Source organism: Electrona antarctica (assembly GCF_951216825.1).
Source record: "Electrona antarctica genome assembly, chromosome: 1".
Classification (NCBI taxonomy): Eukaryota; Metazoa; Chordata; class Actinopteri; order Myctophiformes; family Myctophidae; genus Electrona; species Electrona antarctica.
Window position 1 is genome coordinate 34,383,207 of NC_136806.1, and position 72,089 is coordinate 34,455,295.

Below are 72,089 nucleotides of genomic sequence, written 5' to 3' on the forward strand. Positions count from 1 at the left end.
AGGAGTAACTCCAGTGCACCGTTGCCACGGGCAACCATAGGACCTGTCCAGAAGTGTCCCAGAGGCAGCTTGTTCAAGCAGATACGTTGTGACACCCTGACCCCGGTCGTTAACCCAACAACCACCCTACAGAGAGCTGCACAGCACCTTGCACTTCTACTAGTTGATTATTGTTGCACACTGACAATAGTGATTGTCAGCATTGTTGGCATTGTGATCTACAAGCTCACAATGCAAACGCCGCTAGACATGTTGTGAGCTTGTAAATCTAGCACTGTTTCCAGTGCGCGACACCGGCGCACAACCATGAATAAATCAGACTTAACATGCAAGTACATATATGCACAGACACATGCACGCCCACGCACACGCGTGCACGCACGCACATTCGGACAGATATGTCCTGACACTCTGACACAACTTTGTGCCCCTGCCAACACTCTTAACTCCCTAATACACTGATACTGTATGTACATATTAAACACACATGCATACAAAGCCATAGAAGCACACCGATGCTCACATACTGTGTGTGTGTGTGTGTGTGTGTGTGTGTGTGTGTGTGTGTGTGTGTGTGTGTGTGTGTGCGCCTGCGCGCACGCACGCACACACACACACACACACGCACGCACGCACGCACGCTTGTCGTCCCTGTTTAGCTGACATGTTACATAAGCCTTCAACAAGTATTATGTCTCAGATATATAGAGAGTATAAGAGAAAGAGTAGCCGCCTTACACCTCAGCGCCAGTGGTGATGTAGCAGCCCTGGTGTGCCTCTGACAGGACAGCTATGAGCCCATGCAGTATCAGGACATGTTTGTCTTGAAATATGCAGCCTTACTGGTGGGAAGAAGAACAATTACTGACTGGTGACAAAGATAGTGTATAGCAGTGGTTTTCAACCTTTTTCACATCAAGGTCCATTATTTATTTTGCATTTGAGCCACGGACCACCATTTGATGAGATTTAGCCTCTCACACCCAAGACTATAGATTAGAATATTTTCTATAGTTCCATGATGTATTGATGTAACTTGATACCACAGGAGAGACAGCAGGCAAATGTTCATCAAAATAAAAATTCTTCTGCATTCTCTAATTGTCTAGACTTCTTGTAAATTACGTGCTGCAGATGTTTATTTATGTTTAATTTAACTCTTGAGAGCGTAAAATGACACCAAATGGACCCTTAATTTTACACTCTCAAGGGTTAAAGATGCATAAGGGTCCATTTGGTTACCAACTCTCCATTATTTAGCTGAGGACCCTGTGGAACCTCTACAAGGACTACTGGTGGTCCCCGGCAGGCCCGGCGCCACGAGGGGTCAAAGGGGGTACTTGACCACTCAACCCGACCTCCTTGACCCCTCAAAATAATAATGTAAATAATAAAATATAAAACTACCTTTTGTGCTGGATTGGTTTTCTAGTGATATTTGGCATTAATATTCACTAGCAGTACTGGTTATAACAACTCGAAACATGCTGCTACAAACAAAAAAAAGTAATTTTACAGGCATGCAAGGAACATCTAACATGCATCATGGCCATCTCCCATCTGGAAAGAGCAGGAAGTACGACATTCCGGAGGCACAGGAACTTCAACACATGTTAATTCGGATCAACTGAATGTATGTGTCTGACATGATTGTCTGCCATTGGGGGGGAGGGGTGCTATTGATGCAGTGGATCAGACTCAGAGAGGGCCTAAGCACACTTTAGATTCCATGCGCGGACAGAAGAAGCTGTATTTTACGTCATTTCCGAGTTTTTAGACAGAAGCTCCACCCCCGCGGCTGACTGCCGCGACGGACAGATTCTCTGAGCACAGACGCAGTTCACTTAATGCGGCCTGCAGGTTAATATCGGAATACTGATATGTTATTGATTTCAGCTGTTACAATTCCAAACATGCAAACATGACACGCTTTAATTACTTCAGTCTATATAGTAGCTTAATGACTACTAGTCTTTTTTGTATGTCCAATGTATTTGCATTTCAGTTCATAATCATAAAGTTAACATAACATATAAATGTATTTGAAATTAAATAAAAAAAGATTACTTTTCAGGATTCCAATTCAACAATAGGTGAAAATAATTCAGGAGTCCAATTTAAAAAATAGCAAAAAAGCAGATCTACAAGCTCAAAATTCATCGCACTGCGACACGTTTTGAGCTTGTAGATCAGCTATTTTTTACTATATGCATTGTGGCCCTCTGGAGTGAGTTTGAAATATAGTGGCCCTCTCCATCATCAAAGTTGCCCACCCCTGCCCTATCCAATGTTTTGTTTTGTAGCCTACTGCTGATGTTGGCAAATGGCAATAATAGCACAGTAAAGATGATAATAATCTAATGACGTGATGTGATGATGATCTTCTTTATAGATCTAGCCTCTTCATTTTTATCTCAAAGTGCACCAGATTGAAGCATTTTCATCGCAAAAAAAAACAAACATCTGGAGCCAAGGGGGGCAAGCCCCCACACTGATTTGTTGTATACTTCTTTGGAACCTTGTTTTCAAAAATGCTATACAAATAAATGTTTGTTAGTATTAGGCTATCAGTGAGTGGTCATTTAAGTAAATGTAAACAACAGTTAACATGTCAAAATGAATTGCTTTAGTCTACTAAACTTCATATTAGTCTTGTATGCAATACTTAGATCCTAAGTGTTGCAGTTAATTTTGCTCCTCTGTGTGGTGGTGTTATCCCTAGTAAAGACCACTGTTTTAGAAATAACAGTGCTCTATACTAGGATATTATAACACCACCTACAGACCCCCATTACTCACCGCACTCTTATTCATCTAAGCAGACAGCTCCACCAGGTGTTGAATTCACTTAACTGAACTCAACCGAAAGACTAGTAGGCTGGTAGCATAGATCGATGGCCTACCTGTCACATGGGGTTTGCGTTATAAAGGTAGTGGGAAAACAGAATAGTACTGTATGATGGCTTCTTCTTCTTTTTTTTTTTTACAACATAGTATTTTAATGTAGTATATTTTTGATGACATATTGTATGGTAAGGTGTGCTTTGAAGAACAGTATAGCATAGTATAGTATAGTATAGTATAGTATAGTATAGTATAGTATAGTATAGTATAGTATAGTATAGTATAGTATAGTATAGTATTGTATGACATTTCTTTATGACATAATGGTTTGTTCTGTTGTCAATAAAATAACAGACAAGCACGGCAGAATGCTGGAGATGTAGAAGTGGCAAAGTGTAAGTGGTGGAAAACGTACTCAAATGTTACTTAAGTAAAAGTAGCAATACCGCAATATAGTAATAAACGTACAAGTAGAAGTCCGGAATTCAAAATGTAAAAGTAATAGTACTCAGTAGTCAGAATGTCCCATTTCCCAAATCTTTTGAAAATAGCAGATCTACAAGCTCACAATGCGTTGCGATTGACACATTGTGAGCTTGTAGATCGGCTATTTTCAAATGGCCGGAATGTATATAGGGCTGAATTGGTTGGTTAATTTAACTCTAAATGTACAATTTGTATAAGTACACATTTGTACATTCAATTTCCATTCTGTTCCATTTGTACACTCCCTGAGTTACAGACCCATAAGTGTCCATCTGGTTCCTAACCATCATCTAGCTGGGGACCCCCTGCAACTCCTTCAAGGACCCCTGGCGGTCCCCGGACCCCACTTTGGGAACCAGCGGTTTAGAAAGTCTAAATATATGGAGTTAAAACTCCACAAAAGGGCCTTGTAGCGGGCATTTTTTGACATGTGGCTCCCTCTAGTGTTCTTTGTGTGTCATAGCCCTGTTCAGAATGCATAGCCGATCTACAATGGCATTTGTATATGGTTCAAGTGGTTAAAGGTAGGGTACGTGACTGATATTTAAAAAGTATATCACTTATTTAAATATAAGTGTTAAATAGCAGAGCTATATTTGGATAATAAGCTATAGCCTACTCATTGATGGCAGACTAAGTAGTAGTAGGTGCCAACAGTCAATTGCAAAAGCTATACGATTGACTGAAGGCGGACCGATCTGATTGGCCGAGGAATCTGTCAATCAGAATGATTGACAGATTCCCTCAGCCAATGATGACGTCCGTTAACGCCCAACGTCAGAAGAGTCTCAAAAGTAGAGCAGCATCATCTCACAAGTGCGCTCGCATATAAGGCGGAGTAAAGCACTGTTTGATTAAGCATAAACTAGTAGGCTACATTGTAAACGTGTTATATTGTTTTTAATTGCGCAATTTAAATTGCTAGTTGGAAATCTCTTTCTTTTTTCTTTCTTTTTTTACATGTAGGCCTCACAGATTTGTAACTCACAAGTTCAGATTTGCAACTCACGTGAGTGAACTCACAGGTTCACATTTGTGTTTTGTATCTAAAAGTTCAGATTTGTGTTTTGTGTTTTGTATCCGTGTTTTGCATCTGTTTTGTATTTGTGTTTTGTATCTGTCATTTGCATCTGTGTTTTGTATCCGTGTTTCACATCTGTGTTTTGTATTTGTGTTTCAAACACAGATGCGAAACACAGATACAAAACACAGATGCAAATTACAGATACAAAACACAGATGCAAATTACAGATACAAAACACAAATACAAAACACAAATACAAAACACAGATGCAAAACACGGATACAAAACACAGATGCAAATTACAGATACAAAACACAAATACAAAACAAACACAATACAAAACACATATGCGAAACACGGATACAAAACACAGATGCGAAATACAGATACAAAACACAAATCTGAACTTGTGAATACAAAACACAAATGTGAACCTGTGAGTTCACTCACGTGAGTTGCAAATCTGAACTTGTGAGTTACAAATCTGTAATATTTACTGTGACACTTTTGATACTCTTCGTACTCCATACCCTTACGCCTATAGCCTACAATTGCAAATAGGCAAGCTAAGCTTGTCATTGTCACTAAAGGCGTGCAGTCCATTTATGCCTAAATATATTTTTTTATAATATCACAGGGATTATATACTGTATAGGCATCTGATGTCACACTCATGCGCTCCCAAATCATCTCACAAGTGCGCTCGCATATAAGGCGGAGTAAAGCACTGTTTGATTAAGCATAAACTAGTAGGCTACATTGTAAACGTGTTATATTGTTTTTAATTGCGCAATTTAAATTGCTAGTTGGAAATCTCTTTCTTTTTTCTTTTTTTTTTTAATTTACATGTAGGCCTATATACATACAGTTTTATATTAACATTTTAGGAGTGAATACGTATATGTTTAGATGCCTGTGACAGCCTGTCAGCTGGTCAGTCAATGCTGCTCTGCTTTTTCTACGACAGAAAAACAGTGAGGACAAAGCCTACGACAGCTCCCGACCTGACGTGATTTTTGTCCTGGCGCACGTTCAAGTTCAAGGTTTTGCGGAAATGATAAATGCCGGTGTACGCAGAGTTGATAAATGAGGGCCTGATAGTGTCTATTTTACGTCATGATGATGATGTACGATGATAAGAGAGATGATAGGGCTGCCCTGTCTGCTTGCATGCCGTCTTTACGCCTTCAGCCTGCTTCGCTACCAGCCAGACTGCAGGATTCTGACCACCTGCACCTACTTGCTGGCTCCCAGGCCGCTGATACGTGGAGACCCACGGGGCACGTGGGTCTCCAGACGGTCTTGACCCTGGTTCTCCTGAACCTGTTTACCCTGAGATGACGCCAGCCCAAGACCCATCTGTGGGGTCTCATTTGGTCATTTCCATGGGTAAGCCCCACCACAGGTGGGATCATGGCCGCCATTGGTTCCGACTTTTGGGTAGGCCTACTCATTCCTGACAGTATACATTTAATATAGGTGAAAGTATGGCAGAGCTATTATGATACATACATTACATATAGGTGAAAGTATGGCAGAGCTAGAGTGTGACAAAGTTCTGAGGAGAAAAACAAACAAAAAATGTTAACTGTTTTGGTACTGCATGTATACTGTTCCTGTATACACATTAGTGGAGGTGCTAAGTTAACATCAACATACAAATACAACTAGTCCGCCTCCCGCAGAGCCATTCCGTAAAAAAGAAAGCAAATCTGTATTGTATTATCTTAATGGCCCTGTCTAATGGGTACTAACTAATAGGTATACTGTCTAATGGGTACTGCACGGAGGCTGTCAACAGAAAAAAGAAACAATAAAACAAAGTAAATGATGACACAAATCATTATAATGGCAGCATGGGAGTTCAGGGACATAGCAAAGTTTAGCAATAAAGGTGTGCTCAGTGGAATGCATCTTTCCATGGCACATATACAGTCATACGTGATATATTCTGACATTCACTTCATTGGCCGTGCATGTGTAAGAGTTGGTGCTTGCGCTGCTATCGGCCCCGCAGTCTGCCAGATTAGCTGCGGACACACAGACACACACGGGACTCCATATTTGGGCGAGGATGACATATTTTTGCTGAAACTGCAGATGTTCTTGCAGCACTATGATCAATATTATAATGTCAGTATGGATGTCAGCTCTAGACAATGGTGGTGTCTGTAGAGCTCATTTCGGATTTTGCCTGACTCATTTCAGACTTTGCTTGGCTTTCCTGCAGTTCCAGGAGCACTTTGCGGTTTCTTTGCCTCCTTTTCTCATCTATTGGATAAGAGTAGAATATATATAAGCCAAACAAAATGAGGACGATGGGCACAACAGAGATTAGAATTTTTAAAGTCATCTTAACCTTATATGGTTGTTCACAGCCTCGAGGAACATAGCCTGCAAAATCTAAGGCCAGTGTGGAAATGCCCAGAGAAATACCATTGGCAAATTTGATGAAGAAGACGTAGAAGGAGTAGAATATGGCCTCGTGGCCGGTGGACTCTGGGTTGGCAACCTTGAAATCATCAACCACATCGGGAAGCATCGACCACGGCAACAGCAAGACTACGGCCAAGCTCACTCCCGCAGCAAATATGAGGCAGTAGGTGAGGATCAGGTTGTTCTCCACCAGAACCAATAGAACCATGAAGGGCATTCCAAAAGGGATTCCAACGTAAACAGCCGTCTTCTTCCCATACCGCGTCAGGAACCAATGCCAGAAGGGGATGGTCAAGCAAGCGGAAATCATGCCGAGCAGTAACATGTTCTGGAAGTCCTCTCTGAAGCCCAGTGCATAGATGGCGAATGAGGCAAAGTTCCCCTCCAGGAAAAAGTAAGCCATTGATGTCGTGACTAAGCCACACATCAGTTTGGCATAGGGTCCATGTCCAACCACCATCCTTATTGCCTGTGTGAAAGACTTTGTGTGGGGATGACAGGATTCTTTTTTCTCACTCACCCCAAAGAACAGCACAATAACACAGATAATGTAGATGGTGCAGATAACAGCAGCGGCAATCAAGTAGCCATGTTTTGTTTCATCCAGGGAATGTGAGGTGGTGGGTAGTGGGTCGAGGTGGAGGGTAGCGTTGACCGTGTGCATGGAGGTAGAATTGGCATCACTGGATGGAATCGGAATGCACGCTGCGTGTCTCACTATCTGCCCCTGGATGGCTGTGGCTATCACAACGGAAAGGATCTCCACGGACATCCTGTAGGCAGTGCACGAGTCCCTCTCGGTCTGATCTGAGGTAATGAACATGGTGAGGGAAGTGTAGGGCACGTGGAAGCAAGTCTGTAGTGTCTGGAAGATGCAGCAGAACGACAGGTACCACAGGAAGAGCCCTGTGGTACCACCCACAAAAGAAGGGGGAACGTACCATATGAGGAAATAGGAAATCACAGCCAATGGCGTGGACGCCACAATCCAGGGCAGCAGTTGTCCGTACCGCGTCCACGGGCTGCGGGCGACCAGGTATCCCACGGTCGGATCCGTTATCGCATCCCACACTCGGCCCGCAAACAGGATGATAGACGCGTATGAGGCGTTCAGCTCGGCTATATCCAGTAGGAAGACCTGCAGGAAGAGACCCAGCGGAACTCCTGTGATCTGGTAAGGCGCTCCACCAATGGCATAGCACAGTTTACTGCACAGCGACAGTCTGTTCCTCGGCTTATTGGGCCGAGCGATGTGATCCGAGCTACTCTGATCTTCCTGTTTAGTCGATGAACTCATATTTCATGCCAGAGCCAGAGCCTGTATACTTAGTTGTTATGATGATACAGTTCAGACTCTATAGGCCTTGCTCAACGTCTAAGGACTTCTCAGACTGTGCTTGTCTCTATTGGCCTTGCTCAACGTGTAAGGAATTCACAACCGTACACCTTATGTGTTATGGCTTATATAGGTTGAGCAAGTGCTGATCTGCCGTCACACACTAAACAAACCGTTGCCTATGTTACGGGTCCAGCGATGAGTATGACATTAACAAACTGTCATCTGTATTAACTCTGGTACCTTTATCGGACATGTCATTATAGGGTCAGGCAAACAAAAAGCTTTAGTCACTGTCAGTGGTGGTTCTCAACCTGTGGGTCAACAAATGTGCGGTAATTTGATTACATATTTTCAGAATACTAGACCGGTGCCCGGCTGTAGAGCACCGAGTCTGTGACGATGGAAGTTGGAGATCGATGCCCCACCTGGCTATGCAATGCCCGTTGTACAGGTTCCAATGATCTGTCTGTGTCCCTTTTATGCCCATATATGGCGATTTCTGTATCTCTCTCCCTGTGTCCCTTTATTCCTATATATGGAGCATCAGGCATGCCCAAATATGAAGGGTGTTGCCTAATCTCAATGTGACATCATGGAATCTACAGGTGAGGTCCACTGGCAGAGCCTGCACTCTGCACCGGGCAATGCACTCCACCCTGTGGTGGTATGGAATGCCTGTGCCAAATTTGAAGTCGGTGGGGTGAACGGTTCTCGAGTTACTGTACGCACACACGCGCACGCACGCACGCACGCACGCACGCACGCACGCACGCACGCACGCACGCACGCACGCACGCACACACACACACACACACACACACACACACACACACACACACACACACACACACACACACACACACACACACACACACACACACACACACAGATACTGTACATTTATTATAGATAGATGTCTCTGTGGTACAGAGTCAAACTAAATGTATAAGTGCTGTAAGTGCTTGTCAGGGTGGGGGGTCCCTAGTTAAATAGTTTTGTGGGGCTCATGGCCTAGGTTAAAACGTTGAGAACCACTGCTCTATTCTACAGTTTCAATGACTTGAACTGACTTATCCACTTCAACACTACCATCACTCTTCTGGGGTTGTTTGCAGATCGGCGATGTCCGGTGTGCATATTTAGTGTCAAACAAAAACAAGAGCAGGCCTAGTAGCAGGCCTAGCCCTTCGCTTGGGAATCCAGTCAACTGGGTTTTAAGTGGGGTTCAACCACAGTAGGCTATATGCAAATGGTTGAATGTACTGTCTCTTTACCAAACTCAACATTGAACTTCTGCAATAATTAGGTTACAGGCCAGAGCCCACTGAAATGTATTGTAAGATATAGGCTAAATCACGAAAGCTCAGTGTGCTTGCCTGCATGCGTGTGTGTGTATCTGTCCTTCACATATCTCGAGAACGTTTGACCGATCGCCCTCAAACATACCGGTATGTGCATATCACAGAGGACCCGGGAGTGCGGTGTCAGTGTGCCATTCACACTGAGCACTTCTATTAAAAATAACTGTTATAATTCATGGCCTCAGCTGCCTGACTCAGTGACAACACATTTATCTGCATAAGCATATTGATAACCATGACATGATGATTGTCTACTACTGCATCAGAGGGACTGACTGTTTTCCTGCTCATTCTGTCCTTATCATGGTTTCCATAATTATAAATCTACTATAGGGACGTCATAGATCCACTGTCCTACTTGTGTGTGTGTATATATATATATATATATATATATATATATATATATATATATATATATATATATATTTCTGTATGTTTGTAATAAACTTTAGAATGTATGTGTAATACTGCGCTGTGTTGGCATATGTTCTCCGCGCCTGTGGCTCAGCAGATCCTCACCCACCACCCCAAGGTTAGATGGAGACTTCTAGAGGTCTTATATGGTCGCCCTTTTAGATCACAACAATAACTATACTGTAACTATCGTTCACCAGTGTGTCTGTTTATGTGTGCTCCAGTGGTTTTTATTCCGTATAAACGTTTTAGGCCACTGTGACTGTGGGCCCGAAAAGTGATGTATGTCATCATACATGTTCATCATGATAAAAGGCGCCGCTCACTTCACACTGGTGTGATTTTTTATTATTTTTATCCTTGATTTTTAAAACTATATATTTGATGAGATGAGATGAGATGAGATGAGATGAGATGAGATGAGATGAAATGAGATGAAATTCAATTTATTGTCAATGTATTGTCAATGTACAGTACAGTACAGTACAGTACAGTACAGTACAGTACAGTACAGTACAGTACAGTACAGTACAGTACAGTACAGTACAGCAAAAGGTATTTTCGCATCTCACCAGATTGCAAACATGTCAGTAAAAAGTGATACATTAAGTGCAGGTCAGTAAGACTTACTTACCGTACTTACTGAGTAAGTAAATGCAGTAAGAGCAGTAGACATTACATTTTTGAGGGGCACTATCCCCTCCAACATCTGGCAGCCAAGTCTATGGACTTTCTGCCTGTAATGTTTGTTTAAAAGGTGCCCCCCACTTCACACAAGATTTGCCATTGACAATGAAAGGGGAATTCAGGTCAAATGTCCACTAAATCTTGTCCCGCCCGTCTCAATATTTGCCATTGACAATGAACGGAGAATTGACGTCAGAATTCCGTTAAATATGACGTAATTGAAACATCAAAACATTAAACGCCAGACATTGAAGGGAAAATTTACGTCAAATGTAAACGAGCAAATCATCCAACCAATCACAGGCAACAGGCATTCTGATTGGCCAGTATGAGATGATGCATGATGATGCATGATGATAAGAGATGATAATTCCGCTAAATATGACTTATGACTTAATTAAACATCAAAACATCAAACGCCATTGACATTGAAGGGAAAACTTACGTGATATGTAAACGAGCAAATCGGATAACCAATCACATGTTGGTGGGAGCGCTTGGCCAATAAGGGACCACCTTATGTAGGCTACCTTATGTAGCAATGTCAAATGTCCGCTAACATAAATTGATGTACGATGACCAGAGCGCCCCTCATTTCACATCACACAGGTGTGATTTTTATAGTGTGAATGGCCCTTAAAGGCAGACATACAGGGGGTCCGGTTGGCCAGAACCGCCGTTCCGAAATATGCCCATGTGCATACAAAAGACAAAAACCATAGGCCTATACTGTACAGTGATGAGTCTGACTGCAGGGATGTCCATAGATTTGCACAAATTTCCATGATTTTTCAAAAAATTGTAGATCTACAAGCTCATATATTCAATAGCTAAAGTTAAAAATATTGGTTAAAGTGATTAAAAGCTATAACACAGATGCGTTCCAGGTGGTTTAAAAGTGTTGGCAGTAGGAATGGAGGTGAGATTGTGTGTTTGAGGTGGTGTTTCAGTATCCGTTCTTTGAGAGGGGAGAAGGGAGAGGACGAGGAGATCTGCGCTCCTGTCAGTATCACCGTTACCAGCGATGATGTCCGACTGCTTGGTATGTAAAAAGAGGGGGGGGGGGGGGGGGGGGTTTCTTATAGGCCTATCTATTATACAATTGAAAAGGTGTGCCCAAAACGCTGTTCCCAACCCAGGAAAAAAAGGCACCAGCTACTACGTCACTCCAAGAGTGTCTGACACACTGCAACACACACTGCAATAACCCACTAAACACACTAACACGTCACAGACTTACCCTCCGCGTCGATCCACGGCTATCTCCTCATGTCGCGCAGCACGCCCACATTCAACACCACACGCGTAAAAATTGTCATCACACTGCCACTACAGCCGGCTCCCGTCCAGACTCACAAACAATATCAATATCAATAATAAACACAAACACGCCACAAGCACCGACACCCCCGCCTAATTTGTTGCCACGTCTATGAAAACAAGCACAGAAACAATGCCATTCAACACGCTACTTACACACACTACCACTCGCTTACAATACGCGGACCTGGCAACACTACATCCCCTCTCCCATTCGCTCAAAGCCAACCACGTGACCCACGAGAGCTTTTATGTTTCTGCAACACCGGAAGTTACACGCTACACACACACACATTAGAAGAACAACACGAACACAACACTACACACACACACACACACACACACGGGCCACTGTTGCCAGGTCTATGAAAACAGGCCCAGAAAAAAGCAAACAGACCCAGAAACAAAGCCTTTCACCACGCTACTTACACACACTACAACTCGCTTACAATTCACGACCCTGGCAACATTGTTCCCCGTCTTCCACAACACACACAGTCCCACACAGACACACACACACTGATTCGGACTTGGATGGACAGCGGCGCCATTACATAAATACACCGTTTAATTCATGCAAACACGACAATTGCACCACCAGTTTCATTAATGTAAACACGACAATTGCGCGACCCGTTTTATTCATGGAAACATGACAACTGCGACGCACCGAGTCGCATGGATTCTGTGTGTGTGTGCGTGCGGGGTGCCTCTGAATTGGAGTGTTTATGTCAGTCAGCGATGCGATCCGTTGTTATTCAGCCAGGAAAACAATCTAAACATTATATACTAACGTCAGCACCGGGCACATTAACACACACAAGCGTTATTAGTTGAGTTTTCTTATTGAAGTGCCTCTGAATTGTAACGGTGTGTTTATGTCAGTCAGCGATGCGATCCGTACCAGCACCATATGCACGGACTGGAGAGAGGCGAAGTGTTTCTCTCCCTTCGGCTCATGTAGCCCTCATTGTAACTACAAATATTGTTCCCGAACAAACAATGTGGGGTCACTGCAATCCGCAATCCAAAATATTGTAGCCCTACTATAATGCAGTCAAGGTCCCCCAAAAAATATACTACAGTATGTTCTGCTCCATTCTCAACAGCTTTTGGTTTCCAAAAACAAAAACAGTAAACAGCAGTTTCATGTCTGCTTATTTTCATTTACAATAATTTCCTTTGATGTGAAAATACAACAAATCATAATAATACCCATCCGTTACTACATGTCAAGGGCACAATACTGGAGTGGAGTCTGTCAAATCCCGCTATTTCCTTCTTCCCATTGCGCTGCCAACGGAACTAGGATTCGCCGCCCGAAGGGCGGCGAAATTCTAGTATTGTAACAAAGGCTTTCACTTTTCGATATATGTCGCGACTCGCCAGAGTGTGGAGATACAGTGTGTGACATACTATGGATGGACATACGTTACTAACACATCCAAGTCTGACATCATAAACCCCATATTTGGACCAGGCTGATCTATGTTTTAAATTTCATTATGCTTTAAGTAGCATGTGACGTGTCAGACTAGGGTGTTTGCATGATTCTGAATCCATTCCAAGTATTAGTTTGTTCACAAAAATCACTCCAACATTTGGGCATATTCGGGCAAGTGGCTATGGCAAAACTAGGGGGTCTATATGGCCAAACTATAGGGGTTTTTCATCATTCTGAATCCATTCCAAGCATTAGTTTTGCAAAAACCCTGCTTTAAAAGGCCATAGCCGTGATGAGGTCAGCACATTTTGGCAAGTGGCTATGGCCAAATTTAGCCCAAGGAGTGTTTTTCGTGCAAAAGGAATGCTTGGAATGGGTTCAGAATCATGAAAACCCCCTTGACCTAGTTTGGCCATAGACCCCCTAGGTTGGCCATAGCCACTTGCCCAAATATGTTGACCTCATCACATTTCATTTGTGATGACGGCTATGGCCATTTTTAGCCCAAGGAGTGTTTTAGTGCAAAACTAAGGCTTGGAATGGATTCAGAATCATGAATAGGCCTACACCCTAGTTTGACACGTCACATTAATGCTACTTAAAGCATAATGACATTTAGAACATTTTGCCTTATAATGGTTGTATGGCACCCTAACGTTCAGCAGCTGTCAAAACTTCCCCTAGGGTGGTTGAATAGAAACCAATGTGGGATAATATGTTATGTCTACTATAGAAGGTAATCTGAGTTCCCAGAAGTTTTATTTTTCGCCACTAACTAGAAGGTGTCTACTGTAGACACCTTTACAAACACATTGGTGAAGAAAATTCTTGGTAAGAAATGTATTCCAAGATTTGACATTATACTGATAATATACCCTGACAATAGCTCCATTCCAGTGCTGACATCATCATCATCATGCCAATGTAGAACTTTACTCCATAGGCCTATATGGTTATAGTCGACTGGCATCGTCATCGTGACAAGCATCCAGTCAAGCCCTATATAATGAGTGCGGTTATTGCCCTCAGTTGTGTTCAGACGCAAACAGCATTTTAAGTAACGCATGCACGATTCCAAAACGTTTATTCATTGCGTGTTAGTGAGGCATTATTTACACGTCTAAACAGCGACACCTACCCATTAAATAAAATCATTGCACCAGGGGCAGCGCCTTGTTAGGACAGCACTCTTGGGTGACGCTCTGAGTTACGTACAGGTTGTGGGCGGGGCTGGACCGTGGCAAACAGGAAACACAGCGGTCACAGAAATCCCACGTTCCCTCCAATGGTTCCTTGGGTTCCCTCCTATGCCTTCCCCACGTCGTTAAAATCCATTCAAGATGGTCCACATCAGTAGGATCTGCTGGCGGAAGGTTAGTAGAAAAGAGGTTGTTAACTTGTTACTAGAGATAATTGTTTGTAGAAACAATATTGTTATAACGTCAGTTGCGGTCAGTTAATGCATGGTGTATTGGTTACCTTGCATGGCCACCGTCGCGTCATGCAAGTGTGATTACACTGTTTACAAATAATAGCTCAAATGACAGGCAAACACAATCGTAGCCCCTCTTGGAACCCTCGTAAAAGGGTTCCAAGAGGGGCTAACACAATCGCTACTCTTTGGAGATAGTATGCAAATTCACCCTTTAATCGATGATGCATTTTGTATTTGTATAGCGATCTCCCAAACGAAGTTACAATTGTGCTTTACAGAATTTCTAATCGCACAGATATCACGTAGCCTTGGATCAAGACTAGCCCTGAAACATGACTGTCATAATCGTCATGTCACATTTACTTTCGTATCTATGCAAATGTCAGAATCGATCAAATACAGATTTATGTCTTGATCTAGCCGCAATTGGCAACTCTAGATTTGTTTTATAATGGGATGAATCTAGAGTTGCAATACCCTTGACAGATTAAAACGAAATCAGTTTGGTGTATCGGTTTTGGATTAAATCAGATTAACCTGAAATCGTGTCAGCCGTCGCCGTAGAAACGAGCAGATGTTCTAACGGCGACAGAATGCGTAGCTGTCCTCGCAAATGCCACCTTTTCTGTCACAATGCCAAAACATACCCTATAGTAAGGGCATTTTATCAGGTATTTGACAAATCTGGGAACTAAATCGTTACCAAGAAATTTCTTCACCAATGTGTTTCTAAAGGTGTCTAATAACATGTACTAAAAGTTTGAAATTCAACTCCTGTGGGAAATTGAGTTATTAGCATAATATGCATAATATGCCCATAACATCCTATAGAAGGCAAAAAAGTCCAAATTTCATCATTCTTTAAGTAGCATGTGACATATGAAACTAGGGTGATTGCATGATTCTGAATCCATTCCAAGCATTAGTTTTGCACAAAAAACACTCCTTGGGCTAAATTAGGCCATATCCACTTGACCAAATGTGCTGACCTCATCACGTTTGTGTGGCCGTTTTCCTCCCAAGGAGAGTTTTTTGTGCAAAACTAATGCTTGGAAAGGATTCAGAATCATGCAAACACCCTAATTTCATATGTCACATGCTACTTAAAGAATGATGAAATTTGGACTTTTATGCCTTATATAGGATGTTATGGGCATATTATGCATATTATGCTAATAACTCAATTTCCCACGGGAGTTGAATTTCAAACTTTTAGTACATGTTATTAGACACCTTTAGAAACACATTGGTGAAGAAATTTCTTGGTAACAATTTAGTTCCCAGATTTGCATAGATTTCTCTTACTACTACCCGATCCGATTATTGGGCAGACGGACACTCCTATTAGTTGCCGGACATGTTGAGTACACCAAAGTTGTATGTTAGAAATGTTGAGTATGGGTCCCCAGCATGTAGAAACTGCCGGATGCTAACTTGCATATGTTGAGCAATTTTCATAATTGGCATAATATGTGACCATACCATTAACCTATAGAAGGCTTTATGTAGCGTGTGACATGAAAAAAAAAACACTCCTTGGGCTATAAACGGCCATATAGCTACCAAATGTGCTGACATCATCACATTTATCCTAATGAGTGTATTCTGTGCAAAACTAATGCTTGGAAAGGATTCAGCATCATGAAAACCCCCTAGTTTGACATGTCACATGCTACAATCAATTCAATCAATCTTTATTTCAGACTACATGGTCCATAACAATCAACAATACAGGGGAAAATACAACAGAAAACAAAACAAAAACACAAAAATCTAAACATACAGACACTCTCCAGTGTTTCCAGAAGCAGGAGGAGTACCTGATGCTGCTCTTCTTGGGCATGGCCAAAGTCATTATGATTTCGTTTTTTGAGTCATTCAACCTCATCATAAAACTGCACATTAGATTCCTAAGAACAGCATCCAGAGTAGGAACACCACTGTTTACAAACAGATGACTGGCACTTGTCCACATCGGGAGCCTCAGCAGGGTTCTGAGAGCATCATTTTATGCCACCCTCAACTTATTATATTTACCTTTACTGTAGCTGCACCACAAGTGGGCAGTATACAGTTGTGTACAGTAAGCTTTAAAAGGGCTATCTTGACATCATCAGTATACATATAACATTTTTGAGATAACATGTTGGCTTGTGCATACAATTTACAATACTGTCTCTGTACATCATCATCATCACTGAGGTCATCCATAATGATGTGACCCAGATATCTGACCCTGTCTACAACGTTGAGCACCTTGTTGGTCAGATAAAAAGAGGGAAATGTTGCCTTTCGATCCTCCTTAGTTTTCATGATCATGAGTGACTACACTCTTTTTCGATGTGGACCTTAGTGTAGTACCTTAGCTGGGACAGAGGCTAGCCATATATGTTTTGTTGTTATTAAACAGGAAGACAATCCCGTCTTCCTGTGACTGTCTATCTCCAACAATACTATAGCCTACGCTTTAGAAATGCAACTATCACCATTGGAGTATAGTATGCAGCCCATGTAATGCGTAAAAATAAACGCATCAATGAATGAATGAATAAACGTCTGTTTCTGACGGTATTCAAACCCATCCCTTTGTCAGCATAAAGTTTAAAAGTTTAAAACCGTGCATCTATGAAAACAATATGGACATGGTTGCTAACATCTCCAACCATCATCATCACATAATTTGTTATACAGGCTACTCAGAAATAATAAATGTGACACGATAGGTTAGATTTGTTTTCAAATGAGAGACTAAATATTCATGGCAAAGTGTCTGAAAAGCCAATGTGCTACAAATGATTGAATATTGACCAAATTATTGAAGCTATTAAATGTTACATTAAATGTAATTAGGCCTACAAATATTAATCAAAGAACAAATTTTGTTCTTTGATTAATATTTGTAGGCCTATTACAAATCGGGCACAAAATCAGTGTCAATTCACATCTGCATGACTGCACTGCACATATCAAGCCAATTCAAGATACACACAACAACTTTCCAATACCAACACAGCACAGAATCGTTATTCTTGCCTATCCTATAATGTTTTGAGTTTTTATAAACATTTACCCTAAACAAACAGTCCATAGACTTTGGCTGGGATGGGACAATACTTGGCTGGCATAATATGATGTAATTTCGGACAGCCAGGCATTGGAGTGTCCATCAGAAAGTGAGAACAAATAAAATATAGCCTAGATAATCTTGCTTTTTGAAAACAAACTATGCAAGACCAAATAGAAATAGGGATAGAGAAGGAAAGGTAGACAGAGGAGAAGAGAGAGAGCCAGGGGCCTCAGTCATTCAGTGGTGAATGACATATCAAGTTAATCTAGTTCCCATGTCCGTTTTGAGTTGTGATGGCTGCCCTATGATTTGATTATGATTGCAAAATGTCATGGCTAGAATGTCTCACTGTAGTATGCTCCATGACTGGGAAACTTTATGCTGACAAACGGAGGACAAAGTTTGAATCCCGTCAGAAACAAACGTTCATTAATTTACGGTATGTATTTATTCTTTCATCGATGCGTTTATATTGACGCATTACATGGGCTGCATAGTTAATGTATGTGACACATATGTTTACTCATAGTTGCATTTATAAAACGTAATTGTTGTACACATAGACAGTCACAGGAAGAAGGTGAGTGTCTTCCTGTTTCTCAACAACAATCACAACAACAAAACACACGCTAAGGGTGTGCAACCACAACACAATGTGAGTGTCCGTCCGTCTCCCAGACGCTTCTTAATCCAAACGAGAATCAGATCGGTATGTTTTGTTTAAGTTGGCATTGACGAGGACAGCTACGCTGTGTAGGGTCCATGTAGGACCATAATGGAACATCTGCAGTTACGGAGACGGGATTTCAATTTTAATCTAAATTTTAATCTGATTTAGTCACCGGTCCTGCACGGACCCTACACGGTCGCGTAGCTGTCCTCGTCAATGCCAACTTAAACAAAACATACCGATCTGATTCTCGTTTGGAAGCGTCTGGGAGACGGACGGACACTCACATTGTGTTGTGGTTGCACACCCTTATTCGTGTCTTTTGTTGTTGTGATTGTTGTTGAGAAACAGGAAGACACTCGCCTTCTTCCTGTGACTGTCTGTGTACAACAATACGTTTTATAAATGCAACTATGAGTAAACATGTGTCACATACATTAACTATGCAGCCCATGTAATGCGTCAATATAAACGCATCGACGAAATAATTAATACATACCGTAAATAAATGAACGTTTGTTTCTGACGGGATTCGAACTTTGTCCTCCATTTGTCAGCATAAAGTTTCCCAGTCATGGAGGGTACTACAGTGATCCATTCTAGCCATGACATTTTGTAATCATAATCAAATCATAGGGTATAAAAGCAGCCATCACAACTCAAAACGGACATGGGAACTAGATTAACTTGAGATGTCATTCACCACTGAATGACTGAGGCCCATGGCTCTCTCTCTCCTCTGTCTACCTTTTCCTTCTCTCAGGCCTGAGGCCTGGTATGGTAGGCCTCAGGTCTACCATTCTGAAATTAAATGTAATAATATTTGGACTGCTGGATATATATATATATATATATGAGTAAAGAGAGCCTGCTGTCCAGCAGTCCAAATATTATTATATGAAATTTCAGAATGGTAGACCTGATGGTAAGTTTAACGTCGTTTAATACAAGCAGATCGCAAACACAAATTGGATGAGTGGGGAGTCAATGGAGGGTATTGCAACTCTAGATTCATCCCATTATAAAAAAAAATGCGGATATGTCTTGATCCAAGGCTAGTCTAAAATCACATAGAATCACTGATGTACTAAATATCATTCTACAGGATAATGAATGTAATAACTAATAAGATAATTCATAAAAACAGACATCTTCAGCTATGTACATTATCCTAGACCTATTATACCTATCATAATGTAACAATAATGTACACATATATACAAACGGATGCCACATGTCTGTAGGATCATGTACAAAGTAACACAGAGCACATGTAATATGAAATTTATATAGAATAATAATGTATAACCGATTGGACTGGCTGGTGGTCTAATAATCAAAAACGTTTTCTCTCCCCAGTATGGGAACTTTGTGGACAACCTGCGCCTCTACGTCCGTGGAGGTTGTGGGGGCATGGGGCTGCCCCGGCTGGGGGGCCAAGGGGGGAAAGGCGGAGATGTGTGGGTGACGGCCACAAAAGACATGACCCTGAAGAAAATCAAGGACAAATACCCCCAGAAACGCTTCTCGGGAGCGGTGGGAGTTAACAGCAGGTTGGTCTGAGTCAGTGAACGTCAAAATATATTGGTAATTAACCCAGAGTGTACAAATGTATACAATTGGGTGAATTTGATGAATACTCCCAAGAGTTGCAAGTGGATTACGGTGTGTACTACAGTGAAAATGCTGATTGTATTTGTTTGGTGGTAGTTGGTTGGTTTGCACTTTGCACAATACTGTAGGCATTTGACTGGGTTTTCTCAGTCAGAGTATTGAAGAAAGTCAGGACACTGTCCTCGTTCCAAGAGGGCGATATAGCCTACTTCAAATAAGTAATTAGGCAATTGCAATGCAAGTGAATCCCTGACATTCTTATGTGATTCAACCCATTAAGACCTGAGGACCTGATTCTACAAATATCTTCTAAATCCTGAGAAAAAAGATATGCATTTCATCTGAAAATATGTTGTTTCAAGGACCCCGCAGAAGCAAATATTTGAGTTAAAAATGTTTGCTGTGAAAGAATATAATTTGCACAAATGTCCATGATTTTTTTTTAAATTGTAGATGTACAAGCTCATAGCGCGGCACCGAGTGATATACTATAGTATAGTATATTTTAGTATATCTGCTATTTTTCAATAGCTAAAGTTTAAAATATTGGTTAAAGTGATTAAAAGTTAAGGTAGGTGACACGGATGCGTTACAGGTCTTAATGGTTTAAAAGCGTTGGCAGTAAGAGTGGAGGTGAGATCGTGTTTGTGGTGGTGTTTCAGTATCCGTGCTTTGAGAGGGGAGAAGGGAGAGGACGAGGAGATCTGCGCTCCTGTCGGTATCACCGTTACCAGCGATGATGGCCGACTGCTTGGTATGTAAAAAAGAAAAGCACCTACATGCACAATGCCGCTGGTTCCCCACCACTGGTTCGGGACAGATTTGTATGGGTCTTTTATGGGTCCTTTATTATTATTATTATTCCTACATTTAGTTTTTCTTCTTCTCTTCTTTTATTCTTTTACTGTGAAGTACGAATATATTAATACGCCCCAGCTATGGGACGTTATCAGCCAGGTATGTACATTCCCCACCGTATAGAGACACACGAGGAATTTCACGCCCCCAAATGAGACTGCGGCCCCACTTCTGGTCTGTTTCAACGGTGTACTGCAGCTGCCAATGCAATCCCTATGAGATGCATCATCATTTCACTGGTCCATTACTGAGGCTGTAGCGATTTTTTTTGTTTTCTAATAAAGTGTCCCATATGTTTGATTTGTCCTTTTCAATGTCGCATACCTGCCATCTCAATATACTACCCACAATGTACTATAATATACTCCATCAGTTTGTGAAAAGTGCTAGCATTGTAAATCTCAAGTCAAAGTGGCCACACGGTATATACGTCACGGTTGCATCCCTTGAGGTTTTCAATACCCAGATATATTTGTTGTATTTCGTTTTATATGCTATGTATTTGTTGAAAATGATCTAAACAGCATCTTGCAAGACTATTATTAATACTCATCTGGACAATTCACTAGGTAGTTGAAAATGTCAGGATGTCACTCCTCCATTTAGCTGGGTTATTTTCCCATGCAACTATTCAGCCAAGTTAATTATACAACAAGTTAACAACGGTAAAACACACCGTCGGAGCTCCAAGGTAGGTAGAACATATTAGTAAGCCCGTGACATGTTCAAAATATAGATATGAATAACAAAGTCAGTCGGGATAGGGATGTATATTGAGAATTCCACTCTTCAAAGTCGGCGCTCGTAGCCTCGTAAAGGCAGTGACGTCACTTAAAAGCGACAGGTTCTCTGTCTGCCGTCTCCCCTCTGCTCTGGGTAACTCATTCAAGTGGTAAATTAAATACATCCTCTATTGAGAAAACAACAATATATGTTGACAAAGACACTTCATACATTTGGAAACATATTTTTATTCAAATCAATATAGTCTTCAGTTCATTTCATATTATTTTAAAAGTAGGCTAACTACAGTTGAATTTCAATGGACTTCTATGGGCTGGCCTGCAGTACACCGTTCCAACGGACCAGAAGTGGGGACCCTGTCTCATTTGGGGGCGTGGAATTTGTAGTCCCCGTGTGTCTCTATACTCCGTGTATATTCAGTATTTAAGCATTTTGTAGTGCTACGTTACGTCCGGGTCCAAGTGGCACCAGCTCCCGTCCGCATCTCATTGTAAATAGAATATCTAAACGCGTGAATCTTTTTACAATGACGTTATTTTTCAGAAAGGAAGCCATTGAGGGTTAAAATGGGTCTTAATGCTTCCAACTCGAGTAGAATTATTAATGTTTTGTACAAGTGTCCATGACAAAAAAAAAATATGATGTGGAGACAATAAAGACTATTATTATCATTATTATTGAAGGTGGTAACAGTCCATTTGCTCAGTAAAATATTTCGGGGGCATATTTAGAATGTTTGCAGGCTTGAGTTTGTTGAATCTAGTTTGCATTAATGAGGATTTAGTTGACACAATTAAATAAAATGGCGATAGTATTCAGTGTGGGGCAGACGGCCTGTCACAGCCAGATTTGGGAGAGCAGCGCAGCTTTGTTGTTGCGAGGAAAGCGGTAAAATGAGACTTTCGTGGTTGTTTTCGTCTCAGATTTAGTCCGACGGAGCGTCACATTATAACTCTGGGGACACAAAAGCGACACAAAAGTAGGACCCGGAAGTATCTCAGGAGGGGGCGCTCACGTCACAGCTAAAATACTGAATAGTGTTTGAGCCCCAGAGCACCTTTTAACACTAATCCGGTTTCTATGCAACGCCTCCATCACCACCAGCTATAGGACGTTACAACTCCTCCATTTACCTCGGTTCAAAGCAGGATTTTCAAACCTCCATCTACGAGCGCTGTCCTTGGTGATCGTCAGCCATCCAAAGTTCGGATGTCATGTGTGACTTTGTCTCGCATCGCTCCCGACATGTAAATGTTTCTGGCGACAGGTATACAGTGTGCGCTAATGCGAATGATAGTCAACGGTTACAGTGAGTGTGTGCATGGGGCTACAGCGGGGAGGAAACCGATTCTCTTAGTGGACGGCTGGACACAGGCGCTGGCATAAGTTAACTACATTTATGCTACCAGCTAGCAGCAAAAAAATAGTTAATTGTCTCCACCAGGCCGAAGGCATGGGGAGAGAGTATGTTTTGCACTCCGTCCGTCCGTCTGTGAACAGCTAATCTCCGGTACCGTTAACCCGGTCAATGTCAAATTTTGCACACACACTCCCTGGATGCCAACGATGAACCTCTGCCCCAGAATTTCCAGAACGGCCTGTTATAGCGCCACCAGGAGGCCGCTTTGTGCAAAAGACGTTTTTGGACAGTACACCTACAGATTTTGTCCAAACATAACACAAATTGGTACACAGTCTCTCTAGAGCCATTCAACGAAACGGGTCTTTCAGATTTCTCAGACTCCATCCTGATTGGCTAAGATTGGCTTCCAAAGTTTGCAGGAGTGCTCAGTTTCAAACAAAATGCTGCAAATCATGGACACATCGTGTGATTTCCGTGAAATTGTGCACACACATTCCCCCTAGGCCGAGAAAGAAATGCCACGTGAACATTTTCAACTCAGCCTCATGGTGGCGCTATAACTCGCCGAAAAGTGTTTTTACCTCTAACTGCACGGATCTGTGGATAACTTTGTATGCCAACTCCCTAGAGGCCAAGGAAAAACCTTTGCCTGGAATTTTTCACATCTGCTCTTTATAGCGCCACCAGGAGGCTGACATATGTAAAACACATATTCTAATATTACTCCTTCAGATTTTATCAAAATTTCACGCAAATCGGTACACATGCTCTCCATAGCCATGTGATCAAGACGCGTTTGTTTGATTTCTCATAATCCACCTTCATTGCCTACGATTGGCTTCTAAACCTTTCAGTAGTAGCCCGCTTTGTACCCGTTTTGTACAAATTGCCACAATTACTCAACACAGCGTCCCATTGCGGTGAAACTGTGCATGCATATTCCCACTAGGCTGAGGAAGAAATGCCACTTGACAGTTTTCAAATCAGCTTCATGGTGGCGCTACAACAGGCCAAGCCGCGTCACACACACACACACACACACACACACACACACACACACACACACACACACACACACACACACACACACAGACAAAATGCGAGGCCCTGTGCGAACATTAATTAATTAAATCATTCATTCATTCATTCATTCATGTTTATTTTGGCCTTCAATTTGCAAGTATAACTAAATTAACTCCCCGAAATGTAGCCTAAGAGTAGGCTATATGAAAGCCTTTTATAAATTACACTATTGGTATTCCACACAGGTGTTGCCAAATATCTAATTATCTTGCTGATTTTGCTGATTTTGCTTTTAATGAGCTGGATCTGGGCCATCTCGGACGGCGGACGCCGTCCCCAACCCATGGTCAACCTCCTCTGCGCTATTGTCGTGGGAGCCCACTGCTGTAGCCTCTTTGCTTTTAAACTCCTTTTCTCCGGAGTCAATGTTGTTCGACTTCAGCATTTATTTCAGATGATGTTCTTTCTGAATTCGGGCCTTTGCCACATTCTCTGCGGTTTGCTTCTTGGCCAGGTATTGTCAGTATTGTGTCCATATTTGGTCATTGTCCAGGACTTAGTACTGCGACGTGACCTCCATATATGGGCATAAAACTGTTGCCAAACGATGTCGGTTTGCGTTGATGGAAGGGATCTCGATTTATGGACACAGAAACAAAAACACATCACACCGGAATGAATTGAAGTCATAGCAGTAGGCTGATTTAAAAGATTCCTTGCGGTATGTATTGTGATGTATGTGGAAACAATCTGACAAACTAGTGAGGGGATACCATACCAATACTGTTGATGATTAGTTTAGTTTGAGTATAAACAATTTTTTTCTCTCTGATCTGTGACTTATTTTGTATTTCCATCAATTCTGCTCAGCACAACAATACTTAATTTCGAAGACATGAGACAATCTCAGCCGCTCTTCCTAAATAGAAAGTTCCCAATTTCAATAAAAAATAATGTAAGGTTTTCTCTGGCATTCCATTTAGGCCGGTCGAGCTTCTAGTTAAACTAATCGAAATGAAATTCTCAGATCCATCAGACAAGTATTAGAAAAGAAAAAGAAACCTGTACTGTACTATATGTCCTGCAAAAGATTTAATTTTGTGACTGACTGTTTTTGTGTCCACCTCTTGTCTGTCTGTTGGCTGTAGGTGAGCTGAATGCAGAAGGGGAGCGAGTGTTGGTGGCAAAGGGCGGGCGGGGTGGCTCTCTCCACTCTGCGTTCCACCCCAGTAAAGGTCAAGTCAAACACATCCGGCTGGACCTCAAACTTATTGCCGACCTGGGCATGGTGGGGTGAGAGAACACACACACACACACACACACACACACACACACACACACACACACACACACACACACACACACACACACACACACACACACACACACACACAGCACTGTTGCTTTAGAAAAAACAAGGGAACATGGGATGGCTGGTGTGTGCAAATGTTGGTCAGCAGTGTTATGATTCAATAACCCTTAAAGGGAATATAAATAAAGTGTATGAAAAAGGAGTAATAAAAATCACACTCGTATGAAGTGAGGGGCGCTGTTAACTAATTTATTCCTACTAGCTGTTAGCATAAACACCAGCTCCAGGGGCCAGCGCATACGTTCACTTTGAATTTGCCTGTCCCTCCCCCCACACACACACTCGCAGGAAACACAACTACAGCATTGGAAGACGCACAAGCTCCTTACGCACAAGCTCCTTACCTCTCGTCAGAACATGGCGCCAGCATCGCGGTACAAAGGCACAAATTAAATCTGAAATGTGGATGGCAGAAAATCCAATCCAAAACAAACTATGATTGTGAAACAATAATTTCCCTGGCCCAACATATTTTCAGATTGGGGTCTGTGGCCAAATACATATTACTTTAGGGGGTACCTTGTTATGAAAACGTTTGAGAGGCAGCCACTGCTTTACACAATTACAGTTCACACACATTTGATGTTCTGAACTTCTGGAATGCCAACAGGTTTCCCAATGCAGGAAAATCTTCCCTACTGTCTGCCCTGTCCCATGCAACTCCACAGGTTGCTAACTACGCCTGTGAGTATAACTAGCACTCACTCACTCACTCACTCACTCACGCCTTCATGTCAGCATCTTTCTAAAAATGTCATTATCTCACTCAACAGTCACCACCGTAAAACCAGAGATTGGCAAACTGATGTACACGGATCACAAACAGGTGAGTGAAGGCTGACTACAAACCTTGAATCCTACTGTATAAGTAGTTTGTATGTCCTTTGATTTCATGTCCTTGTATGTCCTTAGATTTCATGTCCTTGTATGTCCTTAGATTTCATGTCCTTGTATGTCCTTATCACGAATCAAAGATCTCAGTCTTAGGATGTAGGATGCTCCTTTCCTGCTGTTTCACAAATCACAGATTTAGAGATTTAGTCATGAGATTTTATTTTGCTTTATTCCATGAGCCTTATACAGTATATATTATGTAAGTTGTTTATATGTCCATAGATTTCACTAGCTGATCTTCCTGGCCTGATAGAAGGCGCTCACCTCAACAAGGGCATGGGCCACAAGTTCCTCAAACACGTGGAGAGAACCAAACAACTGCTGTTTGTGGTGAGTAATAGTAGTAGGTAGTGCTGAGGTACAGGAGTTTGGTCCACTATGCCAGAGGTTCCCAACCACCGGTCCGCGGAGGGACATGTTCCACTGGTACGCGAGAAGGGACCCCAAGTTTTCCTGACCGTCACCAGGATTTCCCAAACAGCGGTGAAAAGTTGACTGTCCGGTTGAAAGAAAATACAAGGATTCATCAGGGACACTGAGGCCCTCATTTATCAATTGAGTGTAAATTCTGCCCCAAATTCGAGTGTAGGTTTCGTAGTACACCCACGTCGCGTCGGCATTTATAACGTGATCGCAAACAGCTGATCCTTCCTAATTTCATTCCTAGCAGTAATAAATGTGACGGCTGAAATCAATCTGGCACGCCCTATGAAATCAAGCTTCGCCCTCGTTTTTGCGACATGAACAACTGTAATACGACCTGGAAACCATGGTTACAGGAAAAATAAAGTTTCACTCGCTTGCCTAAGTTGCCTTGCTGCCCCCTCCCATACACACACACACACACACACACACAGACGCACGCACGCACGCACGCACGCACGCACACGCAACTTGTTGTATCTTAAATAAATAAACCGGCATGAATTAAATAAAGCTGTAGGACTACCCTGTCTCTCCTCTCGCTTCGCTTCCCTTGCTGCCCGCCTCACCCCCCAAGCCCCCCCCCCCCCCCCCCCCCCGCACACACGCACGCACGCACATATGGCAATTTGCAAGCAACTGTCACTGTGTTAGTTGTATATTAAATTAAGTCTTTATTCATTTAATATACAACAAGATATATTAGTGAACGGAAACCTGAAACTGTGAACCATGAATTATATAACAAATAGGCGCGCACACACGCTGCTGTTTTGCAAGGTGCATCTCCTGTCCTGTCTATCTGTCTCTCTCTATCACTGTGGTCCGTCCGTGAAAACACTGTTTAAATGGCTTACGCATCTAACTTGCAACATTGTTTTTAAATGCGCGATTTTAATTGCTTGCTTGTAAAGTTGGAAATCTCCTAATTTCATATGACACAAAGACACATCGTATTCCTTTACTTTTTTTTTCTTTTTTACATTTAGCCCATATACATAGCCCATATACATACCTTACAGTTTTATATAAACATTTTAGGAGTGAATACATATGTTTCGATGCCTGTGACAGCCTCTCAGCTGGTCAAACAATGCTGCTCCGCTGTTCTATGACAAAAAAACAGGTGAGGACAAAGCGTACGACAGCTCCCGACCAGACGTGATTTTTGTCTTGGCACAAGTTCAAATTCAAGCTTTGGCGCAAATCGTAAATGCCGAAAATTGCGGTAATTTCGGCGTACACCCATATTTTGGCGTACGCACGGTTGATAAATGAGGGCCTGACTGTGGTTTATAAACTGCTTCGAGTCCATGTTACTTCCGCGTTGCACAGCATAACAGTGGAACAGTGGAAACAACACTGTCGAATCCTTGATATCTTTGTGTTCAGAGCAGCAGCAGCGGAACAACAACAGCTGCAGCCTATTTTGTCACGCTCGCGCTAATGAAACAAAATACTACACGGTACGGGACGGGATTATTATTTCATGTCAAAACATATTGAAGTATCAGAAGATGATGTAACCCAGGTAAAGTAATGCGTCACTCTGCATGTTAAGTTTTCCACATGTCCAAAGTCATTTCTGAATGAAAAAGACATAGGCCTAACCCTTTTTAAAAAATCATACTATATCCTTGTTAATATAATGCCTTAGGTCAACGATATAACTTTATGGTGTGATATAATATTATAGCAGCGCAGGCCAGTCAACGGTCTTCCCCGTGGGTTATGTTTTGCTGCTGATGCGCAGTACCTGTATGTTGCTACTTGCTGTCTTGTATGCCTTTTGTGGTTTTGTGTTGAACAGGCGGTGAAATCAGATATGCTTCTGGGCCAAATAAAGCATGCACTAACAACAGTAGTAGTACGGTAGAATGCTGTAATGGTTCATCATGTTGTAGTGATGCTCGTCTCTCTCGCTCTCTCTCTCTCGTCCTGCAGGTGGATGTCTGTGGGTTCCAGTTGGCCAGCAAAACGCCGTTCAGGTCGGCCTTTGAAGCTGTGCAGCTGCTGACTAGGGTGAGAACCAGTCACACAGTATCTAGAGATACAGTAATCAGGGCCAGGTGATATGACTTGATTACGAACCCAAACCTCGAGCAAAGTTTTACGATGCTTTCACCAATCACTAAAATGCAAAAGGGAGAGTAAACTGAGCCGTCTGGGTAATTGTGCGTAGTAATTAAAGTTGAGCAGGAAAATCCCTCAGTTCATACTGTAGGTGCATGCATTTTCATTTCCTAGAGAAGTCCTCTCCTAATTTACCATTCCTGTTGACAGAGCGGAGATTAGATCACAAAATGAGAGATTTCTAATACATATAAAAAAGAGAAACAATTACTGAATCAAAAGTAATCAATAACTATATATACTATAAAAACTGTCAATTGTCAAGTTAAGTAATATTTAATATAGGAAAGAGGCAAATATTGTAAAAATTGCAAATTGTGGAACCAAGTCGGACAAAATGTAATGCCTGTAACATTCCAAGTGCTTATCAGGGTTGGGTTGGTTCAAATATAGTTATTTTGTGGGGGTCCCTAGTTCAAATATTGTTGTTTTTTGGGGGGTCCCTAGTTCAAATATTGTTATTTTGAGGGGGGTCCCTAGTTCAAATATTGTTATTTTGAGGGGGGGTCCCAAGTTCAAATATTGTGATTTTGGGGGTCCCCGATTCAAATATAAATATTGGGGTGTGGTGGTCGGGGGGGTTTCCGTGTTCTATGGAATATCACAATGGAGTAAATAAGTGAATCTATGACGTTACTGCGTCTCCTCCTGCAGGAGTTGGAGCTTTATAAGGAGGAGCTACTGTGTAAGCCTGCGCTGCTTGCCGTGAATAAGATGGACCTCCCCGATGCGGAGGACAGACTGGCAGAGCTGCAGGAGCAGCTGGAAAACCCACACGGTGAGTCCGATGGACTGTAAAACTAATTTCTTCCTGTCAAATTGGTTTGCCTGTTATCAGTGGTGTAAAGCAGTGGTTCCCAAAGTGGGGTCCGGGAACCCCCAGGGGTCCTTGAGGGAGTTCCAGGGGGGTCCCCAGCTAGATAGTTTGGAACCAAATTGACCATTACGGGTCTGTAACTCTGAGAGTGTACAAATGGAACCAAATGGGTCCATTTGGTTCCATTTGTACACTCTCAGAGTTAAATTAACATTGATTTTACAATATAAATTGGGGTCCCAGAGATAGAAATGCCATTAAATAGGGGTCCGTAGCCTATAATGCATGTCAAACTGGGGGTCCTTGGAATTGAACAGGATGACCACACTGCTAGAGCCGCTAAAATCCTCTCTTATGGGGGTCCCTGGCATATTATTTTCAAATGGGGGTCCGCAGGCTAATTAGTGTCAAGTTGGGGGTCCTTGACATACTCACAATGTGTCGCGGTGCGACGCATTGTGAGTTTGTAGATCGGCTATTTTCAAAATATTTCTATACATGTACGTTTGAAAACTCTAAATGGGACATTCTGCATAATGACTACTTTCGTTTTGTACATTCTGATGCCGATTCCTTTGTACTTTTTACTCAAGTACACTTTGAATATATTTTTTATATATTTATAAAATATATATATTTTTTACTGCAATGCATTTCTACATTGCAGTAACAAAAATTAGCTTTTCCCCCACTACTAGGCCTGTTATAACATCTCTCTCTCTCTCTCTCTCGCAGAGTTCCTCCACCTGTTGCCTCCCGACATGGTCCCGACCAAACAGCTGACATTTCGACACGTGGTGCCCGTGTCCGCCTGCAGCGGCCTGGGGACGGACCGGCTCAAAGCCCTCGTCCGGGACTCCCTGGACTGGGACGCTACCGAGGCAGACGAGAGCGGCCATCGGGACAGACTGCAGGCTCTCAGAAAGACGGCCACCATGATGCCTGTATGGGGCAAGAGCTCTGCGCTATGAACTGCCACCAAACCAACTAGGGATGCACCCAATATTCTTTGCCACCAAAACTATTCGAGCCGAATAGTGGCAAAAAAAATGCATATTCGGTATTCGGTTCGGTTGATTTCTTTTAGAGCCGAAACCGAATAGTCAAAGAACCAGAGTTAACCTTTTGTAACCTACTGTTTTGTTGTGATGACGTGATCAAAATGTAATCATGTCTTTTGCCTTTATCATGTAGCTAGCTCTACAACGAAGGTACGGTCATGACGCATGATTTAGGATCGCACCTGAATGGTTGGCACGCCACGCCCCCGAGGTGCTGCTAGAGTGGAAACTGCGCCCAGAATGTATAATTGTACAAGATCTGGTAAAAATAAATAAATTATATATAATATTAATCATATTCGGCTATTCAGTCTTATATTCCTATATTTGGTATTCGGTTTCGGCCAAGAATGTCCCATTCGGCGCATCCCTACCAACCATGTCATGATGAGGAAATGCGTCAAGTTTTGGTTTCAAGAGGGGAAAGCTGAGTTTGCAGTGAGAGAGAACGTGGCAAATGACGCCACGTCACGCAACGTCTTTGTGTGTGACCATGATAAAAGGCACCCCTCACTTCACACAAGTGTGATTTTTGTTTCGTAAATGATTGCCCTAAAAGTATCTATTTTGTTTTTGGGCGGGTGGGGCTTTTTGCCTTTATTCATAGATAGATACAGGTACAGTAGATCAGTGGTTCTCAAAGTGGGGTCGGGGGACCCCTAGGGGTCCTTGAGGGAGTTCCAGGGGTTCCCCAGCTAAATGATAGTTGGGAACCAAATGGACCCTTATGGGTCTGTGTACAAAATGGACCCATTAGGATATATATGCTATTGCATGTATTAGAGAATGTAATGTTCTGAATGTAATGATGAGAAGATGGGTTGAGCAACAAACCAAAACTAGCAAAACACTTGTTAACTAATAAAGAGCATGTCTTAGGGCCTCTCTTCTCAATGAGAATTCAATTGATGTCCACCCCTCTCTAAAAAGGTCATTGCATCTACACATAGAAGACAAAGGTACGAATGGTAGCCTGAACAATTAATACGTTCGAGACCCTGTCTCAATAAATATGAAATGGGAGGATGTCTTCCTATGTACTCAAACTCATTATGAAAAACATGAATATAAATGCATTTTACAACATCATATTAAAATCCATGCAGGATTTTAGCTAAACCTCCATAAAACCCTTCTCCATTCGTGAAAAATCACTACTGGTGCAATGCCGTTTCCGGCCGCAACGTGGGTGCGGATGGGCCGTACGTGGTGCTGTCCTAAACTTCGGTACCGATGCTATTGTATGTCTGGCCGCAGAGTGGGTGTCAACAACTTATGGACTGCACTGTCTTTTTGGTAAATCTAGAACTTCCTGTTTGGGAGCTAGCAAATATAAGACATCCGGTTGCCTTCAGAATAAGGTGTCATAATTTAATAATTATTACATTACATTATTATTATTATTAGATTAATTGTAAAAACTATGTGTAAAGTTGGCCGATTGGTCAAGGCTCCAAAAATGTGACAAGTCCAGAGATGCAAAGTTTGGGGTGTTTTATTTTTCTCCCAAACGAATCCTCCGAACAACAATTACAGTGCAGCATAAATAGTGAAGGCCTTAAATAACAAATCAAAAACAGACTTTACTAAAAATAGCAAAAACTAGAAAAAGTGCCCTTCTGGGCACAGGTCTCCACCAGGAGGATAGGACTGTGTGAGATGTTTGGTAAAATGTTTCGGAGTAATATAAATATGTTTTTTTGTTTGTTTTTTGCAACAATTTTCTTCATTTTGTTGAGGAAATGCAGCGCAAGATCACAGCATCTCTGAGAGAGAATTCTGGATGAGCAGGACATGTGCAGCATTTTGAACGAAACGGGCCACTCCTGAAAACTTTGGAAGGCAATGTTAGCCAATCAGTATAGAATCTGAGAAATCCAACAGACTCGTCTTGATCACATGACTACAGAGATCATGTGTACCGATTTGCGTGGGATTTGGATGAAATCTGTGCGACTAACATAAGCAATGTTCGGCCTCATGGTGGCGCTATAACCGGCAGATGTGGAGGGATGCAGGGACAATGTTTTTCCATGGCCTCTAGGGAGTGCGCATACATAAGTTGTATACAGATCATGCAGTTATAGCTAAAAACAGGAATTGGCCTGTTATAGCACCACCATGAGGCTGATTTGGAAATTTTGGCATGTCGTCCTCGGCCTAGTGGAAATGTGCGTGTATAATTTCACGGAAATTGCACACTGTGAGGTAACTGGTGGTATTGTTGTGGTATATTATATATAGACCTATCTGTGATATCTCTTATTATATATATATATATATATATATATATCTAAGTAGACTTGTTATGAACCATATATTGGAATAGAGAGCGCCTTCTATTATATATGTGTTCTTCTCCACTCCAGGTTGTATTGACTGTGTTTACCTTGTCAGTGACATCAACGGCTCTAGTCAGGCGTCTGATCAATGCCTGCCTCCCTTATTGGTTGCTGGTCACGTGTCACCCAGTGGCCATGGGTGCACAGTTACCTACATAGTCAGTCTGTGCCTGACAGCTCGTCGGTGAACATCACTATGGTCTTCCTCCGACCCGCTAGTCACAGTGCTACTCTGTGTGACTACTAACTGTGAAAACTACCTTATATTGTTTAAGCCATTTGTTCCGAACGCCCTTCGGAAAGGCGTTGTTTCTTTATTGTATTTTGTTTATTTGTTTGAGAGCCATTATTGTAATTCTATATTCTGCGGTTTATTATATACACTATTATAATAAAAGTATGGACTATAGTATCATACTATAGTATGGACTATAGTATGGACCATACTATAGTATGGTCCATACTATAGTTTGGACCATACTTTTTCATCGCTAGAAATGCCAAAACGCGATGATGCGTGTTTTTCATCGCTAGAAATGCCAAAACGCCATGATGCGCGTTTTTCATCGCTAGAAATGCCAAAACGCGATGATGCGCGTTTTTCATCGCTAGAAAGGCCAAAACGCGATGATGAGCGTTTTTCATCTCTAGAAATGCCAAAACGCGATGATGTGCGTTTTTCATCGCTAGAAAGGCCAAAACGCGACAATGTGCGTTTTTCATCGCTAGAAAGCACAAAACGCGACGATGCGCGTTTTTCATCGCTAGAAAGCACAACGCGACGATGCGCTTTTTTCATCGCTAGAAAGGCCAAAACGCGGCGATGCGCTTTTTTCATCGCTAGAAAGGTCAAAACGCGGCGATGCGCTTTTTTCATCGCTCGAAAGCACAAAACGCGACGATGCGCTTTTTTCATCGCTAGAAAGCACAAAACGCGACGATGCGCTTTTTTCATCGCTAGGAAGGCCAAAACGCGACGATGCGCTTTTTTCATCGCTAGAAAGACGAAAACGCGACGATGCGCTTTTTTCATCGCTAGAAAGGCCAAAACGCGACGATGCGCTTTTTTCATCGCTAGAAAGGCCAAAACGCGACGATGCGCTTTTTTCATCGCTAGAAAGGCCAAAACGCGATGATGCGCTTTTTTCATCGCTAGAAAGGCCAAAGCGCATCGCCACGTTTTGACCTTTCTAGCGATGAAAAAAGCGCATCGTGGCGTTTTGACCTTTCTAGCGATGAAAAAAGCGCATCGTGGCGTTTTGACCTTTCTAGCGATGAAAAAAGCGCATCGTGGCGTTTTTACCTTTCTAGCGATGAAAAAAGCGCATCGTGGCGTTTTGACCTTTCTAGCGATTTTTGACCTTTCTAGCGTTTTGACTTTTGACCTTTCTAGCGATTTTTGACCTTTACAATTTACAATTTAGGCATTTAGCAGACGCTCTTAATCCAGAGCGACTTACATTAAGCAAGAACAAAAAGCATGGGAATACATCACATATATAAACAGCATTTATCAAGAAACATGCGTAAGCTAAGAACGTAACTAGAACATATCTATATATAATGACACTATACATATAAGCTATACATATATATTATACTATGCTGTACTGTTATTGTGCTGTCTACATGACATGCTATAAGTCTGTTTCAAATGCTATCTAAGTCTAAAGAAGTGCTGTCTAAGGGGGTAGGGTAAGTGCTATGGGCCATGGTGGAGTCTGAAAAGCGTTTTGACCTTTCTAGCGATGAAAAAAGCGCATCGTGGCGTTTTGACCTTTCTAGCGATGAAAAAAGCGCATCGTGGCGTTTTGACCTTTCTAGCGATGGAAAAAGCGCATTGTGGCGTTTTGACCTTTCTAGCGATGGAAAAAGCGCATCGTGGCGTTTTGACCTTTCTAGCGATGAAAAAAGCGCATCGTGGAGTTTTGACCTTTCTCGTGATGAAAAAAGCGCATCGTGGCGTTTTGACCTTTCCAGCGATGAAAAAAACGCATCGTGGCGTTTTGACCTTTCCAGCGATGAAAAAAGCGCATCGTGGCGTTTTGACCTTTCCAGCGATGAAAAAAGCGCATCGTGGCGTTTTGACCTTTCTAGCGATGGAAAAAGCGCATCGTGGCGTTTTGACCTTTCTAACGATGGAAAAAGCGCATCGTAGCGTTTTGACCTTTCTAGCGATGAAAAAAGCGCATCGTGGCGTTTTGACCTTTCTAGCGATGAAAAAAAGCGCATCGTGGCGTTTTGACCTTTCTAGCTATGGAAAAAACGCATTGTGGCGTTTTGACCTTTCTAGCGATGAAAAAAGCGCATCGTGGCGTTTTGACCTTTCTAGCGATTTTTGACCTTTGTAGCGTTTTGACCTTTTGACCTTTCTAGCGATTTTTTACCTTTGTAGCGTTTTGACCTTTTGACCTTTCTAGCGATTTTTGACCTTTCTAGCGTTTTGACCTTTCTAGCGATTTAAAAAGCGCATCGTGGCGTTTTGACCTGTCTAGCGATTTTTGACCTTTCTAGCGTTTTGACCTTTCTAGCGTTTTGACCTTTCTAGCGATGGAAAAAGCGCATCGTGGCGTTTTGACCTTTCTAGCGATTTTTGACCTTTCTAGCGTTTTGACCTTTTGACCTTTCTAGCGTTTTGACCTTTCTAGCGTTTTGACCTTTCTAGCGATGAAAAAAGCGCATCGTGGCGTTTTGACCTTTCTAGCAATGAAAAAAGCGCATCGTGGCATTTTGACCTTTCTAGCGATTTAAAAAGCGCATCGTGGCGTTTTGACCTTTCTAGCGTTTTGACCTTTGACCTTTTGACCTATCTAGCGATGTTTGACCTTTCTAGCGTTTTGACCTTTCTAGCGATGAAAAAAGCGCATCGTGGCGTTTTGACCTTTCTAGCGATTTAAAAAGCGCATCGTGGCGTTTTGACCTTTCTAGCGATTTTTGACCTTTGACCTTTTGACCTTTCTAGCGATTGTTGACCTTTCTAGCGTTTTGACCTTTCTAGCGATGGAAAAAGCGCATCGTGGCGTTTTGACCTTTCTAGCGATTTTTGACCTTTGTAGCGTTTTGACCTTTTGACCTTTCTAGCGATTTTTGACCTTTCTAGCGTTTTGACCTTTCTAGCGATGAAAAAAGCGCATCGTGGCGTTTTGACCTTTCTAGCGATTTAAAAAGCGCATCGTGGCGTTTTGACCTTCCTAGCGATTTTTGACCTTTCTAGCGTTTTGACCTTTTGACCTTTCTAGCGTTTTGACCTTTCTAGCGATGAAAATTTGACCTTTCTAGCGTTTTGACTTTTGACCTTTCTAGCGTTTTGACCTTTCTAGCGATGAAAAAAGTGTGAATGCAGTTTCTAGGTGAAAGTGCTTTTTTGACGTGCCAATATCTGCCATTGAGCCCCATTGTAGATTTCTCAAATTTGAAAGCAATATATTTCTAAAACTATGAAACATTTCAAAGATTCCTTTTCAGGCACCGTATGTCCACCGTAAGATGAACCTAAGTAGGTTTGAATGGGGTTTCTAGGTGTACGTATGTAGGACTAGTAGCGTGACGACGAGTATAATAAACTGGAAGAAAAGTAACGAGTGTGTGTTCTGGTCCTGTTGATTGAGCAGAGCAGGACCTATAAACCTCGAAGTTTTATAGGTCCTTCTCAGCTCAATCAACAGGACCAGAACACACCTGGGCTGGCTGCCAGGATCACATCCACCAATGGGGAGGCTGTCTGTTTCCTGTCATGGTTTCTCCTCTGTATTATCTGATTAACATCCACGATAACACTTAAAAGCACTAAAGACACCTTTGATGCACAGCACCATTCAAATGCTCTGTACATGATCCCAAGGCCCCATTTGAAAAGTGACACCAAGAAGAACAACTTACAACCTAAAAATCACTGAGAGCTCAGTGGCACCCTTGTTAAGATGATGTCCATGTGAGCCAGAGGTTGTGAGTTCAAATCCAGCTGAGTTCCTCCTACTTTCACTCTGCAGCATGTTTTGGAGAATAACATCCAGAAGAGAAAAGAAGAGAAGAGAAAAGAAGACAAAAATCACTCCGAGACCATGGGCTATAGCCCATGGTCTCGGAGTGATTTTCGTCTTTTTTTCAAATCCTCAAAAATGATGAAAAACGGCATGCTATAGTATGCCGTTCGAGACCATGGGCTATAGCCCATGGTCTCGGAGTGATTTTCGTCTTTTTTTCAAATCCTCAAAAATGATGCAAAACAGCATGCTATAGTATGCCGTTCGAGACCATGGGCTATAGCCCATCGTCTCGGAGTGATTTTCGTCTTTTTTTCAAATCCTGAAAAATGATGAAAAACGGCATGCTATAGTATGCCGTCCGATATGGGCTATAGCCCATGGTCATAAATGATGAAAAACGAGGATTTGAAAAAAAGACGAAAATGACTCAGACGATGGGCTATAGCCCATGGTCTCGGAGTGATTTTCGTCTTTTTTTCAAATCCTTAAAAATTATGAAAAGGCATGCTAAAACTATGAAACATTTCAAAGATTCCTTTTCAGGCAAACATGTCCACCGTAAGATGAACCTAAATAGGTTTTAATGGGGTTTCTAGGTCTAAGTATGTAGGACTAGTAGCATGCCAAAGTTTGTGCTATTGCCTTCGAGAATGCATTGGGCGTTTAAGTTAAATAACTCAAACTACAAAACATTTCAAAGTAAAAAGTTCCAGCATGTGTCTCCACAGTAAGCTGAATTTGAAACAGTGTGAATGCAGTTTCTAGGTGAAAGTGCGTTTTGACCTTTCTAGCGATGAAAAAAGCGCATCGTGGCGTTTTGACCTTTCTAGCGATTTTTGACCTTTCTAGCGTTTTGACCTTTTGAACTTTTGACCTTTCTAGCGATTTTTGACCTTTCTAGCGTTTTGACCTTTCTAGCGATGGAAAAAGCGCATCGTGGCGTTTTGACCTTTCTAGCGATTTAAAAAGCGCATCGTGGCGTTTTGACCTTTCTAGTGATTTTTGACCTAGCGTTTTGACCTTTTGACATTTAGACCTTTCTAGCGATTTTTGACCTTTCTAGCGTTTTGACCTTTCTAGCGATGAAAAAAGCGCATCGTGGCGTTTTGACCTTTCTAGCGATTTAAAAAGCGCATCGTGGCGTTTTGACCTTTCTAGCGTTTTGACCTTTGACGTTTTGACCTTTCTAGCGTTTTGACCTTTCTAGCGATGAAAATTTGACCTTTCTAGCGTTTTGACTTTTGACCTTTCTAGCGTTTTGACCTTTCTAGCGATGAAAAAAGCGCATCGTGGGCATTTTGACCTTTCTAGCGATTTTTTAAAGTGTGAATGCAGTTTCTAGGTGAAAGTGCTTTTTTGACGTGCCAATATCTGCCATTGAGCCCCATTGTAGATTTCTCAAATTTGAAAGCAATATATTTCTAAAACTATGAAACATTTCAAAGATTCCTTTTCAGGCAAACATGTCCACCGTAAGATGAACCTAAGTAGGTTTGAATGGGGTTTCTAGGTGTAAGTATGTAGGACTAGTAGCGTGACGACGAGTATAATAAACTGGAAGAAAAGTAACGAGTGTGTGTTCTGGTCCTGTTGATTGAGCAGAGCAGGACCTATAAACCTCGAAGTTTTATAGGTCCTTCTCAGCTCAATCAACAGGACCAGAACACACCTGGGCTGGCTGCCAGGATCACATCCACCAATGGGGAGGCTGTCTGTTTCCTGTCATGGTTTCTCCTCTGTATTATCTGATTAACATCCACGATAACACTTAAAAGCACTAAAGACACCTTTGATGCACAGCACCATTCAAATGCTCTGTACATGATCCCAAGGCCCCATTTGAAAAGTGACACCAAGAAGAACAACTTACAACCTAAAAATCACTGAGAGCTCAGTGGCACCCTTGTTAAGATGATGTCCATGTGAGCCAGAGGTTGTGAGTTCAAATCCAGCTGAGTTCCTCCTACTTTCACTCTGCAGCATGTTTTGGAGAATAACATCCAGAAGAGAAGAGAAGAGAAGAGAAAAGAAGACAAAAATCACTCCGAGACCATGGGCTATAGCCCATGGTCTCGGAGTGATTTTCGTCTTTTTTTCAAATCCTCAAAAATGATGAAAAACGGCATGCTATAGTATGCCGTTCGCTCGGAGTGATTTTCGTCTTTTTTTCAAATCCTCAAAAATGATGCAAAACGGCATGCTATAGTATGCCGTTCGAGACCATGGGCTATAGCCCATCGTCTCGGAGTGATTTTCGTCTTTTTTTCAAATCCTCAAAAATGATGAAAAACGGCATGCTATAGTATGCCGTCCGATATGGGCTATAGCCCATGGTCATAAATGATGAAAAACGAGGATTTGAAAAAAAGACGAAAATGACTCCGAGACCATGGGCTATAGCCCATGGTCTCGGAGTGATTTTCGTCTTTTTTTCAAATCCTCAAAAATGATGAAAAACGGCATGCTATAGTATGCCGTTCGAGACCATGGGCTATAGCCCATGGTCTCGGAGTGATTTTCGTCTTTTTTTCAAATCCTCAAAAATGATGAAAAACGGCATGCTATAGTATGCCGTTCGCTCGGAGTGATTTTCGTCTTTTTTTCAAATCCTCAAAAATGATGCAAAACGGCATGCTATAGTATGCCGTTCGAGACCATGGGCTATAGCCCATCGTCTCGGAGTGATTTTCGTCTTTTTTTCAAATCCTCAAAATGATGGAAAACGGCATGCTATAGTATGCCGTTCGAGACCATGGGCTATATATAGCCCATCGTCTCGGAGTGAATTTCTTATTTTTTTCAAATCCTCAAAAATGATGCAAAACGGCATGCTATAGTATGCTGTTCGAGACCATGGGCTATAGCCCATCGTCTCGGAGTGATTTTCGTCTTTTTTTCAAATCCTCAAAAATGATGAAAAACGGCATGCTATAGTATGCCGTCCGATATGGGCTATAGCCCATGGTCATAAATGATGAAAAACGAGGATTTGAAAAAAAGACGAAAATGACTCAGACGATGGGCTATAGCCCATGGTCTCGGAGTGATTTTCGTCTTTTTTTCAAATCCTCAAAAATTATGGAAAACGGCATGCTATAGTATGCCGTTCGAGACCATGGGCTATAGCCCATCGTCTCGGAGTGATTTTTGTCTTTTTTTCAAATCCTCAAAAATGATGCAAAACGGCATGCTATAGTATGCCGTTCGAGACCATGGGCTATAGCCCATCGTCTCGGAGTGATTTTCGTCTTTTTTTCAAATCCTCAAAAATGATGCAAAACGGCATGCTATAGTATGCCGTTCGAGACCATGGGCTATAGCCCATCGTCTCGGAGTGAATTTCTTCTTTTTTTCAAATCCTCAAAAATGATGCAAAACGGCATGCTATAGTATGCCGTTCGAGACCATGGGCTATAGCCCATCGTCTCGGTGTGATTTTCGTCTTTTTTTCAAATCCTCAAAAATGATGAAAAACGGCATGCTATAGTATGCCGTCCGATATGGGCTATAGCCCATGGTCATAAATGATGAAAAACGAGGATTTGAAAAAAAGACGAAAATGACTCCGAGACGATGGGCTATAGCCCATGGTCTCGGAGTGATTTTCGTCTTTTTTTCAAATCCTCAAAAATTATGGAAAACGGAATGCTATAGTATGCCGTTCGAGACCATGGGCTATAGCCCATCGTCTCGGAGTGATTTCCGTCTTTTTTTCAAATCCTCGTTTTCGTCTTTTTTTCAAATCCTTAAAAATTATGAAAAGGCATGCTAAAACTATGAAACATTTCAAAGATTCCTTTTCAGGCAAACATGTCCACCGTAAGATGAACCTAAATAGGTTTTAATGGGGTTTCTAGGTCTAAGTATGTAGGACTAGTAGCATGCCAAAGTTTGTGCTATTGCCTTCGAGAATGCATTGGGCGTTTAAGTTAAATAACTCAGAAACTACAAAACATTTCAAAGTAAAAAGTTCCAGCATGTGTCTCCACAGTAAGCTGAATTTGAAACAGTGTGAATGCAGTTTCTAGGTGAAAGTGCGTTTTGACCTTTCTAGCGATGAAAAAAGCGCATCGTGGCGTTTTGACCTTTCTAGCGATTTTTGACCTTTCTAGCGTTTTGACCTTTTGAACTTTTGACCTTTCTAGCGATTTTTGACCTTTCTAGCGTTTTGACCTTTCTAGCGATGGAAAAAGCGCATCGTGGCGTTTTGACCTTTCTAGCGATTTAAAAAGCGCATCGTGGCGTTTTGACCTTTCTAGTGATTTTTGACCTAGCGTTTTGACCTTTTGACATTTAGACCTTTCTAGCGATTTTTGACCTTTCTAGCGTTTTGACCTTTCTAGCGATGAAAAAAGCGCATCGTGGCGTTTTGACCTTTCTAGCGATTTAAAAAGCGCATCGTGGCGTTTTGACCTTTCTAGCGTTTTGACCTTTGACCTTTTGACCTTTCTAGCGTTTTGACCTTTCTAGCGATGAAAATTTGACCTTTCTAGCGTTTTGACTTTTGACCTTTCTAGCGTTTTGACCTTTCTAGCGATGAAAAAAGCGCATCGTGGGCATTTTGACCTTTCTAGCGATTTTTTAAAGTGTGAATGCAGTTTCTAGGTGAAAGTGCTTTTTTGACGTGCCAATATCTGCCATTGAGCCCCATTGTAGATTTCTCAAATTTGAAAGCAATATATTTCTAAAACTATGAAACATTTCAAAGATTCCTTTTCAGGCAAACATGTCCACCGTAAGATGAACCTAAGTAGGTTTGAATGGGGTTTCTAGGTGTAAGTATGTAGGACTAGTAGCGTGACGACGAGTATAATAAACTGGAAGAAAAGTAACGAGTGTGTGTTCTGGTCCTGTTGATTGAGCAGAGCAGGACCTATAAACCTCGAAGTTTTATAGGTCCTTCTCAGCTCAATCAACAGGACCAGAACACACCTGGGCTGGCTGCCAGGATCACATCCACCAATGGGGAGGCTGTCTGTTTCCTGTCATGGTTTCTCCTCTGTATTATCTGATTAACATCCACGATAACACTTAAAAGCACTAAAGACACCTTTGATGCACAGCACCATTCAAATGCTCTGTACATGATCCCAAGGCCCCATTTGAAAAGTGACACCAAGAAGAACAACTTACAACCTAAAAATCACTGAGAGCTCAGTGGCACCCTTGTTAAGATGATGTCCATGTGAGCCAGAGGTTGTGAGTTCAAATCCAGCTGAGTTCCTCCTACTTTCACTCTGCAGCATGTTTTGGAGAATAACATCCAGAAGAGAAAAGAAGAGAAGAGAAAAGAAGACAAAAATCACTCCGAGACCATGGGCTATAGCCCATGGTCTCGGAGTGATTTTCGTCTTTTTTTCAAATCCTCAAAAATGATGAAAAACGGCATGCTATAGTATGCCGTTCGAGACCATGGGCTATAGCCCATGGTCTCGGAGTGATTTTCGTCTTTTTTTCAAATCCTCAAAAATGATGCAAAACGGCATGCTATAGTATGCCGTTCGAGACCATGGGCTATAGCCCATCGTCTCGGAGTGATTTTCGTCTTTTTTTCAAATCCTCAAAAATGATGAAAAACGGCATGCTATAGTATGCCGTCCGATATGGGCTATAGCCCATGGTCATAAATGATGAAAAACGAGGATTTGAAAAAAAGACGAAAATTACTCCGAGACGATGGGCTATAGCCCATGGTCTCGGAGTTATTTTCGTCTTTTTTTCAAATCCTCAAAAATTATGGAAAACGGCATGCTATAGAATGCCGTTCGAGACCATGGGCTATAGCCCATCGTCTCGGAGTGATTTTCGTCTTTTTTTCAAATCCTGAAAAATGATGCAAAACAGCATGCTATAGTATGCCGTTCGAGACCATGGGCTATAGCCCATCGTCTCGGAGTGAATTTCTTCTTTTTTTCAAATCCTCAAAAATGATGCAAAACGGCATGCTATAGTATGCTGTTCGAGACCATGGGCTATAGCCCATGGTCTCGGAGTGATTTTCGTCTTTTTTTCAAATCCTCAAAAATGATGCAAAACGGCATGCTATAGTATGCCGTTCGAGACCATGGGCTATAGCCCATGGTCTCGGAGTGATTTTCGTCTTTTTTTCAAATCCTCAAAAATGATGCAAAACGGCATGCTATAGTATGCCGTTCGAGACCATGGGCTATAGCCCATCGTCTCGGAGTGATTTTCGTCTTTTTTTCAAATCCTCAAAAATGATGAAAAACTGCATGCTATAGTATGCCGTCCGATATGGGCTATAGCCCATGGTCATAAATGATGAAAAACGAGGATTTGAAAAAAAGACGAAAATGACTCCGAGACGATGGGCTATAGCCCATGGTCTCGGAGTGATTTTCGTCTTTTTTTCAAATCCTCAAAAATTATGGAAAAAGGCATGCTATAGAATGCCGTTCGAGACCATGGGCTATAGCCCATCGTCTCGGAGTGAATTTCTTCTTTTTTTCAAATCCTCAAAAATGATGCAAAACGGCATGCTATAGTATGCCGTTCGAGACCATGGGCTATATATAGCCCATCGTCTCGGAGTGATTTTCGTCTTTTTTTCAAATCCTCAAAAATGATGAAAAACGGCATGCTATAGTATGCCGTCCGATATGGGCTATAGCCCATGGTCATAAATGATGAAAAACGAGGATTTGAAAAAAAGACGAAAATGACTCCGAGACGATGGGCTATAGCCCATGGTCTCGGAGTGATTTTCGTCTTTTTTTCAAATCCTCAAAAATTATGGAAAACGGAATGCTATAGTATGCCGTTCGAGACCATGGGCTATAGCCCATCGTCTCGGAGTGATTTCCGTCTTTTTTTCAAATCCTCGTTTTCGTCTTTTTTTCAAATCCTTAAAAATTATGAAAAGGCATGCTAAAACTATGAAACATTTCAAAGATTCCTTTTCAGGCAAACATGTCCACCGTAAGATGAACCTAAATAGGTTTTAATGGGGTTTCTAGGTCTAAGGTGGCTTTTAGACGAGGAGGGTGTTCATAAGAAACGGAAAAATAAAGTATCGTTTGCTGGGGTCCTTTTAGACGAGAAGGGTGTTCTCATGAGGTGAAAACGCATCAAAGTGAAACCACCTCCCAGAGTGGAAATCTTTGAGAACGCCGTTTTATCCCTTCTCCGTGTAAACAGGCAAAACGGTGAATCCGCAAAACGTATGACATCATGGCTCACGTTGGCTCGCAGCGCATATATTATTACATTGATGCATAATTATGATATAATGGAGTTCCTGAACAAGCCTCCCTCCTCGCCTACAAAGCGCTGCTCATCAGTGATGGTGAATGTAAAACCATGATGTAAATAAAATGCCTTAATTGTGATAGGTGGCAGCCGCGGCAGCAGCGTTTATGTAGCCTAATGTATTATAAAATATATAACCATCCCGTGGCGCGCTCTGCCTGCATGCTCTGGGCTGTCTGTCACCACCATCACCCTCCCTACTCCCCAGGTGATTAAACAAAAAGGAATCACCCTCCCCTATTAACCTATTAATTAACATTTACCTCAGTATTATTTATTCCTAACTTTAATCTGGTAGCGTTTTTAATATGTGAGAAAATAAAGTGACCGCAAAAATCGCGAAAAACTGTCCGCTGTGAGCCTTGAACTCACGGCCAACGGGGACAATGGTCTCGTAGTCTAACACCTAACACAGCAAGCTATGTAAGTCATTGAAAAGTGGGGGTTGAAGTGTGTACTTGTAGTGTGTGTTGTAGTGTGATTGACACGGGGAACAATGAAACTGTTGCGAAGGGGGAGCTGGCTCTTCTTCTTGTACATAACGTGGGTGACTGGTCTATTTGGCAGCCCGTTACCGCCACCTAGCGATATTATAGCGTTTTCATAAAGTGTGCGTTCTCGTGTAAAGGGTCAATAAAAACTGAGAACGCAACGGGACTTTGCCGTTTTATCTGGAGACCATCGTCGTCTGAAAGGGGCCTAAGTATGTAGGACTAGTAGCATGCCAAAGTTTGTGCTATTGCCTTCGAGAATGCATTGGGCGTTTAAGTTAAATAACTCAGAAACTACAAAACATTTCAAAGTAAAAAGTTCCAGCATGTGTCTCCACAGTAAGCTGAATTTGAAACAGTGTGAATGCAGTTTCTAGGTGAAAGTGCGTTTTGACCTTTCTAGCGATGAAAAAAGCGCATCGTGGCGTTTTGACCTTTCTAGCGATTTTTGACCTTTCTAGCGTTTTGACCTTTTGAACTTTTGACCTTTCTAGCGATTTTTGACCTTTCTAGCGTTTTGACCTTTCTAGCGATGGAAAAAGCGCATCGTGGCGTTTTGACCTTTCTAGCGATTTAAAAAGTGCATCGTGGCGTTTTGACCTTTCTAGTGATTTTTGACCTAGCGTTTTGACCTTTTGACATTTAGACCTTTCTAGCGATTTTTGACCTTTCTAGCGTTTTGACCTTTCTAGCGATGAAAAAAGCGCATCGTGGCGTTTTGACCTTTCTAGCGATTTAAAAAGCGCATCGTGGCGTTTTGACCTTTCTAGCGTTTTGACCTTTGACCTTTTGACCTTTCTAGCGTTTTGACCTTTCTAGCGATGAAAATTTGACCTTTCTAGCGTTTTGACTTTTGACCTTTCTAGCGTTTTGACCTTTCTAGCGATGAAAAAAGCGCATCGTGGGCATTTTGACCTTTCTAGCGATTTTTTTAAAGTGTGAATGCAGTTTCTAGGTGAAAGTGCTTTTTTGACGTGCCAATATCTGCCATTGAGCCCCATTGTAGATTTCTCAAATTTGAAAGCAATATATTTCTAAAACTATGAAACATTTCAAAGATTCCTTTTCAGGCAAACATGTCCACCGTAAGATGAACCTAAGTAGGTTTGAATGGGGTTTCTAGGTGTAAGTATGTAGGACTAGTAGCGTGACGACGAGTATAATAAACTGGAAGAAAAGTAACGAGTGTGTGTTCTGGTCCTGTTGATTGAGCAGAGCAGGACCTATAAACCTCGAAGTTTTATAGGTCCTTCTCAGCTCAATCAACAGGACCAGAACACACCTGGGCTGGCTGCCAGGATCACATCCACCAATGGGGAGGCTGTCTGTTTCCTGTCATGGTTTCTCCTCTGTATTATCTGATTAACATCCACGATAACACTTAAAAGCACTAAAGACACCTTTGATGCACAGCACCATTCAAATGCTCTGTACATGATCCCAAGGCCCCATTTGAAAAGTGACACCAAGAAGAACAACTTACAACCTAAAAATCACTGAGAGCTCAGTGGCACCCTTGTTAAGATGATGTCCATGTGAGCCAGAGGTTGTGAGTTCAAATCCAGCTGAGTTCCTCCTACTTTCACTCTGCAGCATGTTTTGGAGAATAACATCCAGAAGAGAAAAGAAGAGAAGAGAAAAGAAGACAAAAATCACTCCGAGACCATGGGCTATAGCCCATGGTCTCGGAGTGATTTTCGTCTTTTTTTCAAATCCTCAAAAATGATGAAAAACGGCATGCTATAGTATGCCGTTCGAGACCATGGGCTATAGCCCATGGTCTCGGATTGATTTTCGTCTTTTTTTCAAATCCTCAAAAATTATGAAAAACGGCATGCTATAGTATGCCGTTCGCTCGGAGTGATTTTCGTCTTTTTTTCAAATCCTCAAAAATGATGCAAAACGGCATGCTATAGTATGCCGTTCGAGACCATGGGCTATAGCCCATCGTCTCGGAGTGATTTTCGTCTTTTTTTCAAATCCTCAAAAATGATGAAAAACGGCATGCTATAGTATGCCGTCCGATATGGGCTATAGCCCATGGTCATAAATGATGAAAAACGAGGATTTGAAAAAAAGACGAAAATGACTCCGAGACCATGGGCTATAGCCGAAAGTGATTTTCGTCTTTTTTTCAAATCCTCAAAAATTATTGAAAACGGCATGCTATAGTATGCCGTTCGAGACCATGGGCTATAGCCCATCGTCTCGGAGTGATTTTTGTCTTTTTTTCAAATCCTCAAAAATGATGCAAAACGGCATGCTATAGTATGCCGTTCGAGACCATGGGCTATAGCCCATCGTCTCGGAGTGATTTTCGTCTTTTTTTCAAATCCTCAAAAATGATGCAAAACGGCATGCTATAGTATGCCGTTCGAGACCATGGGCTATAGCCCATCGTCTCGGAGTGAATTTCTTCTTTTTTTCAAATCCTCAAAAATGATGCAAAACGGCATGCTATAGTATGCCGTTCGAGACCATGGGCTATAGCCCATCGTCTCGGTGTGATTTTCGTCTTTTTTTCAAATCCTCAAAAATGATGAAAAACGGCATGCTATAGTATGCCGTCCGATATGGGCTATAGCCCATGGTCATAAATGATGAAAAACGAGGATTTGAAAAAAAGACGAAAATGACTCCGAGACGATGGGCTATAGCCCATGGTCTCGGAGTGATTTTCGTCTTTTTTCAAATCCTCAAAAATTATGGAAAACGGAATGCTATAGTATGCCGTTCGAGACCATGGGCTATAGCCCATCGTCTCGGAGTGATTTCCGTCTTTTTTTCAAATCCTCGTTTTCGTCTTTTTTTCAAATCCTTAAAAATTATGAAAAGGCATGCTAAAACTATGAAACATTTCAAAGATTCCTTTTCAGGCAAACATGTCCACCGTAAGATGAACCTAAATAGGTTTTAATGGGGTTTCTAGGTCTAAGTATGTAGGACTAGTAGCATGCCAAAGTTTGTGCTATTGCCTTCGAGAATGCATTGGGCGTTTAAGTTAAATAACTCAGAAACTACAAAACATTTCAAAGTAAAAAGTTCCAGCATGTGTCTCCACAGTAAGCTGAATTTGAAACAGTGTGAATGCAGTTTCTAGGTGAAAGTGCGTTTTGACCTTTCTAGCGATGAAAAAAGCGCATCGTGGCGTTTTGACCTTTCTAGCGATTTTTGACCTTTCTATAAAACCATATAGCCCATGGTCTCGGAGTGATTTTCGTCTTTTTTTCAAATCCTCAAAAATTATGGAAAACGGAATGCTATAGTATGCCGTTCGAGACCATGGGCTATAGCCCATCGTCTCGGAGTGATTTCCGTCTTTTTTTCAAATCCTCGTTTTCGTCTTTTTTTCAAATCCTTAAAAATTATGAAAAGGCATGCTAAAACTATGAAACATTTCAAAGATTCCTTTTCAGGCAAACATGTCCACCGTAAGATGAACCTAAATAGGTTTTAATGGGGTTTCTAGGTCTAAGTATGTAGGACTAGTAGCATGCCAAAGTTTGTGCTATTGCCTTCGAGAATGCATTGGGCGTTTAAGTTAAATAACTCAGAAACTACAAAACATTTCAAAGTAAAAAGTTCCAGCATGTGTCTCCACAGTAAGCTGAATTTGAAACAGTGTGAATGCAGTTTCTAGGTGAAAGTGCGTTTTGACCTTTCTAGCGATGAAAAAAGCGCATCGTGGCGTTTTGACCTTTCTAGCGATTTTTGACCTTTCTAGCGTTTTGACCTTTTGAACTTTTGACCTTTCTAGCGATTTTTGACCTTTCTAGCGTTTTGACCTTTCTAGCGATGGAAAAAGCGCATCGTGGCGTTTTGACCTTTCTAGCGATTTAAAAAGCGCATCGTGGCGTTTTGACCTTTCTAGTGATTTTTGACCTAGCGTTTTGACCTTTTGACATTTAGACCTTTCTAGCGATTTTTGACCTTTCTAGCGTTTTGACCTTTCTAGCGATGAAAAAAGCGCATCGTGGCGTTTTGACCTTTCTAGCGATTTAAAAAGCGCATCGTGGCGTTTTGACCTTTCTAGCGTTTTGACCTTTGACCTTTTGACCTTTCTAGCGTTTTGACCTTTCTAGCGATGAAAATTTGACCTTTCTAGCGTTTTGACTTTTGACCTTTCTAGCGTTTTGACCTTTCTAGCGATGAAAAAAGCGCATCGTGGGCATTTTGACCTTTCTAGCGATTTTTTAAAGTGTGAATGCAGTTTCTAGGTGAAAGTGCTTTTTTGACGTGCCAATATCTGCCATTGAGCCCCATTGTAGATTTCTCAAATTTGAAAGCAATATATTTCTAAAACTATGAAACATTTCAAAGATTCCTTTTCAGGCAAACATGTCCACCGTAAGATGAACCTAAGTAGGTTTGAATGGGGTTTCTAGGTGTAAGTATGTAGGACTAGTAGCGTGACGACGAGTATAATAAACTGGAAGAAAAGTAACGAGTGTGTGTTCTGGTCCTGTTGATTGAGCAGAGCAGGACCTATAAACCTCGAAGTTTTATAGGTCCTTCTCAGCTCAATCAACAGGACCAGAACACACCTGGGCTGGCTGCCAGGATCACATCCACCAATGGGGAGGCTGTCTGTTTCCTGTCATGGTTTCTCCTCTGTATTATCTGATTAACATCCACGATAACACTTAAAAGCACTAAAGACACCTTTGATGCACAGCACCATTCAAATGCTCTGTACATGATCCCAAGGCCCCATTTGAAAAGTGACACCAAGAAGAACAACTTACAACCTAAAAATCACTGAGAGCTCAGTGGCACCCTTGTTAAGATGATGTCCATGTGAGCCAGAGGTTGTGAGTTCAAATCCAGCTGAGTTCCTCCTACTTTCACTCTGCAGCATGTTTTGGAGAATAACATCCAGAAGAGAAAAGAAGAGAAGAGAAAAGAAGACGAAAATCACTCCGAGACCATGGGCTATAGCCCATGGTCTCGGAGTGATTTTTGTCTTCTTTTCTCTTCTCTACGGTGGACATGTTTGCCTGAAAAGGAATCTTTGAAATGTTTCATAGTTTTAGAAATATATTGCTTTCAAATTTGAGAAATCTACAATGGGGCTCAATGGCAGATATTGGCACGTCAAAAAAGCACTTTCACCTAGAAACTGCATTCACACTTTAAAAAATCGCTAGAAAGGTCAAAATGCCCACGATGCGCTTTTTTCATCGCTAGAAAGGTCAAAACGCTAGAAAGGTCAAAAGTCAAAACGCTAGAAAGGTCAAATTTTCATCGCTAGAAAGGTCAAAACGCTAGAAAGGTCAAAAGGTCAAAGGTCAAAACGCTAGAAAGGTCAAAACGCCACGATGCGCTTTTTAAATCGCTAGAAAGGTCAAAACGCCACGATGCGCTTTTTTCATCGCTAGAAAGGTCAAAACGCTAGAAAGGTCAAAAATCGCTAGAAAGGTCTAAATGTCAAAAGGTCAAAACGCTAGGTCAAAAATCACTAGAAAGGTCAAAACGCCACGATGCACTTTTTAAATCGCTAGAAAGGTCAAAACGCCACGATGCGCTTTTTCCATCGCTAGAAAGGTCAAAACGCTAGAAAGGTCAAAAATCGCTAGAAAGGTCAAAAGTTCAAAAGGTCAAAACGCTAGAAAGGTCAAAAATCGCTAGAAAGGTCAAAACGCCACGATGCGCTTTTTTCATCGCTAGAAAGGTCAAAACGCACTTTCACCTAGAAACTGCATTCACACTGTTTCAAATTCAGCTTACTGTGGAGACACATGCTGGAACTTTTTACTTTGAAATGTTTTGTAGTTTCTGAGTTATTTAACTTAAACGCCCAATGCATTCTCGAAGGCAATAGCACAAACTTTGGCATGCTACTAGTCCTACATACTTAGGCCCCTTTCAGACGACGATGGTCTCCAGATAAAACGGCAAAGTCCCGTTGCGTTCTCAGTTTTTATTGACCCTTTACACGAGAACGCACACTTTATGAAAACGCTATAATATCGCTAGGTGGCGGTAACGGGCTGCCAAATAGACCAGTCACCCACGTTATGTACAAGAAGAAGAGCCAGCTCCCCCTTCGCAACAGTTTCATTGTTCCCCGTGTCAATCACACTACAACACACACTACAAGTACACACTTCAACCCCCACTTTTCAATGACTTACATAGCTTGCTGTGTTAGGTGTTAGACTACGAGACCATTGTCCCCGTTGGCCGTGAGTTCAAGGCTCACAGCGGACAGTTTTTCGCGATTTTTGCGGTCACTTTATTTTCTCACATATTAAAAACGCTACCAGATTAAAGTTAGGAATAAATAATACTGAGGTAAATGTTAATTAATAGGTTAATAGGGGAGGGTGATTCCTTTTTGTTTAATCACCTGGGGAGTAGGGAGGGTGATGGTGGTGACAGACAGCCCAGAGCATGCAGGCAGAGCGCGCCACGGGATGGTTATATATTTTATAATACATTAGGCTACATAAACGCTGCTGCCGCGGCTGCCACCTATCACAATTAAGGCATTTTATTTACATCATGGTTTTACATTCACCATCACTGATGAGCAGCGCTTTGTAGGCGAGGAGGGAGGCTTGTTCAGGAACTCCATTATATCATAATTATGCATCAATGTAATAATATATGCGCTGCGAGCCAACGTGAGCCATGATGTCATACGTTTTGCGGATTCACCGTTTTGCCTGTTTACACGGAGAAGGGATAAAACGGCGTTCTCAAAGATTTCCACTCTGGGAGGTGGTTTCACTTTGATGCGTTTTCACCTCCTGAGAACACCCTTCTCGTCTAAAAGGACCCCAGCAAACGATACTTTATTTTTCCGTTTCTTATGAACACCCTCCTCGTCTAAAAGCCACCTTAGACCTAGAAACCCCATTAAAACCTATTTAGGTTCATCTTACGGTGGACATGTTTGCCTGAAAAGGAATCTTTGAAATGTTTCATAGTTTTAGCATGCCTTTTCATAATTTTTAAGGATTTGAAAAAAAGACGAAAACGAGGATTTGAAAAAAAGACGGAAATCACTCCGAGACGATGGGCTATAGCCCATGGTCTCGAACGGCATACTATAGCATTCCGTTTTCCATAATTTTTGAGGATTTGAAAAAAAGACGAAAATCACTCCGAGACCATGGGCTATAGCCCATCGTCTCGGAGTCATTTTCGTCTTTTTTTCAAATCCTCGTTTTTCATCATTTATGACCATGGGCTATAGCCCATATCGGACGGCATACTATAGCATGCCGTTTTTCATCATTTTTGAGGATTTGAAAAAAAGACGAAAATCACTCCGAGACGATGGGCTATATATAGCCCATGGTCTCGAACGGCATACTATAGCATGCCGTTTTGCATCATTTTTGAGGATTTGAAAAAAAGAAGAAATTCACTCCGAGACGATGGGCTATAGCCCATGGTCTCGAACGGCATTCTATAGCATGCCTTTTTCCATAATTTTTGAGGATTTGAAAAAAAGACGAAAATCACTCCGAGACCATGGGCTATAGCCCATCGTCTCGGAGTCATTTTCGTCTTTTTTTCAAATCCTCGTTTTTCATCATTTATGACCATGGGCTATAGCCCATATCGGACGGCATACTATAGCATGCAGTTTTTCATCATTTTTGAGGATTTGAAAAAAAGACGAAAATCACTCCGAGACGATGGGCTATAGCCCATGGTCTCGAACGGCATACTATAGCATGCCGTTTTGCATCATTTTTGAGGATTTGAAAAAAAGACGAAAATCACTCCGAGACCATGGGCTATAGCCCATGGTCTCGAACAGCATACTATAGCATGCCGTTTTGCATCATTTTTGAGGATTTGAAAAAAAGAAGAAATTCACTCCGAGACGATGGGCTATAGCCCATGGTCTCGAACGGCATACTATAGCATGCCGTTTTGCATCATTTTTCAGGATTTGAAAAAAAGACGAAAATCACTCCGAGACGATGGGCTATAGCCCATGGTCTCGAACGGCATTCTATAGCATGCCGTTTTCCATAATTTTTGAGGATTTGAAAAAAAGACGAAAATCACTCCGAGACCATGGGCTATAGCCCATCGTCTCGGAGTAATTTTCGTCTTTTTTTCAAATCCTCGTTTTTCATCATTTATGACCATGGGCTATAGCCCATATCGGACGGCATACTATAGCATGCCGTTTTGCATCATTTTTGAGGATTTGAAAAAAAGACGAAAATCACTCCGAGACCATGGGCTATAGCCCATCGTCTCGGAGTAATTTTCGTCTTTTTTTCAAATCCTCGTTTTTCATCATTTATGACCATGGGCTATAGCCCATATCGAACGGCATACTATAGCATGCCGTTTTTCATCATTTTTGAGGATTTGAAAAAAAGACGAAAATCACTCCGAGACCATGGGCTATAGCCCATATCGGACGGCATACTATAGCATGCCGTCTCGGAGTGATTTTTGTCTTCTTTTCTCTTCTCTTCTTTTCTCTTCTGGATGTTATTCTCCAAAACATGCTGCAGAGTGAAAGTAGGAGGAACTCAGCTGGATTTGAACTCACAACCTCTGGCTCACATGGACATCATCTTAACAAGGGTGCCACTGAGCTCTCAGTGATTTTTAGGTTGTAAGTTGTTCTTCTTGGTGTCACTTTTCAAATGGGGCCTTGGGATCATGTACAGAGCATTTGAATGGTGCTGTGCATCAAAGGTGTCTTTAGTGCTTTTAAGTGTTATCGTGGATGTTAATCAGATAATACAGAGGAGAAACCATGACAGGAAACAGACAGCCTCCCCATTGGTGGATGTGATCCTGGCAGCCAGCCCAGGTGTGTTCTGGTCCTGTTGATTGAGCTGAGAAGGACCTATAAAACTTCGAGGTTTATAGGTCCTGCTCTGCTCAATCAACAGGACCAGAACACACACTCGTTACTTTTCTTCCAGTTTATTATACTCGTCGTCACGCTACTAGTCCTACATACTTACACCTAGAAACCCCATTCAAACCTACTTAGGTTCATCTTACGGTGGACATGTTTGCCTGAAAAGGAATCTTTGAAATGTTTCATAGTTTTAGAAATATATTGCTTTCAAATTTGAGAAATCTACAATGGGGCTCAATGGCAGATATTGGCACGTCAAAAAAGCACTTTCACCTAGAAACTGCATTCACACTTTAAAAAATCGCTAGAAAGGTCAAAATGCCCACGATGCGCTTTTTTCATCGCTAGAAAGGTCAAAACGCTAGAAAGGTCAAAAGTCAAAACGCTAGAAAGGTCAAATTTTCATCGCTAGAAAGGTCAAAACGCTAGAAAGGTCAAAAGGTCAAAGGTCAAAACGCTAGAAAGGTCAAAACGCCACGATGCGCTTTTTAAATCGCTAGAAAGGTCAAAACGCCACGATGCGCTTTTTTCATCGCTAGAAAGGTCAAAACGCTAGAAAGGTCAAAAATCGCTAGAAAGGTCTAAATGTCAAAAGGTCAAAACGCTAGGTCAAAAATCACTAGAAAGGTCAAAACGCCACGATGCGCTTTTTAAATCGCTAGAAAGGTCAAAACGCCACGATGCGCTTTTTCCATCGCTAGAAAGGTCAAAACGCTAGAAAGGTCAAAAATCGCTAGAAAGGTCAAAAGTTCAAAAGGTCAAAACGCTAGAAAGGTCAAAAATCGCTAGAAAGGTCAAAACGCCACGATGCGCTTTTTTCATCGCTAGAAAGGTCAAAACGCACTTTCACCTAGAAACTGCATTCACACTGTTTCAAATTCAGCTTACTGTGGAGACACATGCTGGAACTTTTTACTTTGAAATGTTTTGTAGTTTCTGAGTTATTTAACTTAAACGCCCAATGCATTCTCGAAGGCAATAGCACAAACTTTGGCATGCTACTAGTCCTACATACTTAGACCTAGAAACCCCATTAAAACCTATTTAGGTTCATCTTACGGTGGACATGTTTGCCTGAAAAGGAATCTTTGAAATGTTTCATAGTTTTAGCATGCCTTTTCATAATTTTTAAGGATTTGAAAAAAAGACGAAAACGAGGATTTGAAAAAAAGACGGAAATCACTCCGAGACGATGGGCTATAGCCCATGGTCTCGAACGGCATACTATAGCATTCCGTTTTCCATAATTTTTGAGGATTTGAAAAAAAGACGAAAATCACTCCGAGACCATGGGCTATATGGTTTTATAGAAAGGTCAAAAATCGCTAGAAAGGTCAAAACGCCACGATGCGCTTTTTTCATCGCTAGAAAGGTCAAAACGCACTTTCACCTAGAAACTGCATTCACACTGTTTCAAATTCAGCTTACTGTGGAGACACATGCTGGAACTTTTTACTTTGAAATGTTTTGTAGTTTCTGAGTTATTTAACTTAAACGCCCAATGCATTCTCGAAGGCAATAGCACAAACTTTGGCATGCTACTAGTCCTACATACTTAGACCTAGAAACCCCATTAAAACCTATTTAGGTTCATCTTACGGTGGACATGTTTGCCTGAAAAGGAATCTTTGAAATGTTTCATAGTTTTAGCATGCCTTTTCATAATTTTTAAGGATTTGAAAAAAAGACGAAAACGAGGATTTGAAAAAAAGACGGAAATCACTCCGAGACGATGGGCTATAGCCCATGGTCTCGAACGGCATACTATAGCATTCCGTTTTCCATAATTTTTGAGGATTTGAAAAAAAGACGAAAATCACTCCGAGACCATGGGCTATAGCCCATCGTCTCGGAGTCATTTTCGTCTTTTTTTCAAATCCTCGTTTTTCATCATTTATGACCATGGGCTATAGCCCATATCGGACGGCATACTATAGCATGCCGTTTTTCATCATTTTTGAGGATTTGAAAAAAAGACGAAAATCACACCGAGACGATGGGCTATAGCCCATGGTCTCGAACGGCATACTATAGCATGCCGTTTTGCATCATTTTTGAGGATTTGAAAAAAAGAAGAAATTCACTCCGAGACGATGGGCTATAGCCCATGGTCTCGGAGTGATTTTCGTCTTTTTTTCAAATCCTCAAAAATTATGGAAAATGGCATGCTATAGAATGCCGTTCGAGACCATGGGCTATAGCCCATCGTCTCGGAGTGATTTTCGTCTTTTTTTCAAATCCTCAAAAATGATGAAAAACGGCATGCTATAGTATGCTGTTCGAGACCATGGGCTATAGCCCATCGTCTCGGAGTGATTTTCGTCTTTTTTTCAAATCCTCAAAAATGATGAAAAACGGCATGCTATAGTATGCCGTCCGATATGGGCTATAGCCCATGGTCATAAATGATGAAAAACGAGGATTTGAAAAAAAGACGAAAATGACTCAGACGATGGGCTATAGCCCATGGTCTCGGAGTGATTTTCGTCTTTTTTTCAAATCCTCAAAAATGATGCAAAACGGCATGCTATAGTATGCCGTTTCGAGACCATGGGCTATAGCCCATGGTCTCGGAGTGATTTTCGTCTTTTTTTCAAATCCTCAAAAATGATGCAAAACGGCATGCTATAGTATGCCGTTCGAGACCATGGGCTATAGCCCATGGTCTCGGAGTGATTTTCGTCTTTTTTTCAAATCCTCAAAAATGATGCAAAACGGCATGCTATAGTATGCCGTTCGAGACCATGGGCTATAGCCCATCGTCTCGGAGTGATTTTCGTCTTTTTTTCAAATCCTCAAAAATGATGAAAAACTGCATGCTATAGTATGCCGTCCGATATGGGCTATAGCCCATGGTCATAAATGATGAAAAACGAGGATTTGAAAAAAAGACGAAAATGACTCCGAGACGATGGGCTATAGCCCATGGTCTCGGAGTGATTTTCGTCTTTTTTTCAAATCCTCAAAAATTATGGAAAACGGCATGCTATAGAATGCCGTTCGAGACCATGGGCTATAGCCCATCGTCTCGGAGTGATTTTCGTCTTTTTTTCAAATCCTGAAAAATGATGCAAAACGGCATGCTATAGTATGCCGTTCGAGACCATTAGCTATAGCCCATCGTCTCGGAGTGATTTTCGTCTTTTTTTCAAATCCTCAAAATGATGGAAAACGGCATGCTATAGTATGCCGTTCGAGACCATGGGCTATATATAGCCCATCGTCTCGGAGTGAATTTCTTCTTTTTTTCAAATCCTCAAAAATGATGCAAAACGGCATGCTATAGTATGCTGTTCGAGACCATGGGCTATAGCCCATCGTCTCGGAGTGATTTTCGTCTTTTTTTCAAATCCTCAAAAATGATGAAAAACGGCATGCTATAGTATGCCGTCCGATATGGGCTATAGCCCATGGTCATAAATGATGAAAAACGAGGATTTGAAAAAAAGACGAAAATGACTCAGACGATGGGCTATAGCCCATGGTCTCGGAGTGATTTTCGTCTTTTTTTCAAATCCTCAAAAATTATGGAAAACGGCATGCTATAGTATGCCGTTCGAGACCATGGGCTATAGCCCATCGTCTCGGAGTGATTTTTGTCTTTTTTTCAAATCCTCAAAAATGATGCAAAACGGCATGCTATAGTATGCCGTTCGAGACCATGGGTTATAGCCCATCGTCTCGAAGTGATTTTCGTCTTTTTTTCAAATCCTCAAAAATGATGCAAAACGGCATGCTATAGTATGCCGTTCGAGACCATGGGCTATAGCCCATCGTCTCGGAGTGAATTTCTTCTTTTTTTCAAATCCTCAAAAATGATGCAAAACGGCATGCTATAGTATGCCGTTCGAGACCATGGGCTATAGCCCATCGTCTCGGAGTGATTTTCGTCTTTTTTTCAAATCCTCAAAAATGATGAAAAACGGCATGCTATAGTATGCCGTCCGATATGGGCTATAGCCCATGGTCATAAATGATGAAAAACGAGGATTTGAAAAAAAGACGAAAATGACTCCGAGACGATGGGCTATAGCCCATGGTCTCGGAGTGATTTTCGTCTTTTTTTCAAATCCTCAAAAATTATGGAAAACGGAATGCTATAGTATGCCGTTCGAGACCATGGGCTATAGCCCATCGTCTCGGAGTGATTTCCGTCTTTTTTTCAAATCCTCGTTTTCGTCTTTTTTTCAAATCCTTAAAAATTATGAAAAGGCATGCTAAAACTATGAAACATTTCAAAGATTCCTTTTCAGGCAAACATGTCCACCGTAAGATGAACCTAAATAGGTTTTAATGGGGTTTCTAGGTCTAAGTATGTAGGACTAGTAGCATGCCAAAGTTTGTGCTATTGCCTTCGAGAATGCATTGGGCGTTTAAGTTAAATAACTCAGAAACTACAAAACATTTCAAAGTAAAAAGTTCCAGCATGTGTCTCCACAGTAAGCTGAATTTGAAACAGTGTGAATGCAGTTTCTAGGTGAAAGTGCGTTTTGACCTTTCTAGCGATGAAAAAAGCGCATCGTGGCGTTTTGACCTTTCTAGCGATTTTTTACCTTTAGCGTTTTGACCTTTTGAACTTTTGACCTTTCTAGCGATTTTTGACCTTTCTAGCGTTTTGACCTTTCTAGCGATGGAAAAAGCGCATCGTGGCGTTTTGACCTTTCTAGCGATTTAAAAAGCGCATCGTGGCGTTTTGACCTTTCTAGTGATTTTTGACCTAGCGTTTTGACCTTTTGACATTTAGACCTTTCTAGCGATTTTTGACCTTTCTAGCGTTTTGACCTTTCTAGCGATGAAAAAAGCGCATCGTGGCGTTTTGACCTTTCTAGCGATTTAAAAAGCGCATCGTGGCGTTTTGACCTTTCTAGCGATTTTTGACCTTTTGACCTTTCTAGCGTTTTGACCTTTCTAGCGATTTTTGACCTTTCTAGCGATGAAAAAAGCGCATCGTGGCGTTTTGACCTTTCTAGCGATTTAAAAAGCGCATCGTGGCGTTTTGACCTTTCTAGCGATTTTTGACCTTTCTAGCGTTTTGACTTTTGACCTTTTGACCTTTCTAGCGTTTTGACCTTTCTAGCGATGAAAAAAGCGCATCGTGGGCGTTTTGACCTTTCTAGCGATTTTTGAAACAGTGTGAATGCAGTTTCTAGGTGAAAGTGCTTTTTTGACGTGCCAATATCTGCCATTGAGCCCCATTGTAGATTTCTCAAATTTGAAAGCACTATATTTCTAAAACTATGAAACATTTCAAAGATTCCTTTTCAGGCAAACATGTCCACCGTAAGATGAACCTAAGTAGGTTTGAATGGGGTTTCTAGGTGTAAGTATGTAGGACTAGTAGCGTGACGACGAGTATAATAAACTGGAAGAAAAGTAACGAGTGTGTGTTCTGGTCCTGTTGATTGAGCAGAGCAGGACCTATAAACCTCAAAGTTTTATAGGTCCTTGAGTTTTATAGGTCCTTCTCAGCTCAATCAACAGGACCAGAACACACCTGGGCTGGCTGCCAGGATCACATCCACCAATGGGGAGGCTGTCTGTTTCCTGTCATGGTTTCTCCTCTGTATTATCTGATTAACATCCACGATAACACTTAAAAGCACTAAAGACACCTTTGATGCACAGCACCATTCAAATGCTCTGTACATGATCCCAAGGCCCCATTTGAAAAGTGACACCAAGAAGAACAACTTACAACCTAAAAATCACAGAGCTCAGTGGCACCCTTGTTAAGATGATGTCCATGTGAGCCAGAGGTTGTGAGTTCAAATCCAGCTGAGTTCCTCCTACTTTCACTCTGCAGCATGTTTTGGAGAATAACATCCAGAAGAGAAAAGAAGAGAAGAGAAAAGAAGACAAAAATCACTCCGAGACCATGGGCTATAGCCCATCGTCTCGGAGTGATTTTCGTCTTTTTTTCAAATCCTCAAAAATGATGAAAAACGGCATGCTATAGTATGCCGTCCGATATGGGCTATAGCCCATGGTCATAAATGATGAAAAACGAGGATTTGAAAAAAAGACGAAAATGACTCCGAGACGATGGGCTATAGCCCATGGTCTCGGAGTGATTTTCGTCTTTTTTTCAAATCCTCAAAAATGATGGAAAACGGCATGCTATAGTATGCCGTTCGAGACCATGGGCTATAGCCCATCGTCTCGGAGTGATTTTCGTCTTTTTTTTCAAATCCTCAAAAATTATGCAAAACGGCATGCTATAGTATGCCGTTCGAGACCATGGGCTATAATAGCCCATCGTCTCGGAGTGATTTTCGTCTTTTTTTCAAATCCTCAAAAATGATGAAAAACGGCATGCTATAGTATGCCGTTCAATATGGGCTATAGCTCATGGTCATAAATGATGGAAAACGGGGATTTGAAAAAAAGACGAAAATGACTCCGAGACGATGGGCTATAGCCCATGGTCTCGGAGTGATTTTCGTCTTTTTTTCAAATCCTCAAAATGATGGAAAACGGCATGCTATAGTATGCCGTTCGAGACCATGGGCTATAGCCCATCGTCTCGGAGTGATTTTCGTCTTTTTTTCAAATCCTCAAAAATGATGAAAAACGGCATGCTATAGTATGCCGTCCGATATGGGCTATAGCCCATGGTCATAAATGATGAAAAACGAGGATTTGAAAAAAAGACGAAAATGACTCCGAGACGATGGGCTATAGCCCATGGTCTCGGAGTGATTTTCGTCTTTTTTTCAAATCCTCAAAAATTATGGAAAACGCCATGCTATAGTATGCCGTTCGAGACCATGGGCTATAGCCCATCGTCTCGGAGTGATTTTCTTCTTTTTTTCAAATCCTCAAAAATGATGCAAAACGGCATGCTATAGTATGCCGTTCGAGACCATGGGCTATAGCCCATCGTCTCGGAGTGATTTTCGTCTTTTTTTCAAATCCTCAAAATGATGGAAAACGGCATGCTATAGTATGCCGTTCGAGACCATGGGCTATAGCCCATCGTCTCGGAGTGATTTTCGTCTTTTTTTCAAATCCTCAAAAATGATGAAAAACGGCATGCTATAGTATGCCGTCCGATATGGGCTATAGCCCATGGTCATAAATGATGAAAAACGAGGATTTGAAAAAAAGACGAAAATGACTCCGAGACGATGGGCTATAGCCCATGGTCTCGGAGTGATTTTCGTCTTTTTTTCAAATCCTCAAAAATTATGGAAAACGGAATGCTATAGTATGCCGTTCGAGACCATGGGCTATAGCCCATCGTCTCGGAGTGATTTCTGTCTTTTTTTCAAATCCTCGTTTTCGTCTTTTTTTCAAATCCTCAAAAATGGCATGCTAAAACTATGAAACATTTCAAAGATTCCTTTTCAGGCAAACATGTCCACCGTAAGATGGGGTTTCTAGGTGTAAGTATGTAGGACTAGTAGCATGCCAAAGTTTGTGCTATTGCCTTCGAGAATGCATTGGGCGTTTAAGTTAAATAACTCAGAAACTACAAAACATTTCAAAGTAAAAAGTTCCAGCATGTGTCTTGTGGTGGATTATTAATACTCATAACAGAGACTTTAAGAAATAATCGAGGTAGAGAGTGGACTGAACCAATGTCACGTTTATTACAAGGAACATGGTCTGTACCAGTCCAGGGAGGTGCACGGATGCCAGCCTCCCTCGCTGTAGACATGAGTCTCTCTTATACACGATGAACAAACACAAATACATTTGAGGTGTGGTCAGTGGTCAGTGGACATGGTCAAACATGGGTCTTGGGTAAGAATAGGTCATCTTGACAGGCAATCAACAGGTGGAAGCCTTGCTTCCTAAACTCTTTAAGGCAGTGTAGTATCTTCTCCCACTACATTCCGCCATTTTAAATATGTAAATTAAAATGCTAATATTAATTTATACCAAGGAACATAAGATACTATACTGTATGCAAATTTACTACAAAAAGATGACTTATATATGGACTATCTCCTAGAGTAAGAAAGGTTTATATTCAAGTGTATTCAATGTCCACCCACATGATAATTTTCTTTTTATTACACACAACTTCTGATGGCTGGTAGGGGCGAAAACCCTTCTCCTTCTTATTGGGAAATTCCAACCTACGACCCTCGATTTGTCTTGAGCGATCACTCATAAGCCAGCATCAGGTGTAGTCTTTTTTCGTGGTTCTTTCCTCCACGCAAATGTTCTCCTCTCCTTATGTTTCTGTCACAAGTTGTGGCATGGCATTTTAGTCTTTTTTCCCCATGGTGGGCACGGTATGTAGTCTTTATCCGGCTCCCATCCCATCTGTCACTGGGGGATGACTGCGGGGATTGAATGCGTGTGGGCCTTGTAGGGACGTCTGGAGTCTCTGGACGGACATGATGATGTGGCTTGGCTCTCATTGGTGTCACTGGCCCATGTGACATATTTATATGTCTGTCAGGTTTCTTAGAGGGAGAACAACTTGCAGGTAATTTTGTTCACTTGAATTATTTCCACCGTGGTTAAAAAGGTGGTTTATACAGAATTCATTTCAATATTATTATTAGTATTATTATTTTACATTAATTGTCTTCATATAACGCTAGACTGACGTCAATGTAATGCATGTGTGTATATTTACCCATCATACAAACCCAAATGTCCTTTCAGTGTTTTCTCTGGTTGTTTTCATTTGGTTTTTTTTTTTTTCCTTGTTTAAACACATCTCTTGATATGTTTCTCTTAATTTATTGGATTTCAGAGCTGGAACAAAACAAAACAGCACACTGCACCCTATTCTAAAACATTTGTTCTATACTTTTCCCCAGATGATAATACATAATTATGAATTTATTAAGATCTATCTTGATTACAGTTGATCACAATCTTTCACAGTCTGATTTCTGGTTAACTCCCTCTCTTATGGTTATTAACTACATTGACAGGTTACACATTATTGCATCTTTACACTGTATTTCATCAAACTAGTGCACTATCTTCCTGTCAATACAAATATTTCAATAATGTATGAGATCGTGTGGGAGTGAGTGGGTTCTTACCTTGTCGATGTAATGTCTATAGATACTAATTTTTTCCTTTTTAATTTCCTCCTGTAATTGCATTGTATCTCATAATGACACAACACTCTTCCTAGACGAGTTATTCTAAGTTTTTAGTGAGTTAGTCAATATCGCCATATTAACCATGCCATGCACAATGGAAAAAGAAAATATTCATTAAATTGTCATTGATTGGTACACCATCCAGTCCTGGAACGTAGGAAAGAACAATTTTCATTAGAATGACTTCACCTAAAAATAACACTGTTGTACACAGTGATACCTTAAAACATTTTACTTACTTATAGGCCTACTCGATAAACATCACATTCCACACATACCCGGGCCATTCATTCTCCACACTTGCCACTGCGTAGGTCTTCATTCTACTTCGCTCCATATCACACCAAATCTGTGTAGTGGCCTAACCCATAGGTCGCCACTTGACCCCCGGCTCGGTCATAGACTCCGTAAATGGGAATCATTACAACGCTATAAACTGACTCAGCAAAGATCAATTTGCCACTGACCCCAGAGGGCCCCACCTGTCTGAATGTACCCTAATAACTTGACAGGAGACCCAGCTTACTTTTAGCTGAAGTTGCCTGCAGAAGTGGCCAGGTGCCACCGACACCAACAGGGTACAAAGATCAACTTGGTTGGTAGGGTGCTTCCTTTTACATGTGTCACAGACACTCTTGTTGTCACTTTTTTTTTTTTTAGACTGGTGACCTGATTTCATGCCCCCCATGAAGACAAGTTAATGTTACCTAGTTAGGTTGACATGACAACCCTAGGACCCGTAATTGCTAGGACCCTTAATTGGCTCAAACCTCCCCTGTCAGCCCATATGAGACCTTCTTGCACCAAGATGCTCCCCCTAAATGGAACTAATAATGCACACAGCTATATACTAAGAAAAACTGACTGTTACACTCATGTGCAAAGCTATACCATCCTATGCCCTCACTACAAATAGATCATACATGATGAATTATTTTGATCAATAACTTTAGTTACTTAAATACAGTATATGCTATCCTTTTCTCGCTAATCACTCAACTAACACTTACAAATACTTAAAATAAATTAAATTAAAATGTTCCAATTCTTAAAATGAATTAAATTATGTTCCAATGCTTAAAATGAATTTGAATTAAATTATGTTCAACTTAAACTATACTTCTTAAACTATACACTTCTTAAACTATACATGTCCCCCCTCTGAGCACTTCTTTCGGATATAGAAAGGATTTATCCAAAGAACTGCTCACATCGCTCACATTCTTAGGCACTCACTGATCACTTTTTACCATCGTCTTATTTTAAACATTTTAATATTACCTAAGCTATTTACCAGCATCAACATCCTATTAACACTATTTGTCGCTTTACTTTAAACATTTTTAATATTACCTAAGCTATTTAACAGCATCAACATCCTATTAACACTATTTGTCACATTTCTCCTGCCAGTACAACGTGCCTATATAATACTAGGTATGTGTTGTGCACGCAGATCTGCTATTTTTAAAAATCATTTTCTATCTTTCGGTACATTTTTTTTCCCTAACTTCAAATAAAATGATCTCACATCTATAAAGAAATAAACTAAGGATAACCTAGAAATACTTAAATTTGGAAAGAAACACATCTAGGAATACATTTTGAAAAAACACACACTAACAATAAACTTTCTCCGGTAAGTAGGAAGGCCGATTTAAGATTTGTGACCTTTTATAGTTAATCAAAATATAAAACATATTACAACAGTTAAATGGTTTTTAACTGTTAAATCTTGTTCATTGAAAATAGCTGATCCGCGGGTTCACTCAACTGATTTCTGCTAGTATTTACATGACTCGTAACTTAAAATAGTATCTACATAATGTTATCATTGTTTAAAATAGTATTTACATGACTCTGCTGTAGGTTCTCATTGTTAAAATAGTATGTACATGACTCTGCTGTAGATGGTTTACACTATTATTGATATATTTATTGATATATAAATAAACACCATGATCAACTAGACATTCAAATTGAACCTCATAGCTTATCATACAAATGTGTATGCGTCTTAATTAATTGACCAGTATGCTTGCTGCTTGATTGTTTGATGGAAAGTCCAGACAATAAAAATCCTTCCTTCTAAAGTCCTCCTCCTGCACATAATTGCATGGACAAGTCCCTGTCTGAAACAAGGATGCCGGCTGGAAGCGACAACTGTTTACGCCCCTTTTTGGGATATTACAAGCCATATTCTATGTACAAAGATGAAGCTCGCACTTTCAACACTGGTAGTGTTGCTAACAGTAATGAAAACACAATCGGATTCAGAAATCCGGTTGCCCAGGTATCTGACCATTGTTCATACAAATAGGAAAAAGACTGACTACAATGCAACAGCAGCTGTAACCATGCACCGTCAGTGACAGTGCATGTGTGTATTACGCTATGTTCCTGAACTGTGGAGTATGCTGCACTTTGTAAAAATGGCAAAATATAACTCCTAACGTTGTTGACATGGGACTGATAGATCCCCCTGACTTATTTACAAAATCATTCCTGCATCCCAGGACTCATTTACTTTTAAAAATTACACTTCTAAGAAATTAAAAAATTACTGGACACATCTAGAATCAACACATCTATAGTTAAATTAGAAGAAATTTAGGAAGATAGTAGAGCATTGAGAATCTATTTACATCACTGCTTGGAATCAAAAAAGTGAAATGCCTGACCCCGTTCTCTAGCTGAATAAAGCAGATAGGAGTCCAGGCCTATTAGTTGAATGTTGACAACAAAAATGAGTCAACAGGGCATTTGCCATGAGTGTGAATTATCCAGAATAATAATCATCACCAGTCCTCGTGGAGGACAAAGGTTCACATTGGTCTAAATTCTAATTTACCTCACAACACATCTTGCTGTCCAGAGACAATGTTTTATGACAGAGACCTATTAGGGGACCTTCCCTTGCCCCCCCCCCCCCAAACACTGATGCCTGTCAATCACACTGCTACTCTGAAATGAGGGGTGCAAATGGACACCTGGTTGGCGTAAGTGACATGTCATGCTGTGAAACTCTCCTTAAATTAGAAAAACTAAACTGAACTGAAACTGAACAATATGAGCCCCCACTGTTATTTTAACAGCTGTGATCAGGCTATTTCTGCGGACAAGTTTACATTTTGCGTGTCCCACACATTACTTATGTAACTGAAAATGCCTATGCTACCTATTTGTTCATTAATATTACGTTTGAATCAAGACCAATTTACTACAAAATGAGTGAGTCCTTAAACTCCCCTCATTCAATTGTCTGATAGATTATTGACTATAGGACAGTTGTATGATCATATCGACAAGCCATTCCTTATCCAAATCAAATCACCAGTATCTCATCTAAAACAAATATGACATGTCAGCTAGCAATACTATACTGCATGTCATTTCAACTCACAAGCCAAAGGACAGTGTCCTGTTACCCACGTCGCAAAACTGCTTCTTTTAGGCATGTAGCAACAGGAGCCTGAATGCAGCATCACCAACAATGTCAACGCCGTCACCATGCACCAACGGAGGTGACGAAATCAACACCATGAATGACGCCAAGAGACCGTGGCCCAGGGGAGCCCTGGGTTGCTGCTCACCACAATAAAGTTGAATTGAAGTGATCAGCTATCCATAATGCTGACAAGAAATAGCACTTAGGCTCATATGCCACTTTACTCACCCAGTCACTGCGAGACCACCAACGCAACCACCACCACCACAATCGCACATCGCCCAAGAGATGCCCAGTGTTCAATCACATGAAAGGAAAAAGAACAATCATTAGTTCATCAAGCCTGGAATGTTTCCTTTTTCATATAGTCCTCCATTGTTCATCTGTCTGAGTGCCTGCTGTCACTCACATGTCCATGTCCTCAAAATGTCATTCGGAAAAATAGTCCTTCCCCGCCTGTGTTGGGCCCCAATCCAACACAAGCATATATCGTTCAAACATCAGAGTGCGGAAGCAGTCTACTGACTGTACATGTGACTTATTGACCTCTCTTTTAGCAATCGTGCGATGTGATAAGTGGTGCACTCAATGGTCCAGCAGTACCCAGGTTACGCAAAACACAGTACTACTCATTTCTATGTCTGGTGAATCAACTTGGCCAATAATACCCTTTACATATCTACTTGCACCTCACTCACACTAACGTATGAGTTCTGTGTCTCACTTTTTAGGTTCACACTCACACAATACTATTACTCAAATGCTCCTATGCGGTAATTCAAGTTTTCTCATGAGGGAATTACGCTTGTCCATATGATCAACTCAACACAACTCCAAACCATGTCTTCCCTATTGGATGACCTGTCCATATCTGGGACCGTAACGCCAGGGCTCCACCGGACGCGTTGCGTCTCCGTCGCGTCGCGTCAAAAAACGCACCGGTTCAATTTTAATGCACGCGTCGCGTCTCCGTCAACGCGGGCTGTGTAGCCACCCTTCATTGATTAAAAAGGGAACATTCCCTGACGGTGACGGAGACGCGACGCTGACGCGCCCGGTGGAGCCCGGCCGTAATGCTCTGCATGTAGTTGAATACTGTCATTACTGGTTACTGTACATTAACCACTCCAGCCCTGTATACATTTTTTCCATGTTGCAAATAACTAATTTACAAGAACAACACATTGTGAGCTCATAGATCTGCTTATTTTACAGTTATTTTATAATTCAAAATGAGACATTCTGCTAAATTGACAGTTTCTTAAATACAGCCACAGCTAACACTAATTTACTATTAAGCCTACATTTGAATTCTGGACATTTACTTGTTACAGAGTATTCCTATCTCGCCATAAAGTAACACATTTCTCCACCACTCATAATACTGTAATAATAGACTTATTTACACTCACCAGACTTCCAAGCTCGACCCGTCACAAATGTGTCCACTCAGAGCAGCTGCTGTGGGAGGTGGGGGAGAAGAACGGGGCTACTTTCTACTTTCTACTTTCTAAACTGCCTATCCTTAATCGAATCTGATCTTAAGTTCCCTGAGGACCTCTCTAATCTTTCCACAAAAAATGCCATAGTGATATATTCTGTATAGCGACAAAAACGAAAGGTTCCTAGGAAAAACACAAACAGGGGTTCCTGTCTTGACTGGGTAAAAATACGATGACAGTTACAAACATTACCTATTTTAAGGAGTTACTTATTACCTATACATTTCATGCTTTGAGTATAATTTTGCCTATCTATTTAGTCAAAATATAGAAAGTGACAAAGCACAATTACACTCAACTTGCCGTGACTCTGGGAAATTGTTATATTGTCATTATATTTATAATAAGACGTAATAAGATAATATATATGACCATGATGATCAGCTAACCACGTTACTGTTTGTTAATTACTTTGAAGTGTGCGTACCGGTAGACCTGCTATTTTCTGAGACTGTCTGTCTGCCTGAGTCTGCCTCTGACAACTGCTAACTGCTGTCCTACTAACCATGGGTGGTGACACTTAACTAAAATACCAGGACTACATTCTTCATACTTACTTGTTCACAATGCCACATTTATACTAGGAAATCACCATTTGACTTTTTACACACTTCCATATTCCATACTCAACATTCCACATTACACATTCCACATTCATACCTGCTGCTCGAGTCTTACGCGTTACCAGAACCTATGAATTAATCTCATATACAATTTGCTGTTTCACCATTCTCTTTTAATCTTCCCTGTGGGCTGTTTGGTCCCACCAGGAGAGAAAAGAAAGAAAATAACGGTGGACGCTGTCTGTATGATTTCCTATGCTATTCCCTATCCTACTGATATAGGCTATAGTTTCTCTATATAAATGTCTATGAAAGACTGTTACCACTCGGAATATTACCATAAACTTTTAAATACGATGAGGGAATGTTACCATCAACTTTTAAATACGATGAGGGAATGTTACCACTTTTAAATACGATGAGGGAATGTTACCACTCTTAAATATTACCATCAACTTTTAAATACGATGAGGGAATGTTACCACTCTAATTATAAGAATACTAGTACTTTGTACGGCTGTATCTCTAACGACACAGCCTCAAAATACAAAATGTTGTACATTGAGTCAAAACACTCTTACCCCAAAGTTCGTTTAGGTGTTGTCCCTGTCGGACCAGCATCTCAGATCCATATGCACAGCGCTATCATCTGAAAAAGAGAATGCTGCCGGACAGTAGAAACACGCTGCTCACCTGCGCCATAATTGTGGTGGATTATTAATACTCATAACAGAGACTTTAAGAAATAATCGAGGTAGAGAGTGGACTGAACCAATGTCACGTTTATTACAAGGAACATGGTCTGTACCAGTCCAGGGAGGTGCACGGATGCCAGCCTCCCTCGCTGTAGACATGAGTCTCTCTTATACACGATGAACAAACACAAATACATTTGAGGTGTGGTCAGTGGTCAGTGGACATGGTCAAACATGGGTCTTGGGTAAGAATAGGTCATCTTGACAGGCAATCAACAGGTGGAAGCCTTGCTTCCTATAGCGTTTTGACCTTTTGAACTTTTGACCTTTCTAGCGATTTTTGACCTTTCTAGCGATTTTTGACCTTTCTAGCGTTTTGACCTTTCTAGCGATGGAAAAAGCGCATCGTGGCGTTTTGACCTTTCTAGCGATTTAAAAAGCGCATCGTGGCGTTTTGACCTTTCTAGCGATTTTTTACCTTTCTAGCGTTTTGACCTTTGACCTTTTGACATTTTGACCTTTCTAGCGATTTTTGACCTTTCTAGCGTTTTGACCTTTCTAGCGATGAAAAAAGCGCATCGTGGCGTTTTGCCCTTTCTAGCGATTTTTGACCTTTCTAGCGTTTTGACCTTTGACCTTTTGACCTTTTGACCTTTCTAGCGATTTTTGACCTTTCTAGCGATGAAAAAAGCGCATCGTGGCGTTTTGCCCCTTCTAGCGATTTTTGACCTTTCTAGTGTTTTGATCTTTGACCTTTTGACATTTTGACCTTTCTAGCGATTTTTGACCTTTCTAGCGTTTTGACCTTTCTAGCGATGAAATTACAATTTACAATTTAGGCATTTAGCAGACGCTCTTAATCCAGAGCAACTTACATTAAGCAATAACAAAAGCATGGCATACATCACATATATAAAAAGTAGTTATCATGAATCATGCGTAGACTAAGAACGTAACAGTGGAGTATCTATGTAAACTATACATACTATACTATATAATATATTATACATGTGTACTATAAAGTGCTATGACTACATAAAGTGCAATTCTAGAGCTGTCTACGTAACAAGCTATAAGTCTGTTTAAAATACTATCTAAGTCTACATAATGTGCTATCTAAGGGGCTAGGCTAGGGCAAGTGCTACGGGCCATGGTGGAGTTTGAAGAGGTGGGTTTTCAGACTACGGCGGAAGATTGGGAGTGAGGCTGCAGTTCTGACTGTGATGGGAAGTGCATTCCATAGTTTTGGAGCCAGAAGGGAGAAGAGTTTGGGACGTGTGGAGCGTTGTCCCGGCGTTTTTAGTGAAGGTACCTCCAGCTTCCCTGCGTTGGCTGATCTGAGTGCGCGGGAGGGTTTGTAGGGTACGATCATACTTGTGAGATATGGGGGGGCCATGCCTTTGGTTGCTTTGAATGCCAGCATCAGAGTTTTGTATTCTGTGCGGGCAGCGACCGGGAGCCAATGGAGGGAGCGGAGAAGGGGGGTGACGTGTGAGAATTTTGGCTGGTTGAAGACCAAGCGGGCTGCGGCATTTTGGATCAGTTGGAGGGGCTTAAGTGCACATGCCGGTAGGCCAGTAAGGAGGGAGTTACAATAGTCAAGTTTTGACAAGACTGTTGTCTGGATTAGGAGCTGGGCTGACTCCTGGGTGAGGAACGGTCTAATTCGTCGTATGTTGTAGAGTGTAAACCTACAGGATCTAGTGACAGCTGTGATGTGTGTTTTGAACGAGAGCTGACTGTCCAGGACAACACCAAGGTTCCTGGCTGTCGGGACAGACTTTACCAGGGCGTTGTCTACGGAGATAGTTAGCTCCCGCATAGGGCAGGACTTAGCTGGGAAGAACAGAAGCTCAGTCTTGTCTGGGTTCAGCTTGAGGTGGTTGGAAGACATCCACTGTGAGATGTCAGCCAGGCATGCAGTGATGCGTTCTTCTACCTGGGTGGCAGAGGGGGGGAAGGATAGAAACAGTTGTGTGTCATCGGCATAGCAGTGATAGGATATATTGTGAGCAGAGATGATGGTGCCAAGGGATTTAGTGTACAGTGAGAAGAGGAGGGGACCAAGTACAGATCCCTGTGGGACCCCAGTTTGGAGGGTGCGGGGGAATGATAGCAAACCTTTCCAAGAAACCTGGTAAGTCCGGTCAGAGAGGTAGGAGGAGAACCACTTCAGCGCCGTCCCGCCGATGCCTAGATCAGCTAGGGTGCCAAGGAGCAGCTGGTGGTTCACTGTGTCAAATGCCGCCGATAGGTCTAGGAGAATCAGGACTGCAGAGTGGGAAGCAGCCTGGGCAGCATGTAGTGCTTCTGTGACTGCGAGGAGTGCAGTTTCCGTGGAGTGTGCCTTCTTGAATCCTGACTGGTTGGGATCCAGCAGGTTGTTCTGTGAGAGATGGAGAGATGAAAAAAGCGCATCGTGGCGTTTTGCCCTTTCTAGTGATTTTTGACCTTTCTAGCGTTTTGACCTTTCTAGCGATAAAAAAAGCGCATCGTGGCGTTTTGACCTTTCTAGCGATTTTTGACCTTTCTAGCGTTTTGACTTTTGACCTTTTGACCTTTCTAGCGTTTTGACCTTTCTAGCGATGAAAAAAGCGCATCGTGGGCGTTTTGACCTTTCTAGCGATTTTTGAAACAGTGTGAATGCAGTTTCTAGGTGAAAGTGCTTTTTTGACGTGCCAATATCTGCCATTGAGCCCCATTGTAGATTTCTCAAATTTGAAAGCACTATATTTCTAAAACTATGAAACATTTCAAAGATTCCTTTTCAGGCAAACATGTCCACCGTAAGATGAACCTAAGTAGGTTTGAATGGGGTTTCTAGGTGTAAGTATGTAGGACTAGTAGCGTGACGACGAGTATAATAAACTGGAAGAAAAGTAACGAGTGTGTGTTCTGGTCCTGTTGATTGAGCAGAGCAGGACCTATAAACCTCAAAGTTTTATAGGTCCTTGAGTTTTATAGGTCCTTCTCAGCTCAATCAACAGGACCAGAACACACCTGGGCTGGCTGCCAGGATCACATCCACCAATGGGGAGGCTG

The 72,089-nt window shown here is 41.5% G+C and overlaps 2 protein-coding genes across 2 annotated transcripts; one reads left to right on the top strand and one right to left on the bottom strand.

Moving 5' to 3' along the window:
• Positions 1-5,590: 5,590 nt before the first annotated feature.
• Positions 5,591-8,087, bottom strand: LOC306920133 (sodium-dependent lysophosphatidylcholine symporter 1-B-like; the record flags this gene model as incomplete). The annotated part of the gene is made up of 2 exons (XM_079496763.1): positions 5,591-5,686; positions 6,549-8,087. 2 exons carry the CDS (start codon positions 8,085-8,087, stop codon positions 5,591-5,593), a joined length of 1,635 nt encoding a protein of 544 aa, XP_079352889.1.
• Positions 8,088-14,570: 6,483 nt separating this feature from the next.
• gtpbp10 (GTP-binding protein 10 (putative)) lies at positions 14,571-31,122 on the top strand. Its single transcript, XM_079499888.1, has 10 exons — positions 14,571-14,728; positions 19,887-20,080; positions 20,804-20,895; positions 25,278-25,422; positions 26,112-26,185; positions 26,275-26,327; positions 26,618-26,725; positions 28,763-28,840; positions 29,606-29,729; positions 30,504-31,122. The coding sequence occupies exons 1-10, from the start codon at positions 14,696-14,698 to the stop codon at positions 30,737-30,739; spliced, it is 1,137 nt and encodes a 378-aa protein (XP_079356014.1). The 5' UTR covers positions 14,571-14,695; the 3' UTR covers positions 30,740-31,122.
• Positions 31,123-72,089: the final 40,967 nt, after the last annotated feature.

What these genes read in the sequence shown, in the direction of transcription:
- gtpbp10 (XM_079499888.1), top strand. Translation starts at nt 14,696, where the DNA reads ATGGTCCACATCAGTAGGATCTGCTGGCGGAAG. An exon ending in CGATGATGGCCGACTGCTTG is followed by an intron (nt 20,896 to 25,277) that starts GTATGTAAAAAA and finishes TGTTGGCTGTAG; the next exon opens with GTGAGCTGAATGCAGAAGGG. An exon ending in ACAGGTTGCTAACTACGCCT is followed by an intron (nt 26,186 to 26,274) that starts GTGAGTATAACT and finishes CTCACTCAACAG; the next exon opens with TCACCACCGTAAAACCAGAG.